This window comes from Juglans regia, chromosome 1 (genome assembly GCF_001411555.2).
Source record: "Juglans regia cultivar Chandler chromosome 1, Walnut 2.0, whole genome shotgun sequence".
In the NCBI taxonomy this organism is placed as follows: Eukaryota; Viridiplantae; Streptophyta; class Magnoliopsida; order Fagales; family Juglandaceae; genus Juglans; species Juglans regia.
In genome coordinates, this window is record NC_049901.1 from 2,731,729 (window position 1) to 2,791,969 (window position 60,241).

The following is a 60,241-nucleotide window of genomic DNA, read 5'->3' on the forward strand; positions in this document are numbered from 1 at the left end:
CGATGGCCACAACTCCCTTGGATCTTGAGGAGAGCAACAATCGAAGGAGGGAGGGAGAGAAAACGAAGCAAGGTTCTTGATTGCATGTCACAATTTTGGGCTGAAATGAATTTCTAGAAGGAGAGAGGGAGAGAGAAAGAATAAGAAAAAAAAAAAAACTGTGTGAGTTTAGGTTATCTGAAGTTGTATTCTTTATGTGTCAACTTGTGATTTATTGGTGTAAAATGTAATTACACACCCAACCGGCCTGAAGTTGCACTCTTGTTTTTATGTAATTCTTTTGTGAATGTAGCAATCTTCTTCTAAATATAGTATATACAGTAATTGCTACAAACTGTTCCTCTTCATTTTTCTGGGCCTCAATAGATGAATAAGACCCTGTTATTTTTTCAAAAAATACCCTACTATTGTTCAATGATTCTTCAATGTCGAGATTCAAAAGATACCCCATTATAAAAGTGTTGGCACCATTGAAATATTGGCATCGGAATTGTCCCTCCAAATAGTTGAATATTTTCAAAAAACTACCCTGTTATTGTTCAATGGTTCTTTCAAGTGTCCTACATGGCTTATGTGCAAACTCAACCGTGTATATGAACTTGGATGCCCTTCTTTGAGCATTAGTAGTGGATTCAATAAAATTTGGCCAAAATTTAACTAGAGAATTTACTTTTATAAATTTAACTAGTTACTTTTCAACAACACCAAATAATAGACTCTCCAAATCTATCATTATTCTATTAAAATATTGATTTTGACATTTTCATTTATTTTAATTTTAATGTAATTTGAATATTTATTCGTTATTAAAAAAATACACATTAATTTTCTAACGTTGATATTAGATTTTAAAAGAAAAAATTGGCATAAGCTAATTAGGGGTGGGCAGCAGGGCCCTGCACCCCACTGCCTCTCCCCTTTTTGATTCGTCCCCACATGGCGGGGTGAGCAACCTCGCTGCTCCCATGCTGAGGCGGGGCCCCCCACCCCGCGGGGGCTGGTGGCAAGGTTGCTCCCATGCTGAGGCTGGGCCCCCCGCCACGCATCTAGGGCCCCTAGCGGGGGCAGGTGGTGGGGAGGGCCCGCCCCCCCAAAACTTACATTTATATATATACATAAATATATATATATATATAAACATAAATATATATTCATATTTTACAAATTGTGTAATATAAATATATATTACAATTTGTTAGACTTATTCATAAAATATGTACTGACAAATTTAAAAATTATATAGTTTAAAAACTAATACACTTCAATTTACACAAAATATGCACTAGCAAATTTAAAAATTACATAATTTTTAAATTATAATCATATTTACAAAATTTAAATTTATAATTTGAGTCCAAAAATATATTTTTAATTACTTTTGGACTTAGAAATAATTTTTAAACCAAGTAAAATGTATTTTTTTTTTTTTTAAATAGACGAGACGGAGGCGGGGAATCCGCCCTGCACCCCGCCCACTGGGGCGGGAGACGGGCATGAAAACCCCACTCCCTGCCCCATGCCGGAGTGCGGGGAAGGGGTGGCCCCGCCCTATAGGAGGCGGGTAGCACCCCTACAAACTAATCATAATATTGCAGAACTGGAACTTGAAACACTCCAGCAGGATAATACCACGTCATTGAAATGATGATTAATGGAGAGTGGCCGCCTTTGGTGTTGAGTTTAGGATTTGGGCGCTTCGTGCTTTTGAGACGAAGAGAAATTTTCTGGAGTTGTACGAATAGCATGCAGGAGGGGTAATTTTTATGCGAAAATAATATTTGGCCAACAACTTAGACTCAACAGACTTGGCTAGTGAAAAAGTTAAAAATATTGTGATTTTGTTGAGTCCACTATAATGAATTTTTATGCAATCTAATTAAATTTTGACCAAAATATTATTTTATTGAGTCCACTACTAGTACTCTTAGTAGCTAATTTTCATATATTCAGAGGTTTGTATAGGGAAATCCAGTATGGATTTAGCATTTTTCACATGCATCTCATGAATAACTTTACTAATCGAGTCTGTTGCTATCTTGTTTTTTTTTGGTTATCTGTTGCTATCTAGTTAAGAAATGATGTGCGAGGACAAAAATAGTATATTCAGGGAGGGGCAGATCTCAGCAGGATATTTTTTTGGATAAATGCTACAATGAAATCTTACACCACACATTTCCACTTAATCAACATGTGATTTATCATTTTAAACAACAGCATATTTAAACATACATATTTAAGTATATTAAGATAAAAAGATAAAAATAACAAATCACATATTGATTAGGTGGAGGTGAGTAGTGTAAGACTTCCATGTAAAATTTCTCATTTTTCTTAGACGGACACCAATTCACCAACAGCAAATCAGTCACAGAATCACAAAAGGGAAATTTGTTATCGAGGAAGCACCTCTGATTTTTTCAGTTCTGCCTGTTTAAGGGGACGTGCCAAACTTACAAGTTCAAGGCACCAATCTACCTGAATGATTTGTTGAAAGACTAAGCAAATAAACAAAAAGATTTGTTGAAAGACTATAAATGCATATTGCCAAGTCTACAACCAGTGCATTGCACTGTTAATACTCAAAACATTCCAAAATTGTGGCAGATAAGTTCATATTTGGAGCTGTTAATTTCTTGAAGAACTAATGGTACTTCATTGGCAGAGTACTGCAAACTATGAAAGGGATTTCGACAGCAAGTAGAGTAGGGAGTATGAACAACAATGGTATGATGTACAGAAAAACATACAGATTTTGTGGAAGCCATTGCTAGTAAAGCAAACCAGTATAGATTTAAAAGAGTATCTCAGGTATTCTGGAAACACGGGTCATTTTTTCGTTTACAGAATCTTAATGCTTCAGAGTTCAGAGAGCTTAAATGATTACGCTGTAAATAAGGTGAATGATACCTTTAATGGCATACTGATGTTAAATGGCAGGCAGGTAGCAACAAGCAGGGGAATATATCCCCAGTGTCTTGAAGACTTTTAGCCTCTTTTTAGAGGCTGTATTTCATACATTAAACGGCAAATATATTTTTAACCTGCGGTTTTTAAGTATTTTATTGAATAACACAGCTATACGTATAAATGGAACAAAACTAGCTATAATGGAGATGACACCATTTACATTAGTTAAAATCCTTCAAACCCTTACCACAAGATGTAGAAATCCTCAAAACCACTCTGTCATGCTTCCTCCTTCATTGCTCCGGAATCATTTCCTGGCGTACCAAATATCAGTGGAAATTCATCGTCTTGTTCAGAGAAACCATGGTCTCCAGACATACTCTTCAATGATTGATAAACCTGGTACATAGACCACCTGTCCTTGGGCCGAGAAACCACACAATTACATGCAATTTTCAGGAACTGCAAAATTTCCTCATCATGCCCTTTTCCACAAAGAGCCATATCGATGGCATTTTTTGTTTGACCAGAAGTAGAGAGTTGATTCACCCAATCCACCAAGTTGCCCTTAAATCCCTCCTCAGCAGTCCTCACATCAAGAGGTTTTTGACCAGTTACCAATTCAAGAAGTACCACCCCAAATCCATAAGCATCTCCTTTAAGGGAAGCAACCAATGTGCTCGGGTATTCTGGAGCTACATAACCAAGTTCTCCCAAATCGCCATTGGCAAAACTACTCTCAATAGAATGAGCAGTAGTCATCAGCCTTGCCAACCCAAAATCCATTATCCTAGCATCGAAATCCTCATCAATAAGGATCACATTGGAGCATATGTTCAGATGCAAAATTGGAGGGTGGCACCCATGATGCAGCCAAGCAAGACCCCTTGCCGCACCCAAACCAATCCTAAACCTACTTGGCCAGTCCAATGCATCCCCACTTCCATGCAACAAAGAATACAAAGACCCATTAGACATGTGCTTATAGACTAAGAGCTTCTCTTCCTCCACCACACAAAACCCCAAAAGGGGTGCCAAATTGGGGTGTTTAAACTGGCCTAATCGATTCATCTCCAAACGAAACTGCTTCTCCCCAAGCTTACAAGTACTCAAACGCTTGATCGCAAGTGCCGACCCATCAGGCAGCACTGCCTTATAGGTAGTCCCCGTTCTAGTGGTAATACTTATATTTTCTGGGCTGAAATTGTTGGTGGCCGCCATCAAATCTGCCAATTTAACCTTGACAAGCGGTTTCTGAAACAAGGAAACTTGAACAAGCTTGTGAGCCCTCAACCTCTTAGCCCAATCATCATCTCTTCCAAACCCATACCTTCTCCTAGTCCTCTTACTCAACCTCAAATGGAACCACCACCAAACCCCAAAACCCAGCAACAGAGACCCCGCTGCACCAAACACTCCAGCAGCAATTATAATCGCCAAATTCTTCTTATTCAACCCACCGCACTTCCCCAAAGGTTCTCCACAAAGCCCTTCATTCCCAGTAAAATCGGCCTCATCAAGCGTGTCGAAATACGACGGCACCCTACCCGTAAGATCATTATTCGCCACTGAAAATTTTTTCAGCCTAGGCAAACTAGAGAGCCCGTAAGGTATGGTACCAGAGAGCTTATTATCCGACATCATCAGACTATTCAGAAATGTACAATTTGCAAGTTCGGGTGGGATAGGACCGGAAAGACCGTTATTAGATAGATCCAAGGTTACTAAGAAAGGCAACCAGGTACATGTTTCTTTAGGTATCGTACCGTTCAGGTCGTTGTTCGAGAGATCCAGGGTCTGCATGTTTCCGCAATATTTCAAGGACTCCGGAACCGTGCCCGACAGCTTCATGTCGCGGAGTTGGAGGCCTAATATGCGGTTCTCCTGGTCATTCCAGCAAGTGACCCCGACGAACTTGCATATGAAGCCCGCGGACCTGTTGTTGAAGCTCCAAGAGCTGAGCTTCCCCAGTGGATCGTCCAGTGAGTTCCTCAAACCTTCGAGGCACTTGAAGTCGTCTAATTCCACCACCTGCGCCTTAGAAGCACAACACGCGAGAAACAACGCAATCGGCAGGATGGCAAAGTTAAATATCACGAGAAACTTGTTGGCATCGCTCAAACTTCTCATGCTGATCATCAAAAGCGAAACAAAACCAGCACCCAATTTTCAAATATGCAGTTTCTAAGACTAAAAGAACTCAAAACAATAAATAAATTAAAAAAAAAAAAAAAAGTCCAAGAAAGGCGATGAATGTTTACGCGTACGACTGTTGGAAGCGGTAAGGGGGAGAAATCAGGGCCATTGACTTGGTGCGGTAGGAGACGAAATTCTACTGGAGAAGAAATGGCATCTCGAACTCAAATCACAATTCCGTAAGGAGGGGGTGGGATGGTGTAATTATTGTTGGTATAGTTGATGAATTGTTTTTCAATGGGTTAGTGTGTACTAGATCTGATTGATAGTTACAACTTGTTTGACTAGGTTTGTTTGATTAGAGGACTCTAATTAAAGGGGTTTTTGACCAGAAGGCTGTAGACTGACCAGGTCCATTGAGAATTGCCTGGTTGGATGCAGGATGCTCCACTAGAAAATAAATGATACTCTTGCCGTCTTCACATGTTTATCCCTGTGGAATTTTCCTTTTTCTAGACAGCCAATCAGAAACTGGCACTTTTTTCCATTTGGGAGTACTGGGTGGAGAAGGTTTGAACTGTAGGTGGATTTTTACATTATCATATGATTATAAAGATAATAATATTGCAATCATAAATACCATCATTAGAAAATGGATCATTCCTTCTATATTAATCTTAAAACGAAATCACCCAAGAAAACATCTTATTGCAGAGAGATGAACAATTTTCAACATAGATAATAATTTTTCATAACATCAAATATTGTAAATGGAAATGAATATATATTTATAACTTATAATGACAGAAAAATATATCTACTTTCATAAACTTAAATGTGTGATGGGATTTCAAGGAATAAAGGAGACTTTGTCGTTCCATGGAATCCAGAGTGCTCATTGGTTTGAAAAATCATACGACTTTGCTTTTATTTTAATGAATTTGATTGAAAGCGAATTATTAAAGAAAGCATACTAAACCAAGTATTTTTGCAACAAAATTAGACTTCGGGATTATCATGAATTTTAGCCTAACTTATAATATTTACTTATAATATATTTGAGCGTTGTGATTGGGGCTTTGAAAATTCTGAAACGGGAGAGTGGTCAAAGATGAAGCCGTAAATGTTACGTTTGCAAGGTGTCAGGCTCTTTGGATACAAAATTCTCAAACTTTATCAATTTTTTTTATAAAATATAATAAATAATTTAATTTTTTAAAATTTTAAAATAATAATATTATTAAAAAATAATATTTTATTCAACCAATCTAAAATCATCTCGTACCATTTTATCTCACTATCTAGACAAATAATTTATATGTATAACTTATTCTTTTAAAAGTGGGCGTAAATTTTAAAGTTTCGATTATTTTTATAATTATCATTATCTCATCTTATTTAATTATTATAATTTTTTTAAATTTTATATAAAATAAATAATTTAATTTTTTTAAATTTTAAAATAAAAATATATTTTAATAATATTTTATTTAACTTTTATCTTAATTTATCACATTTTATTTTATCCTCGAAAATAAACTAATCCCTCACACGAACAGAGTTGGTGCGGTCAAAGTGTCAAACACTTGTAGTAGTGAACTGAATGTTATGGAAGTTGCGAAGCTTTTAGCCTAATTTAACTACCGACCCACTTCTCTTTTATCAATCATTTTGGATGTGATTTTGAACACTTGTTTTATAATAATTACTTCACAAGTTAAATGTTTTTCCTAAAAAAAATAGTTCACGAGTTTATTGCTTTACGATTCTATGTGACGTCCTATCAAATTGGCTCGCATTAATATATACTTTAATCACAATTTTTTTTTTTTAATAGAAATAAACTTATAAATTGACAACATCATATTATAAAATTATTTATATTATAAAATAAATATAACATATCACATGAATTGTAAAATTATTTTTATTATAAAATAAATCTAACGTATTACAAGAAACAACATAAATTTGTAAAATTATTTTTATAAAATATTTGTGTGGCTTAGCACTTCTCTTATATATGTATATATATGTTAATGTCGAAAAAATCGCACAACAGATTGAAAAGGGAAAAAGAATAATTTTCGACCCGCTATGGCGATCTGAGCATTGCTCGATGTGATTTGGAGTCCCCGATAGTGGTCCGGTGTAGTTATATAGCGTCGGTACATACATCTATAGCGATGAATAAGAAGTAAATGCATGAAAAATAAATGAGAGGAAGACACTCAAATTTACATGGTTCGACATATTGCCTACGTCCATGGAGAGTTTGGGTAGGAAAAGTTCACTATAATATGTTTGTTTTACACTCTCTCATCTTCACTGTATAATAAAAATCAAAACTACGTTTTCTTGCATAAAAAATGTCGTCATTAGTCTCATTCTCCTTATGTTGAAGAAGCCAAAAAAGAAGTTGAAATCCCCCTAGAGTCGTCTGTCTGTTTCTTTTTATCGGATTCCTCTTTCCGTGTGCTCCTCGGTAGTGGTGAGGAACGACCACTTTTTCCCATGCATGTCTGATATCCTCTCTTCTTTCCACTATTTCATTTTTCCTTTCCGTCTCTTCCTTATTTTCCTCCTAACACATAATCTTTCATTGTCTCATCTTTATCTATTCTTCATCTCTTATTTTGTTGTCTTCTAATTGGAACCATTTGATGGGCTAGGCCTGATTATTTGGCTTGGGATAATTTATCCCCTTCAATGTATATATTGCAATATATTGAATCCAAGTGTTACACCTACAGGCAATTAAGCATTAATCCATATGGTATAGGCTTTATCTTATAATTCCTAAGTAATTTTACTATGCCTTCTAATTTATATCATTCGCTTTATTTTTGATGTGATGCCACGTGATTTATTAAAAAATACTCAAAAACACAAAAATTAAAAAATTAAAATCTTAATTTTCATCTACTTTTTATGTTTATATTTTTAATAAGCTATGTAAAGCAATAATAAAAAGATAAAATAAATAATATAAATTAAGAAATATAATCATGTTTATCATTCATACTATAATACCATATCTAGGGGTGTAAATTGGTCCAGTCTATCATTTTTCATGACCGAACCCAACCGATCACCTCTAGTAGACCAGATCAGACCGTTAGCTATCAGTCCGGTTGATCCATATCGATCAAGGCCAGTTTCAAATGGGTCCAATCATATAAAAAAATCCATCATTCTTCAAGTATACAAAAAAGTACGCAATGTGTATTTTTGGTCCATTAGTATAAAAAAAGACCACAATGTTTATAATTTTGAATAATAAAACTATTTAACTTTATTTGCACATTTTTTACTTAAAACTAGCCTAAATTCAAATTATCAAAATTGATAATTATATATTAGTTAATTGATATTAGATAATTAATAATTATATATTTTATATTTCATATTTCATATTGTCAATAGTCATAGGTTAGATAAAAATTACATAATTTACTTATATAACTATTATATAACATAATATATATATACTTTATAAAAAAATATTTAAAAAATATATATTTGTAGTTCAATCAATCTGTTTGGGATGAAAAAACTCCACCTCGAGATTGGACCAAAATCCATTCGGTGCCACAAATGGAGAAACAAAACCCACCAAATAAATTTTCTATCCGATCCAAACTAAGCTACTTGATCAGATTGAGTTTTTAGATCAGAACCGAAACCCACATCCATACATCTTATAATTCAAACATTTGGCACAAAAGAAACTCACGACCCACGGCAACGTGACAGAGATCCAAGGAGGGTCATTCGTAATGTCACTAGGAGGGCTAGGCGTGCCGAGGCTAGAAGGGTGGCATTAGGGTGCATGCATGGCTTGAGTGATGGGTCATTGGGCGTCCAAGATAAGGTCAACTAGATGAGGATCAAGTTGTTAGCCAATTTCTTGATTTTAGGGGTTGGTTGGCAAATCCCTTGGACTTAGGGGAAGAGGCAAACCCTTTCATTTTAGGAGAATGGGCGGTTGCTAAAGGGTTGGCTGAATATCTCCTTCAAATTAAAAAGATTATCTATTTGTTAATTTGTTTGAATTTGTTTTCTTTATTTTAGGCATTTGATAAGATTGTTTCCTTAAACTTAGGAATTTGATTTATGTTTGAGATTAAGGTTGTTAGAGGGAATAATTGGGGGAGGGCTAGCCGAACCCTGGTACTATTTATTTTGGTTTTTCATTGTAATTGATTATACTATTTTGAATGAATGAGAATTTTCTCTTCCAATCTTTCGAGAATTGAATGCTAGCCCAAGTTAGTCTTAATTTTCACCATCGTAGATTCATACCAATTGGATCTTAGTGTTGCTTTGAGGTAACCCTAGATTCAATCACCCAACACGCCACAAACACGTGAGTGAGAGTGAGGCTTCCATCATTGGAACTTTCATTGAGAGCGTCCAACCCAAGGAGAGGAAGCCATAGCCGATCGACAACCAACTCATAGGGAGCGGATTGAGAACCTTGAAGCCACTTTGGAGGCACAACACACCGCCACCAATGAACGGCTTGGAAGGTTAGAAGAAATGCTCTACCAATTGGTGGAGCAAATGAGGAATGGAGATGGGAGGTGCCATAGGAAAAGAGTCGAGAGATATCATAGTCTTGAGGGTTTCGTGGGGTCTAGGAGAAGCCAACACCGGGAGAGGGTGGATGACTTAGATTCATCCACTCAAGATTTATCAAGCACTGATGAGGAATCAACTAGGGAAAGTGAAAGGGAAGAAGGGAACCGAGGTGAGTGGAGAGATGCACATAGGGGGGAAGTTCTCAAACCAAAAATGGGATTTTCCCAAGTTCAATGGTAATGACCCGAGCACTTGGGTTAGTAGAGCCGAGCAATACTTCGAGCACAATCACATTGAGAGCCATGCTAAAGTGTCCTATGCCGCTTACTTCCTTAGGGAGAGGCCAACCAATGGTGGAAATGGATGAGGAAGACCGATGGGGCTCGAATGAGGGAGTTGAAATGGAAGAAGTTTGTCAATGAGCTTTTGAGGAGGTTCGGGCCAACTGAGTATATGAACTACCATGAGACTCTCAAAGATCAAGCAAACCGGATCTTTAAGAGATTATCAAAAGGAGTTCAAATACTTGTTCACTAGAGCACATGGGCGGTCGGAGAAGGCCCTCATTAGGACCTTTGTGGGCGGCTTGAAAAGTGAGTTGGCGGCAGAGTAAAACTTAAGAAGCCGAAGACCTTGATGCAAGCATTGGAGGTTGCACGGATTAAGGAAGATCAACTCCAATATTTGAGGAAGGATAGCCGCTTGGAGGTGAAGAAACCACCCCCAATGGTTTCCAAGTTTGATGCAAACCAAACATTTAGCAAGGACTTCTCACCGGGAGGTCCTAGTGGAGGTGGATCAAGTGAAACCAAACCATTACCTGTGGGAGTGAAGAGGCTACCTTGGGAAGAGATGGAACAACGAAGAGAAAATGAGCTTTATTTCAATTGCGATGAGAGATTCACAATGGGCCACAAATGCAAAGCCAAACAAATTTTTCTCATAGAGATGGAGTCGGATGAGGAGGAAGACATAGGGGAGGAAGAGCAAGGGCGAGAAGAGCAAGAACAAGATGAAGCCGTGAGGGGAGATCCTCAAATTTCTATCCATGCATTGACGGGTATTGTGGGGTCTAGAATGATGAAAACACAAGCTCATATTGGCAAGATAGAGGTAAGGGTTTTTGTTGGTAATGGCTCATCCCTAAACTTATCAACTCTAAAGTGGCCGAGAGCTTGGGATTGCCTATGACTTCTATCACTCTATTCGAGATTAAGGTAGCTAGCGGGGAGAAGCTGAGGTGTAGAGAAGTATTTAAAAAAATATGTTTGAAAACACAAGGCCTTGAAATTGTAGTGGATTCATATTCTCTGCCTATTGTGGAGTTGAACATTGTGTTGGATGTGGAATGGTTAGAGGAGTTAGGGAAGATAGTCTCGGACTATAGAAAAATGACTATGAAATTTATGATAGGGGGCAAATGGGTGACCATTAGGATGAATGGAATAGAGGGATGTAAGGCTGTGAGACCTAATGAGATGGAGAAGCTATTGAGATAAGGGGCAATATTTTGCTATCACATTGGCCTCCCAATCGAGGGGCTTGAGTGAGGGACATGAAGTGGAAGATAGGGGCATGGAGAGGGAGTTAGAGGCCGATGTTCCTAATGACTTGAGGGAGTATGTGAGGAAGGGGGGCCAAGTGGCAACCGGAGCCTTGGTTCAATGGAGGGGGCTCCCAATCGAAGATGCTACATGGGAGAGTGTTCAGGTTTTCAAGGATTAATCCTCAGATTTGGACATTGAGGATAAGGTCGGTCTTGAAGGGGGAGGATTAATGGAGATCCAAGAAGGGTTATTCGTAATGCCACTAAGAAGGCTAGGCGTGCCGAGGTTAGGAGGGTGGCATTGGGGTGCATGCATGGCTCAGGACTCGGGTAATGGGTCCTTGGGCGTCCAAGAGAAGGTCAACTAGATGATGATCAAGTTGTTAGCCAATTCCTTGATTTTAGGGTTGGTTGGCAAATCCCTTGAACTTAGGGGAAGAGGCAACCCCTTAATTTTAGGGGATTGGGTGGTTGCTAAAGGGTTGGCCGAATATCTCATTCAAATTAAGGAGATTATCTATTTATTAATTTGTTTAAGTTTGTTTCTTTTATTTTAGGTATTTGATAAGATTGTTTCCTTAAATTTAAGAGTTTGATTTATGTTTGAGATTAAGGTTATTAGAGGAAATAATTTGGGGAGGGCTAGCTGAACTCTAGTACTATTTATTTCATTTTTTATTGTAATATACTATTTTGAATGAATGAGAATATTTTCTTCTAATCTTTTGAAAATTGAGTGATAGTCCGAACTAGTGAATGTGATAATGAGAATTTATCGTTATATCAATCGGATTTTGGTGTTATCTTAGGTAGGTTTGGGGGGTGAGATGAGAATTTTGTGTTTTGTTTTGAAGTTTAAAATATTAAGTTTTAATATTATTATTGTTTTGGGATTTGAAAAAATGTGTATTGAGATTTGAAAAAGTTGAATTGTTTATTATATTTTGTATGAGAATTTAAAAAATATGTAATGATGAGATGAAATAAGATGAGAATTTTGTGTTTTGATTTTGGCCCCAAACCTGGCCTTAAGCTAACGTTAGATTCAATCACGTGAGTGAGGGTGAGGCTTCCGTCACAACGGTGTGAATTCAAAATTTGAAAAATATCGCGTCGTTGACCCGCGCGCCAGAAAGGCAGACATGCAGCGTCCCGTCCTATCCGATGGGCCCACCTCACCTCTCCTTTCCTGCGCGCCATGAATGCGAAAAGACGAAAGAAACCCCGTTTCGCCAAAGGCAAAATCAGCGAAGTGAAAAGCCTTAATAACGGGCAGGGGCAGTCAACCTCCGACTCCGAGGCCGAGCAATACCAAATTACGGATTACCAACAGGCAATATCGTAAATTCGTAATTCAAATAAACATAAAAGAAGAAAACGACCCATGTTTTAGTTCACAAACTCCGAACCCCGAAATAACGCCCGCTCACGCAGCTAGCCTTCATGGAAGCCGAAGCTCAGGTAACGTCAACCTAACTTCCAAAAACTCGCACCTCAACCACCACCAAACAACTGCTAGACGTGCCGCGCCTGGCGCCAGCATCTAACATTATTTTTCTCTATCTGCAACTTCGGTTTTTTGTGGATGCAGAAAATGTTGGCGTTGAAGAAGGCGTACGCGGAGATTATTCTGAACACGGCGAAGGAGGCGGCGGCACGTGTAATGACGTCGGAAAGGAAAGCTCTTCGCTTTCAGCAGGATCTGCGTGCCACCAAGGACGAGGCGCTCCGAATGCTCGTCCGCTTGAAGCAAATGATCGATTCCAAGGTGCTCCGTTTTGTAAACTTCAATGTCCTTGATTCCGTTACTTTTGAGTTTCATTCTTTACGCACTCACTCTCTTTTTTTAACTTCTTATTATTTTGTATCAGTTTTATGATCTAGAATTGAGGTTCTTGTACGATCTTTAAATATAACATTGATTCGAATGTAAATTAGGGGCTGTTTGATTCTCAGAAGGGAATGGTGAAATGGAAACAAAACGGAGGTGCCTTTTCTTTTCATTTCTTTCTCTGTTTCTGGTGAACCAAACCGAAGGGGAATGCTGACGTTTTATTAAATAACCGAGTATTTCTGTCGGTTGCTACATTTTCAGAATTGGAGGTCTTTGGGGGCTCCCTTTAGCTCAGTCTTTGAAAGTCTTTGCATTCTTTTAGTTTTTGAAATTAAAAAAAAAAAAAAAAAAAAATTACTTTAAATCTGTAACAGGAAACTGGCATTGCAAATTTGCTTGTGTTTTAGTTACTTCTTGGTTAGTATGCTGGAAGTACTTTTCTCGTTTATTGCGGCTATTGTAAAGCAACTAGCGCAAGGAAAGTGCGTCCCAAATGCTAACCGAACTGTACCTTGGATGACTGTAAGCCATAGCCAGTGCTAGAATGGACGTGTCTTTATCTGCTTCAGTATCTTGCCAAATTGTATCGGAGCTTGTGTTTGGATTATCTCCAAAGTTGGCTAGAGATATAATGCGTAAATTTTCTTATGTCTACTAAAATCCATCATATATGGAAACACATGCACGCAGGCACACATATATGGAAAACTTAGTATGGTACAGTCTCTGTTACAGCTCATGAGGCTTATTATTGTTCCTTGTATGTTAAAGTTTGCCACAAGTTTGGTATCTCTCATCTTATTCATTCATCTTTTCAACTGTTAACAGAGTCTTCCCCTTATTTGTTTATTTCTCGAAGCAATTGCAAATAATGCCAATAGATCAAAGCATATTTGGATGACACAAGCAAAATTGATTCATTGTGATACTTCTTTCCAATTTCGGGAACAGAATTTTTGAAGTACCGAAATAAACCAATCTGTGATGGAAAACAGAATTTCTACTTCCAACACATTATCTCATGATGTAACTCATAATCTACTTTCATTTTTATTCATTTGTACTTCTGAGATTCCAGCACTACTTTTTGGTGTAAGGAAAGCAGCAAGGATGTAGTGATTCCTTGGATTTGGAGCAGTGATGACGCTTAAAGAATGAAAAGTGAGGGGGATTGAAAAAGTTCTATCATATTGGGTTGCATGGTATATATTTATATGTTTGGGGGTTGGAGGAAGAGCCCCTTAGGCCTTAGCCCTCCCTGTAGATCTTAGTGGTCTGGTCTTAGCTAGATTTAAACTACCAACTTTTGCCGGTTAATTGTTTCTTAGTTTGTTATGAAGTATCCTCAAATGTTCAATTTTAATGTGTTACTGCTAGGTCTTTGAGGTCTACATAGCGACTTCAGTAAATAGAGTCCACCGTTTTCTTCTCTCTTTTTTCCCCTTATAAATTTTCAATTGGTCTGGACACAATCTGTTCCAGAAAGAATAGAAGGAAAAATAAAAAAGTTGGTCAATTGAAAGTCATGCTATTCATTTTTTTATTCCTGTTTTTCAATCTACCCAACTCTTATACAGCATCCTCCTTTCAACAAAACAAAATGCATTAACACTGAGGAGCACTTTAAATTTCAGTATTATCATTATAATTTACCAATTCATTCAGTTTACGTATGCTGTCAAAGGTGTCATTCATTGAACATTGGATGTTCAATGTCTGGGTTCGATGGTGGGTTTGCCCCTTTGGGTAGTCTTAGTTATAAGTTAAATGAAATGCATTGTTCATCCAAGCATATTAGCAACTACATTGCATTAATGTTGAAAGGGCAACTTGAATTTTTCTAACGGTGGCTGCTCCAGTATATTTTGGAGTTGTTGTAAGCAGTTAGTATAGAATTGACCAGTTTCTCCTTGTTTACAGGCCACTGAGGCGGATATGACATCCTTGGGCCAGCAGAAAAGGATAGAAGAGCTTGAAGCACAGCTCAATGAGGCAGAGGATGTGATAGGAGATCTTAGAACAGAGTTGAAACAGGTATGGGGTGCATTGGAGAAAGTGAAGAGCAACCAAACGCGAAGTTTAAATGGACAAATCAAGAAGGAAGATGCATCTTTTGATGAAAATGCAGCAGCTGATCCCATCAGACCCTCTCTTTCAAATTCAGGATTTGAAACTATGATGACTTCTGACATGAAGAATGAGCCATTGAATGAGAGAGTTTCAGTTGATAATTCCTGTATTGCAACAAAAGAATCTGAACGACCAAGTGTTTCTCTGATGAATAATTATTGTGCTAATGACTCTGACTTAGCCTCCATAATCACGAGAAGCAAGGAATCTGAACTGTACAAAAATGGATTTACACAGAGAATTCGTGCATTTGAAAGAAACTTCATGGATGGAAAGGTGCCTTCTTCTGGAGATGTAGACGATCAACATTCTCTCAAAAAGAATGAGTTGATCACTGAAGTGAGTAATAAGGATGAAGGAAAATGTCTTGAACCCTTTTCTAGGACCAGCAACTCAGAAATGATGAACTCCTCAATTGGCAAAGAAGTGAAGAACCCAATTAAGACCCGCACATTACAAAGAAGAAAGATACGGTTTGGGAAAGCCAAAGCTACTTCGTGGAAGTCTTGTCCCGGTCCTGACCAGCTCATGAAACTTTGTCAACCATCTTCTGTTCTTTCCTGTTGTAAAACATTCTCAGTCAATGGGAATGTTAAGTCTGCTGAGAGTGCCTGTACTGTACCGAATTTCAAGGCAGACAAAGAGAAAGTCCACAAAGGAAAAGGAAAAAAAGAGATGGAAAGTGGGGATGCCAATGCCTCAGTTAGGTCTTGTTCTGATGAGCTGCTAAGCAAACCTTGTCAGCCATATTCTGTAATTTTGTGCCAAAGAACTTCTTCGCATTCAATAAATGGAAATGTTAAATCTGGTGAAGAGAGGTCAAGAATAAGTGAAACCGATTCGGGGATAAAGCCATCAATCTGTTTGGATCCAGGATTGACTTTAATTACACATGATGTAGATCCTAGATCAGGTTCTGCTGATCTTATTGTTGACATTAAGGATATTAATGAATCTGGATTTGTCCAGAATGCGGCACGGAAGGATATGGAGTTGGTGGATGAGTCTGCATTCGTAAAACATGAAGTTAATGCTACCAAGAATTTGATGAATCCAGGCTCTGAGTTGGATCATGGGATGTTCAACAAACCATTGATGAACTCTTCTTTGAAAGATGCTGAAGCATCTGAAGCAACAAATGGTTCTCCTCATCAAGGAGATAGTAACGGGCTTCTCATGTACACCTTTCGTAGGAAGCGCAAGAAGGAATCCTTGAGCTACCCTGATGATAATGCTTCTCTTGAAAACAGCACCACTAAGAGAAGGTCGGGAGATAAACAAAGTGATGCGCCAATGCCACACAACTCTAGCATAATCAACGACTCATCTAGAGATAGTCGTCGACTGGCTCAGATTGCCCGGCAGGTTGATTTTTTTCCCCTTCCTCTTACTCTCTTGATTGTTTCTAAATGTTTTTTCTTTTTAAAAATGAACTAAGTATTTCTTTCATGGTGGTAGACTACGAAAATATTGCAAATATACAAACAACTGGTTTCTCTTGGATTTTTGGTGCTCCCAGTGCATAATTACATGATCTTCGAGTTTTATGTTGCTAAATGATTAAGCTTGTTTAATATTCTATTTTACTTTCACCTTTTGTGCAGCTCATTTCTTTGTCTGGGAAAAGATGGTGGTAGAAAAGGTCACCGTTTCTTACATCTAACTAGTAGAAAGTTGTACATGATTCGCCATTCAAGAAAACATTAACCTTTGCAGGGTGGCTGCAAAGGTTAATGTCAGCTGGCTGCATTTTAGAGAGAGAGACAGAGAGACAGAGAGGGATTATCAAATCTTGTTGCTCTCTCACTCATGTAGTGTGTAGGGGTTACTACATAGAAGAGTCGTTAGAGGAATGAGGGATAGAAAAGATGAGGAAAACTTTTTGCGACGTATTAGTTTTTTTAAATTTCAGTTTGTAACTAGCTCTAAATCGAAAATGGTGTTGATCTTTTAAGTCATGTAACCCAATTTATCTTAATCCCCCGATTGCAATCTCTGACTTCAGACTTCCTTTTTGCAAACTTTTACAATGTAACATGTATTTTATGAGGCAAGCAGCTTTTAGTCAATGTCCTAAAAGCTCGCCTTTCCCCTGCCCAAGAAGAAATCTCATAGAGAAGAGAAAAATGATATGCTTTACTGATGCTGCTGTACAATAACTCAGCATGTAGGGTCATTTTCTGATATGATTTAGGTATCCAACAAGCGTGCTGCGCATCGTCACGTTTCATTCATTCCATTGCTCTCATCAACCGGCAAAACTGCGAGTGAGCACTGCCAATCTGCTTTCCAAAGTAAAAGCCACGCAGCTATAAGTAGGAGAATATTTCCACGTCTTCCTCATGGTTAAACACCACGTCACAACTCCCACAACTCTGAAAATGATTAACTTTTTTTTTTTTTTATGTTAATCCCTCTAAAGTTTGTATCTTTTGGCAATTATTGTCATAGCAGTTTCAATCCAAACATTTCATTAATCTACAAGGTGAAATTAGCGAAGACTTGAAAATTACATAACCCAAAACATATCTTACCACTTTTTACCTTGCTAGCTAATTCCGAGGCAATGACTATGGTTGGGTCGGTAGCGTGCACGCGAAACTAAACAAATACGAACTTAATTACTGGGCTCAATTCGGTGAGCAATCATACTGACTTCACTTGCGGTTGTGGTGAATGCTGCACTAGTGCAGACACACTGTCTGCTTGTCTTCCCCCACTGGTCCTCTTCATCACTGTGAATACTCGAAAACAAAAAAGGCATCTTTTCGGTTCCAACTCTCTATAAAAGCGAGACACCCCAATGCCAAGACTCAAATGGTCCTCTCGATCCTATATTGCCAAAAAAGAAAAAGACCCACGCAATATGGAGATGAGGAAGATAAAGAGTCATAAGAGAGTAACTGAAGAGAGAGACCAGTTTGAAGATGACGACATTATGAACACAGTTTTGTTCACAGCTGGAGCAGCTCTTTTAATGGCATGCGTGAAACGCGCAATAACGTCCTTAGTCGAGCAGTACTGGCGCGCATGGGTGTTTCTCGCCCTCAACCTCGTCCTCTTAGCCATTGTTTTCACGTCTCTACGCTCCGCCTCCAACGAAAATCAAGAATGCAATGACGACCATGCGGAGATGAAGATCGAAAGGAACGAGAACAAGAGGCATTGTACGGGGTCCGCACAAGCTGATCAAGATCACTGCGGCCACAAAGTGCACCGGAAAAAAAGTGATGAAAATGAGATAGATGGAGTGGATGATCCTGATGAAGACCACGCAGGAGATCAGGCTCCAATGAGGCTGTCAAAGGAGGAGCTAAACGAGAGAGTGGAAACTTTCATTGCCATGTTCAGGCAGCATTTGGCGTCCGATGCGAAGAAAGCTGGTAGAAGCCAGTCCTTTGTGAAACCGGCACGACCTGAAGTTTTGAATTTTCAAAAGGTGTCGTACATGACTACCCTTTCCTCTCGAGGGACGTCATGTGCTTAATTAAGTACGCAAGTTTTGGGATGCATTAATTAATGTTATATTTATATAGAATTAAGAGGCATTTTTAATGTCGAATTTGATTTCGATATCCCCGGCCAGCCCCATTCACGGTTAAGTAGACCAAAGTCTCAATTAACTTCATGATCAGATGCACGTACGGGGATTGAGTAGAAAGCAAAAGGTCGAATTATAAGAAGGGCATTAACCACAATATTTTGAAACTCATCCCAATGTTATATATCAACCCTTTTTAAAAGTGAGGCTATTTTTGTAAAGTGATATTATTTTTATAAAATATTTTATTAAATTATCCTTCATTTTATTTCATAATTGTGTAATGTGTTGTGAAAAATGATGTATGCAATGTGTTTATCATTTTTCTCTAATTAATTCATCTAACTCTTGAAATGAATATTAATTTTTTTTTTTTTGGGGTGAACCTGCTAAACTCACTCAAAAGGTTGTGTGCTTTGTCGTCTTTATTGCTTTTATGCTCAATTTGTGGTATTTAAAGGAGAACTGTAGATGGATATGAGCAGAGTCTTGTATCAGAAGTATATGCTAGCTAGGCTATGATGGATCTGAGATGTACAAGGCGCATAGACAAATTGGAATAATTATAGCTTCCACAGGTGATTCTGATCAGCATTAATATGCAACGACTGCAGGAGGTTAAAGTTTGGGTTCAAATCTCAAACTTTATGTGAAGCGGTGGTCCCAAAGGGCCGAAAGAACCCGGAGATAAGAGCCTCGTGGCTCATAGCCTCATGCTGCATGCATCTACTCATTATGATTGAGCTTGAAAGATAACTGTAACGACTGCAAACACATCTACTTCTTTTAGAATGTCTCTAGCTATGAAAGCTACACGCATATTTGAGTACGTACTGAGCTGGGACATATGACATGTGATTGCATGCATTAGGAAGAAAATCGAACAACTTCACGTACAACAACATTAACATAAAGCTGTTTAAAAACGTAATTGAACCAACCGGAAACAGTAATTATCAGGTAATATTAATAAGGCATGCAGTATGAATATTAATGCATATATCAACTGTATTTTTAATTAATTTGGTGCGTAAATTAATGCTATCTTTCGAACTTGGGATTTGTCGACATAACAAACACAGGATCGATAACCGTGTCAACAACTCCTAGTAGGAGACACCGTTATTTCATAAATGACATGGGCCAACTGATATGTACTACCTATTAGACTGATTACCACACAGTCACAGGACAGCACCTTATACAGCGACCCCCCACCCTTTTTTTTTTTGTTTTTGCCTTTTCCTTTTGTTGAAGTAGTACTTGAACTGCTTCCCGTTTGGATAGTAAAGTTTTATTTTATTATTATAATTTTTTTAAATTTTTATATAAAATATAATAAATAATTTAATTTTTTAAATATTAAAATAATAATAATATTAAAAATTAATATTTTAATAATATTTTATTTTATTTTTAATTTTTATCTCCACTCACGCCTAACTCGCCTGTGGTTAATAATCACGCGGTTGATCTATTCATTGCAGCTATATTAATTATTCACGGGTTTAATTGAAAAAAATGTTTTGATTCCTTGACTTGTGCTTCGTGGCCGTCACTATTAGGAGTCCAATATATATATATATATATACCCAACCAAATGAAGTTATTCCAATTTCCAACAGTGTCGTCCTTTCTTAGTATATGATTAATAGTGTTAAGATCCACATGATTCTCCTAATTGATCTATTCCAACTCCATTCCAGCTCACTCGATCTTTTAAATTACAGCTTGATTTGACATCTTACCATGCAAAACAGAAAATAAAGAACGGCACTTAATTCTATAATTTATTATGGCCACTTGAACGAAGATTAAGGATTCTGATGAGAATGAGATATATGCTTATAATGTCTGGTCATTTATTATATGCATCCCCAGGCCCGGCTCAATATGTTCGGGGCTAAGTCTAAAATTTTGAGTGAATTTTTTTTTAAAGTAAAATTAAATAAATAAATTTATTTTTATTTTTATATTATATTATATTTTTATTTAAAAATAATTACTATCATTTTGTAAAGTAAAATTATTGATTAAGATTTTATATTATATTTTTAATTAATAACTGACTTAATCTTTATTAGGGAATTTTTTATTTAGAGAAAATTTTATCAAATTTAGTTTTATAAGTACTTTAGACTCTTATACACAATTATAATAATTATTGTCAATAAAGTTCTATAAGCAATTTATACATTTGAAAAAAAATGGGCCCTTGCCTCTTTAAAAGATTATACAAATTTTTTTTATGAATACTAAAAAATTAAATGTTGCAATTTATAATTTTTACATTAATTATATATTAAACTAATAATAACAAAAAAGAAATATATTCGGTAAAATAATTATTATATTCTATTGAGTTAATTAAAATTTTTTATTAAATATATACATTTTTTTAAAAAAAATCTACTTTATATATATATATATATATATTGAAGACTTTATTCCATTAAGGCCTTAACCAATTACCTAATGGACGAGCCGGCCCTGTGCATGCCGGATCAGAGGGCACCCCATGCCGATATAATATATGGAAAATGCTAGTTTTCCCGATGGGCCCGTTGGGATTTTTTTTTATTATAGTAGATCATCGTTTTGACTTTGACGCGTAAGGATATTAATGTTACGACGTAAAAATCCTTGGGACATACGTGACCAGCACCACCTAATTCAAGTCTAATTATCAAGTAAATGATAAAAACTAATTTGTGAGGCCTATATCATTTGCGGTTTCCTTCTGAAACAGTCATCGAATTACACCATGAAAATATCATGAGAGAGAGAGAGAGAAGTTTCTTCCAACATCTTTTGACTTCGCATAATTCGTTTGCTTGTCTTGGGTATATCGGTAGCTAGAGGGTGTAACGTATAAGGTTGCTGGGTTTGTCTCTTTCTCTTAATCTTTCATGTAGGGGCGATTGGCACAATGATATTCTACAGCAAAATCCAGATTTAGTGCTGAAAATGATAAAAATAGCGGCCATCCAAGGGAGGTACGAGCCACACAAGGCATATTCGCTACATCTTCATGTGATTATGCCAAACATGGACTGGTTTGTTTTGTGAGGTTATGGATATTGAGAACCGGAAGTCGAGAGCTCTGAGAATTGGCAGATGGTTTAAGAGGAAGTACAAGAGAGATGACCCGTTTCATTTGAGTGAAGTTTCAGGTTAAAATCTTCTTCTTCTTTTCTCCCTTCTTTTTATGGCGTTCACTAGTTGTCATGTTATATTTCAAGCTAGCATTCCCTTTTGAGTACAGATGGGGGCGAAGATGAGAGTGACGATTGCCTGGATGATGTTATCGTTCGGTCAACGGAGATGGATCCATGCATTTCGACGAATGAATTAAGGTGAGAGATCTCGTTTATCTTTGAGCCGAAAGAAATAAGCCAGGAAATGACGATTGTTTTGTTTTCCGGATACCAAATTCAGAATCTTCGTGGGTACCTGGAATGTTGCTGGAAGATCTCCTATAGGGAGTCTAGCCGTAGATTTGGACGAGTGGTTGAATCTCAAAGATACTGCCGACATGTATGTTCTTGGGTATGTAACGATATTGTGTGCTAGCTATCTTAACGTTCTAATTAATTACCTCTTTAATCATACGTGAAGATCAAACAGCTGAGAGATTTTGACAACCAAAAAAAAAAACAAAACAAAACAAACAAATTTCCGCATGCAGATTTCAAGAGATTGTACCCTTAAAGACCAGAAACGTAATAGGAGCAGAAGATCCAACTGAAGCAACGAATTGGAACATGCTAATAGGAAAAACACTCAACAGCAAATATGGATGCGCTTGGTTGACACCGATGTTGAATATAATCTCAAGCGACAATTACCATTATCCTGGAAGTCCCGATTTGAGAAGAAAGAGTGTTGGCAGCCTCGTCATTGGGAGTCCACTCAGAGACAGACCAATCAGGAATCGACTTGACAAGCTGAACGGGGGCAGTGATCAGTACAAGCTAATTGCAAGCAAGAAGATGGTTGGAGTCTTTGTAAGTGTTTGGATGAGAAAGGAATTACTCATTAAGTATTGCATTTCAAATGTCAAGGTTTGTTCAGTCGCTTGTGGCATCATGGGTTATTTGGGAAACAAAGGTGCGGTTTCTGTAAGCATGTCAATCGAAGGAACTAGTTTTTGCTTCATTGCTGCCCATTTGGCTTCTGGTGAGAAAAAAGGTTATGAAATCCGGAGGAATTACCAAGTCTCAGAGATTTTCAGGCGAACTTCTTTCACTCGATCCCCTAAAAACGATACGAGTTCTCCCCCTCTCACCATCTTAGGACATGAGTAAGTGAAGTACTTATCCCAACAAATAAACAAAATACATATTTTCAAATAATATATTCATTGTTGGTTCTCGTTGTATTTGAGCCAATAATTAATTAGAAGTTGAAATCAATATATATAAGAACCACTGTACGTACTTACTTTTATATTCACAACCCAAGATTTTCATGTATTGCTGTTTTTGGATATATAGCCGGATATTCTGGTTTGGGGATCTCAACTATAGGCTATGCTTGGAGGACAGCTTTGCGAGGCATCTGATAGAGAAGCAAGACTGGAGAGCTTTGCAAGAGTTTGATCAGCTGCGAAGGGAGCAGAAAGATGGAAGAGTATTTCAAGGTTGGAAAGAGGGAAGCATAGATTTTGCACCCACGTACAAGTATTCTTCTCACAATTTTAATCGCTACTCAGGAGGCTTTCCAAGCAGATCTGGAGAGAAACAAAGGACTCCAGCATGGTATAACTATGAATCACTCTTCTTTCTTAAATTTTGAGCATCATAATCATGAGCATCATAGGACCACCACTAACCAGGCTTAAATGTGGTGGTATTTGGTCCGTACTTAGGATCAGTGGTCCTAGCTAGATTGCACAGCTTTTTTTTTTTTTTTTTTGAGCTGAAATCTGCATGCATGATCATCTTACAATCAAAATGATTGTCGGTTGCTTCAATATAACTGTGCAAGACCAGTGCATGAGAAGATGTATATGATGATGTAATGGCAGGTGTGATAGAATTCTATGGTACGGGAGAGGAACAAAGCAACTATCCTATTTTCGAAGTGAAAGCAAGTTCTCTGATCATCGACCTGTCTCTGCCCTATTCTCTACACAGGTAAAGCTGTTGAGTCTACCAGTACAGGAGTTGTTGCAATGCACACCATTTTTTTCACCAAAAAAGACAAGGCCTGGATCCCAAATACGTACGTACGTACAAGCTCATGTAAGTTAGCTAATAATATCCCAGATAGACTTAAAAGTTGTAGTATTTTTCCCAAGGTATTACATTAATTGTACATACATTTTAGTAAACTATTGAGTCATTTAATTCTTGTAAAGTACTGCCATACTTAAGATTCATGTCCTTGTCTATCGACAGTATCATTAATTATTATTGTTATAATTAGTGCATGAGGGGCCTAAGTCAAACATGATGAAGTGGCCAAATCAACATTAATTCCTATTATCTATTGTTTGTAAAGGGTATTGAAGCATCACCAATACAAATGCCTAACCGTACGTACGTTCGTAGATCTATCAAAACATGAGATCATCAGAATACATTGAACCAGCTAGCTAGCTGGCCTATGTAGCCGCAGGCTCAGGCTGCAGGCTTGATATATATATATGCTATTGATCATGTCAGCTTGCAGCCTTCTTTCCCTTAATAATTCTCGCCATTTTCAGTGAGATCATGCATGCATTCTGGTTTGCTCGTAATTGAAATTAGATCTAATAGCTGGAAAGTAGTGCTGTTTTCTTGAGTGTGTAGTGGACACGTACGTCTCCTGATCCGCAAGTACTACTTCTCACCGAGGGAAGCGTACGTATGTACACGATGACTTCCAGTTCAGAATTAGTGATCTGCTTGTTTTCATGAGGTCAAAGAAACATCTTCAGCTAGCTAGCTGCTGGTTGTGTTGGCATGCATGAGCTGACCCAAAAAGATTTAAAAACAAAGAGAAATTCTATTACATTAATAGAAATTCTATTTACAATTCTGAAATGGAGACTGCATGTGCAGGCACATATTTAAATGAGAGAAAATATTATTTTAAAAAAAATAATTTTATAACTTTACAAAATTTTAAAATTAAAATAATTTAAGTCTGTACATACAGTCCCGAAGTAGGACAGTACCTAACATTGCTCGTAGAAAAAAGACGATGGCCATGCCATCACGAATTAATGATGTAATTTTCAGCTAGATAGCTGATGGTCACACATGTTGACTATCTGTAGCCCAAACTTAGACCCAATATTTCATTGGGCCAACATATGTGGACTTTTATTACCAAAAGCCCTTTTAAATAAGTTCAATAATGCTGCTGGTCGCTGTTGGACAGTCTCTTATATATTTCTCTTCTGATTTTATTTTTTATTTAAAAGAAAGAAAGAAGACACGAAGGGGAAAAGGAAATTGTTGGACAGACTCCAAGGCCACCAAGATCACTTTCATCCAATATTGGACTTAGAAATTATGACTCATTTACTTCGACTATGTCTATCTCATTAAATTTAATATACTTGCTATTTCTTATACGAATTTTACTTAAATTTATCCAATATATATAATTTTAACTCAATTAATTGGACTTAATTTTGTCGTAATGATATGCCAACATGTTATTCATTAAGAATGATCGAAACTTTCATCTTTAGATGGCTTTTGAAACATTAATTTTACATGAGTCCAAAACCACTCTGATCATGGATCAATTTGTGACATAAGTCCTCAACACTTATAAAGATCACAGTAAGGCATGGGAGTGGAAAACACTGATCAACCTACCTGAAAGGTCCCTCTCATCACATGAGCAATTCTCAATTACTTTTGACGTGGCAGTAAGACCATGTGGTAGCACCTCAGTAGCAGTAGCACATAATGGCTCAGTCCAGTTTGTAGTAACATCATTCTCAACTAGCTGTAATCCACATCAAGGGGAAGTTATGGCAGCACTTATAGGTGGTCCAAGAAGCACACTCAAGACAGCTAAAAAAGATTATCTTAGAAGGAGACTCACAAATAGTCATAGCAGCTCTGCAATAACCACATAGAAACACTGATTGGATAATTGAGGGCATCATTAGTGACACACAGTTCTTTCTGCGAAGTTTTGAGAACTGGACAACAATAAAATTACATCGTTCTCAAAATCGATGCAAGCATTTCATTTCGCAATGAGCAGCAACGAACAACATGTTAAATAACATACCCCTGAATAGGATCCCCCAATGTCTGTTAGAATTCCACGATGGGAAAGACCGATCCACCTTTCCAAGCTAGCTACTTACTACTGTTAATTTGTACTTTTAATTTCCTGCACCCAAGAATAGTTGTCCTTACTGTTTCTAAAGTTTCTAACGAAGACTACTTGTTGAGAAAAAAAAAAAAAAAAAACATTAATTTTACATAGCCTTCAATTAATTCAATGACGTCAATATATATATGTGTGGCAGGTTTAAACCTGCTTTCAACTTCACTCACTCCACATATATATATCTTGTCTACGTTTGATCAATTGATCTGTTGAAACTTTCTGAGAGCAGAGGGTTAGATCAGAATCATTCTTCGATTCTTTGTTTCCAAATTTCCATAGCCCCCCATTAAGTAATTAATAAGTAAAAGCTGGAACCTAAGGAAGGAAAAAAAAGAGAAAAGAGAAAGGATGCAAGAATGTGATCTGAGCACTGATCTCCTTCTGATCTCTCATATAGTATTTTCGGGTGGTACTGATCAATATTAAGATCTAGTGATGATGATGATGATGATGTTTATGGAAATATTGCAAGGACGCCGGCCAAAACTGTACGTAGCTCGTCTACCTATCCTTTTTGTTGCGAAGGTGGCCAAGAGATACACGACAAAAATGAATAATGAGCGTCTAAGTCTCCGAAATAATCATATATGGTGACACACACATATAGTGGTGGAGGGGGGCCAAACTGGGCTTTGTATATAATTGTCTAGCGGGAGGGAAGAGGGACATGATGGCCCCTTCTTCCACCAATATTAGCAATGGTTTTCTTAAGAGTTGTTATAGACACTTAAGCTTGGCTTAGTAATTTGGATCTCAATGTATTTATATTATTTTTTATTACTTTTCAATTACTATTTATTATTATTCAATATTCTATATATCATTATTTTTTCACTATTATTCACAAAATACCTCACTATCCAAATACAACCTTAAGGTATGTTTGGAATACAAATTCACTTTAATCTAAATATCTTAAATAAATTATTGATGGAACTCGATCGTTACCTTTTCAACTTTTTTATAAAAAGGATAAACATCCCATCTCAATCTATTTAAATTCAAATACATTTTAATGAGACTCATTAAATATTACTCTTCACATATCAATATTTGAGATCATGATCTCAATTACATTCATATGCAGCCTTAAGGAAAAGGGGTGGTGAGCAGTAACGACATACATTCATAGAATGTGGTATTCGATCTCTTTGAAAAAATTTAGAGTCCACTATTAAAATGTAGATATTTTTTTATAATGCGAATTCTAAATTTATCCAAATAATTTTTTAAAAGCAGTGCACGAGAATTATATATATATATCTTAAAACTATACAAGTCATTTTTCTTTCATTTCTTCGAAACATGTACATGCTAGAATATATATTTCATTAGGATAAATTAATTACTTAAATGACGGACCACTGATAATATCTACTTAATTTATCCCATGCATGCATTTGTTGCATGTACATGAGAGTATATATATTTGTGTGTAATTAGTATAAGATCAGTACTACTATTATACTATTAGTGGACAGACAAATTAAGTGCCATATTTTCATATTTTAAATCTGCCTCCCGCAAACATATATATATATATATATATATATATATATTATATGTGCATGCATGTTTTCAAGTCCGCATATATATACAAAAATAAATGCATTTTTTAAGAAAGAACAAGCTGGTTACGTTTTTTGTATATTTTTTTTCCCAAGCAACGTCAGAATTAAGATCATTTACTTACTCCACTCAAGTTTATATAAATATCTAATTACCTCAACATCTAATCCCACGTCGTATTCTACTTTTGCTGTTGCATGTGGGAGGACGTACGTACGCCACTAACGGAAACAAGCTGATCATCTTGATTTCACCGAGGATAGGTCTGCTCCTTTCAAATTAAAAAGCAAACTAGAAGGGAAAAAAAAAAAAAGAAAGGAAGGAAAGAGATCGAAAGCTATAGCTAGCTAGCTAGCTAGCTAAATGCACGCTTGGAAAGAACCCTGATCAAGTTGATTCCTCATCACACTCCTAAACTGGCGGACTTTCAGCGAACTAATCATCGATGTAAAAGCAGGCGCATTATTTATTATTATTTTAATTTTTTATGATCACAAACCCAATTGCTGATTAAAGAGTTTGTCATATTGGTCACATCCTCGGGGTTTTAATCTCATGTAATTGGGTTTTGTAGTTGACAGCTCGACTAGTTAACCCTAAGATATCAGACACACTCCACCTAAAAGAGTCACCTCGGTCTCTTAACTGTTTACACCAATACATATACATATATATATATATATATAGAGAGAGAGAGAGAGAGAGAGAGATATTTAAAAGAAGTCATGATGGGAAAGTCATGACTCATCCAAATTATTGATCTTCAATATCTTTTTGCATCTTGACTCTCAATCATAGTATGCACGACACACTTCAAAATCAGTGGCTAGGATAGAAGTGGGTAACATAATTTTATCTGGTTGGCGCGCATACTCTGCCCATCGAATATATCACCTGTCATTTAGAACGACAAATATACTTGCATCTTTGAGAAAGTCAGTTCTTCTATTGCATTCTGGCATTGGAGTCCAAGTATTGCATTCTGATATGCTTATGAAGCAACCCCCTCGATCCCCTTTCTTACTCTCTGAGCGTAGTAGTGTTACTTTGACGCTTTGAAAATAAAAGAATAGGGTTCCATGAGTAAGGAATTAGAAACCAGAAGAAAAAGTATACACGAATGTCTTTCTTGAGGTGAATGTAAAGATCGGCAATGGGAAAAGATTACATATTCTGAGTTCTCTCACTTTTTTTTTTTTCAGAAGATAAAAGATAATCATTCTGAAGGAATATTCTCTCCGGAAAGTTAGTGGCAACAGAAGCAAAAGTGAACTGTTCACTCCCACACTCTGAAGCTCAGCATGTATGCAAGGATACGAATAAAATCCACCACCAGAGAGTAATTCATGAAATATTGATCAATCCATCCAAATTACTTTACAACATGAGCATGCAAGCTCAACAGAACAATGCTAACAACTAGTTCTTTTTGCCCAGAATTGGTATATTGGGAATTTATCGCTTCCGTTGAAACTTCTGTTACCGCACAGTGGGTTGCAGATAAAGCATGTTTTGTGCAAATGCTTCCATGTCACGGCAAGATTAATGTGATGGTCTATTTCATATCATGCTTCAGTAATGATGACAATACAAATACTAGTGGGAGATCAGATTACTTATTGCATGACTATTTTTCTGACCCCAAATTTTGTGCCATTTGAGGTGCGCAAGTAGGACGCTTTTTCAACCAAGAACGGTTAGGTTCATTTGCATTAATAATTGTGTGCTTCTGATGACGCAAATCGGAGATATGGGTATAGCTAGCCAGCGGCAAAATGAGGCACGTAATACATATATATATATATTGCAGTACTCGAGTGGTTTCCCATAACAACAAAACCTATATATAGCTTGGTGCATGCAAGATTGCAAGAGATATTATATAGATAGTATATATCTATCATTTCCAACTTGAGCAATTAATTAAGGCCTCGTTTGGAACATGAATTCATCTCAAACCATATGAGTTGAGTTTAAATTTAAACCTAATATCTAAACCCTCAACTCAACTAAACTCATAAGCGCCAAAAGAATCTTCCACTAATCTCTGTTTATTTGTTTTTGGGTTTTCTTATGCTTATTTTTGCACGAATATTAACTGTGGCAGCTGGACTTGCCCACTGCAAAGCTAGCTGCATAGCTATGCTAGCTAGCTAGTTCATCATCATCTTGCCGGGTTTCTAAAGAAAAGTTGCAAAGCCATCTGATCTGAGGTACTTGCTATCTATAGGAGGTCCTCTACTCTCTAACATGGTGCATGCATCTTATCAATCATGCGTACTTGATCAATCCGACCCCGGACTAAATGAATGTATAGAATAAATACTGCTGCAAACAAACGCGCGGCTATGTACTATATATCTGGCCGATCGAATTGGTTTAAATCCTTAATATATATTCGAATTGGTTCAACATGCTCATGATCTTTTTTATCGTTATTTTACATCTGAAATGATTCATGAAGTAATTATGTTCTTAATTTACAAAGTTCATTTTTTTTTTTATATATCTATTAATTATTTGATGTCATATAAAATAATAATTAAAAAAATAACGATCGAATAAATTTTTAAAAAACAGAAAAAAAAAAAAGGGTAGGTTTCGATCATGTCCTTGTAACCCCAAAGAGGGGCCGGCGATGATCAGAAGTAGTAGCGTGGCATCTATATAGCATGAGTACTTGTGGGCCTGTGGGAATCATCCCGAGTAAACTAGCCACTCGATCCCGGCCAATATATATTCTCTCCATTTCTGAGAAAAAGTGAAGCAGGTGCGCGCGGCTCAATATAATTCAGTCGAAGTGCTCCTAGGTGTCCCCTCATGCTATCCAACGATTTCGACAAGATTAGACTTGCGGTTGAGGACTATCTCTAAAGATTCTTCGCATGCATGACGACTTTTGTATTCCAAATCCGGAAAACCCGCTCTCTATATGGGAAGTTTCTTCATATATATATATATATATATAGAAACGGGCACTACATACATTCCTTCGTGGGGGAAAACGTTTCCATGTCCATTTAACCAGCACCATCAATTATCCATATCTATCAATTACCACCACCAAAAGTTACAGGGAATACATGAGCAAAAGAAGATAGTTCAAGTAACATGGCTCATTCCTAGCTCATGCATCTTTCCTAGAGATATATGGAAAAATGCATTTTGCTTCGTAAGGGAGAATAATAGCTACAGAAGCAGCTCTAATATCTGATGATGATCAAGAACATCTCTCTATAAATAATTAATCTTCAATTTTGAGGAGAATTAATCGTCCCATGATTTATAAACAAGCACTTTCCCACATATATAAAGGGAATAAACGTTCAATTGCCACCACCATGCATCAACATTTACAAAATTAACGAGCTCTAGCTTAAGAAGAGCGCCTCTCTCTGATCTAATCTTTTCAGGAGAATCCTCCTCCCTGCTTGATACATATAGAAATACTTTCCCTGTACATTTAGAGCTAGTTCGGATTCAAAACTGAAATGAGATAGTTTTAGATGAAATATAAAAGTTAAAAAAAAATTTGTTAGAAAACTATTTTTTAATATTATTATTTTTTCGGGATTTGAAAAAATTTAATTATTTATTATATTGTAGGTGATAATCTGAAGAAATTGTAATATTGAGATGAAACGAAATATTTTTTAAATCAAAAGGAACTCAAGGGATCATCGAAATGGTTCTTTAAGATCAGTACGTAACGGATTCTAGCTAGCTTCAAGAGTAAGACGTACATTCCAGTGGTCATAGAAAATGGGAAAAAATAAAAATAAAGTCGAGTACGTTCACGATGGTACGTTGCACATGGCGATCGATCCATCTATATATCCAAATTACTTCCTTGGAAAATCCAAAGGAAAGATGGGTGATGAACCTGATCATCATCATCATCATCATACGATTAATGTTCCAATCACTTCAAATATTAAGCATATTGGGGGCTGGATCTCTGTTCAATATATATATATATATATATATAATATAGGTGGTTGGGACTGGGAGGGGGCCTCTGATCTCTTTTTCACGATCAGCCGACTTTCCTATATATAGTTGGATTCCTGGTAATACCAACTAACATATACGAAGGATAATCCTTCATCATGATGATCTCCAATTCGAGAATAGCCTGATCACTTATTTAGGGAAGAGATGATCTAGAGAAATAATCTATCCACTAATCAATAATATTATGGTTATGTCATCATGTTGATGGTAGAAAGAATTTAATATCTGATCAGGGTGATCGTGTCAAACGTACAATAATCGCAGCTGCTCTTTTTGAAGAATCTCAGCTGTATATATACTACAGTCTACAGTCGAGTCCACCAAGTACTAAATCAAGTGAAACAAATCGATCGATGCCACACAATGAGGAATTAAACGTATCCTCCAAATTGATTTTGGATAGGGACTGACAAAAAATACTATTTATTTAGAGTTTTAGTATATATATATATATATATAAAGGTGGCATGACATCATATTATTGATACAAAAAACAACTACAAATTAATCATAGCTAGGCCAGATGTCATGCTCAGATATTTTGGAAAAGAGAAAAAACAAAAACAAAAACTATATAGTTATACATGCTGCATTCGATCAGGAGATTTTTCTTACTCATGTTGTTTTCCATTAATTCTAGTATTACTTCATTTGATCAATATTTAATGTTTGGGCCAGGGTTGTATGTAATATTGATAGGTTTTGGTGCCAATTATGAGTGCCCCGTTAACAAATGATCATCCTGCATGTAATTGGTTTGATCCCAATTAGCTATCGTTGGTAGCCAAGTTGAGGGAGAGTTTCGTTGTTCATGATTCTCTTTGCAGTGGGAAATATATTCGGTTTATTTCAATGAATGACAGAATTAATTAAGGCAATACATGTTAATTAACCACCTATTTTCTAAGATAAAAGGTTCATAAGATAATACATTCCGGCCGGAAGGCCCACTACAAGAAAAACAGATTTTTGCATCACCTAGCTAAAATCATCGCAAAAAGCATGATCAGCGTCACAATACCTTTTAGCATCACTTACAAGTCGACATAAGATGGTTAGTAATATTGAGTCCCAAAAAGCTTTTCGCATCGAAATAAAATATTCTTGCAAAAATGTGAACATTTGCGGCAAAATTGGTCTACGCCAATAGAGGTCAAGTGAGACGCAAAAGACATTCTAAACGGTAAGAAAATCCCAATTTGCGGCAATATTGGTCAATGCCAAATAGTGTCAAATGTCGTCGCAAAAAAAAAAACCAACATTGGTTAATTATTGTCGGTAGAATACTTTTCGACAATTTTTTCTCGTCGAAAAAGGTCATTTATAATATAATTTTTAGTCGCAAATAATTTTAAGCAATAATTATATTGTTACAAAAAATATGTTCCGTCATGAAGGTCGCACTAATTTGTTTTGGTCATAATGCTTATTTGCGTCGATTAAGATTGACGTAAATAATAAGTATTTGTAACAAAAAAATTTTCTAGCAAACATGATTCACAGTTTAGCTTTTCATTGTGACCTATGATATTATGTCTCAGGTAGTAAACTTGAATCCTAAACTTAGTATCCTGTGGGTTTTCATATTTCATGATAAAATGCTATATATTTTTTATTTGAACATGATTCACAGGGAAACAAGTAAGTTAACCATATATATATATATACATGCTATAATTATATATAATAATACAAAGGGTGCCATGCATTGCCCCAAAAACAAGACCTATCAGATTAGTGTGTTATAAACCACGAAAGCTATAGGGTGCTGGAAGTATTCAACTTAACCAATATGCAGCACTAGGCCGTTTGGAATTTTTGAGCATATTGAAGTTACAAGAACGCGCAAACGTGTTTACACATTGTAACCCATTAGAAATACATCCAAGTACGGTAATGAATGCAATTGCTGCAAGCATGCATAACTAATGCTTGTCACGTCAACCAGTAAAACTCTCATCCTCATTGGATATTCCAATTAACTTGATGGATAAAGAATCAAGTTTGATATATAATCACTCCAATAACTAATTTTCATATGTGATACAATAATGCTCTTAAGTAGAGAAGAGAGCGAGTCCAGGAAAAAGTACATGAATTGCGCAAATAAATTATACTAACCAGGTCATACCATGTGTCATCCAACAAAATTTAGACCACAAACAACCACAACATAACAAAAAACTTACAGAGCATATGTTTGCCACGAAAAAATGTGAACTAGAATAAATATAGATAGAAACTATTATTAGGAGCATCTATTTTGCACACATGATGTGGCATCATCTAGATCACCACACATTTCCCCAAGTAAGTGTTGAGAATAATCAACTAGAAGCAGCCACGCAGTGAGTGTAAAGTGTGCACTACTATAGCAGATTCTCTCTAGCATTACTCTATGAACTAATTACCATAACCGAAATTAAAAAAAAAAAAAAAAATCCAAAAATTAAAATTTAATAGAAGGGTTCCTTTGATCAATACCTCCTTACAATTGATTAGCTCAAAAGTTCTCAAATTGGTGGCAGCTAGCGCTTCTTCAACAAGATTGTGTTTCATATAAGAAATTTTCTGTTTAACAGGTATAGATCATGTCTGCATTAAACACTCCTAGAATAGAGTTTCAAATTTCTTATGGTAAAACTAAGACAGAATCTATTATATATCCTCATGTGCCGGCATCATTGGTAGAGAAGAATATTATGAATTTATTAAGCAACCAATCAAAAAAGTAAATCAGCAAAATGCGCATGACCTGGAGAGTATTTTGAAACTTGTTCACTAGAAATACATTTGCATCCTCTGCGGACCTGGGAATCGACAAAAAAGAGACTTAGAACAATGGTAGAATGTACTAATATTTTTTTTATAAGTATAACTTGATATGTATGTTTTTCACAGTGCTGCTTGTAATTATCCTTTAATCAAACGAAAACTCAACTTCACACTAATAAAGTCTAGGGTTTACCTACTGTCCATGGTGACAAACCTCGAGTTTGAGGGCAAGGGGTGTGCAGCGTCCAATCGCGTAGAATTTCCTTGTCAACTAATCACGGTACACACCTGCTGTAAGAGAGATGAGAGACAGAGAGACAGAGAAATGAGGAGTGAGGCCTACCGGTCGGCGAGGTAGTGGCTGACGGCATGGATAGGGGCGTCGGACTTACCGTGGCATGACAGCAGCAAGGGACTGGCACGACAGCGAGTGGACGTCACATAATTTCAGCACGAGAGAGTGGGAGTTGTGGGGGACCTGTGCAGGAGGGAAAACGGGATTGCAATGGAATGGGGGTGGGGTTGGGGTTGGGGAAAAATAGGAGGGAAAAAAAGTTTAAAGATGAGTTTCCGCCATTTTATTTTTGACATTCACATTTTTTTATGGTATAATATTGCTGTAAATAATTAAGTAATAGTTGCAAATACTTAAATACCACGTAGACTATTTAGTGACAATTTAATGTTGCTATAAAATAAATAAAGGTGTCGAAATTAGTTTTTTCTATCTAGGTTATTTGTGACGATAATTTTAATTTAGTCACAACAAATTAATTTTAATAATGAGTTTTTACTAATCGAAAATAAAATGATGAAAATGCAAAAAAATAACTTTTTGCAATCAAAGTAAAAATTGTCACATCACTAAGGTGGTAGCTTAGTTGGTACGAGCCAATATTTCGTAGTCTCTAAGTCAGGAGTTCTAGTAGGGCGTAAGTCGAAACCGCTTGCGAGAATAATGCCTAACTAAGGGTCTATAAGACGCTATTTGGACCGGCTGACAGCTTGATAGTGCTGTGGTAACGGGTTCGCTTTTGGAACAGTAGTTATGACTCAAACCAGACATTCTGTAGCGGGAAGAGGCTCCTATGGTCACGCACAATGAAGATGGAGGATAGTTACGCTAGTTTCCCCCACCTCCTCTTATTGTTGAGAAAAAGTAAAAATTGTTGCAAAAGAATTGGTAGCCAAAAAAACTATTTTTTTGTAGTGATTTTTATGGCTATCAAAAAACACTGCAAAAACATAAAATTTTGTTGAAAAAAATATAGAGAAATTTTATTTGCAGTCCCTACTTGGGGACTGCATGTGCAGACCCTTTATTAAATAAGAAAAAGTATCATTTCAAGAGGGATAGTTTTTTAATTTTAAAAAATATTAAAAATAAAATTACCTAAACTTACATTACAATCTTTATTTGAAGACTGTATCTAACATTACTCAAAAATATATTATTGAAATCGCACACCATTTGTAATGAAATTTAGCATTGACTTTAATTTTACCACAAATAATATTTTTAACCTCGATTTGAGCATATTTCTTGAAATGGGTTAAGTACTTCCAGCAGTAAAAAGGTAGAATGAATATATATATATATATATATATATATATATACACACGTGTGTGTACCAACATTTATGGGTATCCACGTGACACCAATCACCTCAACAGCACAGGTTTCGGTACTTATTGTTTTTTCTTGTTTTTTTTTTTTTATTCTATTATCTTACAAATGAACTTCGTGGGATCATTAGATGAAAGACCAAAATTATCAAAACAGTAATATATATAGAGTAGTGATAAACATATAATATTTTACATAATACTTTTTATAATATATGCTATAAAATAAAAGTATTTTTATAAGATATTTTATAAAAATATCTCTCATTTTAAAATATTATTGTATAAAATATTATATAAAATATTATATATTTTTCATTTTTCATAGAGAGAGAGAGAGAGAGAGGTGTGCGTACTCTGTCATAAATGTCGTTGTCTATCCCCACGTACATATCTAAAGGCCGCAGTGGATGGATTCTCAAATTTGATGGAGCATCTTCATGAGCACATGATATATTGCAACTCGATCGATCGTGTACTAATTTCGTCTTTATTTTCCTTAGCCTTCTTCATGGCAAGATAGAACTTACTAGTACTATTGCATATAGATATATATCATGTATATATATATAGATATATATGCGCAAACTAGTAGCAGACATATGTGACATTATTTATCATACTTTTCGAGAGGACCATAATTTATAGGCGGACAGATTATATATACATATATAGTATATATATGTACTATATATATAGTACATAGATGGGCGCTGCTGGAAATTGCAACATATATATATATATATATAGTTCCGTCATTTCATTGGTTATCAATAATAGTTGATCAATGATACTATATATATTAACGTACATGCAGTTCGAGTAAACATATTATATATAATATGAGCGTAGTAATTCCAGAAAAGAAAAAATACATAGACATTCATGTATATATGAAATTATATTATTAGCTGGAGCATGCATTACTTGGAGCGTGTATATAATACATATAGATATGGTATGTATGTATGTATCCTGCAATTTATATATGATCTTTATAATTTAACGACTGATCAGCTAGCATTCATCCAAAAAGAATTTCCGTATATTTTATGCATGATCTGCCTTCACATGCATGAATTAATACGTACGTACGTAGACCGATAGATCATATAATTTTCACCGAGAGAGTACTTTTATTAGACCCTTTATTTCATATATAGATTTATGTGACACTGAGAAAAAAGAAAAGTAACTAGTTTTATTTATAGTTCAGGAAAATTTAAACGTCATCGATCATTTAAAACTTAACGTCATGGCATGCGTTTATAGTTCATGAGGAAAACTTGAGGATCGATGGCCATATACATATTATATATATATATATGTGTGTGTGTGTGTATGACATGATACAGATCAAGATTATAATTAATTTAAGATCAAAGACAGATGCATGCCAGATGTGGAATTAAGAGATTCGAAAGCTGTGCTTTAAAAATGCCATTATGAATGGTAATTTATTTAGTAAGTAGGATCAATGAGAGCAACTTCTTTCCCATATATATATATATATATATATATATATATATATATCTTCGATGGATCAGTTGACTACCGAATATATATAACGACGTTACGTACGGCCTGCTAATTAAACTTAAATTATTAATGATCGATCGTGTAATATTAATTTGTGACCCCAACTACTGTAAACTGACCCATATCCACAAAATTAAAGGACTACCCTGAGGTTTCAACACAACTGTCAAGTACCAGTGCCAAAAAAAATCAAGAAAAAAGAAATCAAACAAATATTATTGGGGAATAAAAGTTATAAGCTAGGCAGCTTACATCATGAGGAGTACTTAGAAGTTAGATATATATATATATATATATATATATATATATATATTATCACGAGATGATTAATCTGCATGATGATTCAACTGTCAAATACAATGACCTTGTCTTCTTAATTTAGTCTTGAGTTCGACTATCTATTATATTAATATATAATTTTTATAATATTTATATATAGCAGTTGTAGAAAAATTAAAATATTAATATATTTTATATCAATTGATGTAGAAGATTTTTACATCAATAATTACTGTTGCGTGTACGAATTAATGAAATTAATGACTTTCAAATTATATATATTTTTTATTATTATTTTAGATAAGTAATTCTTTCTAATGCAGAGATTTAGCCGTACAAATTACAAAATATCATGTATTAACGTATAAATAAATCTTCGTAATCTCTTCGCATTTTATATTTCATATTTTTTTTATTTATTATTATTTTTTTATTTTATTAAATATTTATTATATAAATATTAAATAAAAAAGTTAAAATAATTTAAAAAATATAAACTCAAAAAAAATTTTAAAAATTATAAAATATAATAGAGGTTGCGTAGCTAAATTCTATATTAATATGCTTTGGACAATAAAAAGTTTTTCAAATGTACGTAGGCGTATGCAAGTGCGTCACCATCTACCTTGACTTTCTGTGCACCCCTACCTGATGGTCAGTACGTACCTGCCTCAAGCAAAAATAAAATATATAAATCACGTTGATTTTTGGAAGGAAATATATGGTAACATGCAAGTTATATATTTTTTAAATAATTAATTGAAATATATATAATAAATTAATAATACCTCGTGTTTAATAAATTGTACGTGCAAAATATAAAACTGATGATCAATCAAGCATCGGCCAGCTCGCGTTTCCTTTTCCAAGAAAAATGATAAACTTATGGTTTTGGTCCAAACGAGCCACTGAGGGAGTACATGCATTGCTTGTCTACGGCTGTAATTAAGTGCAGTATTATATGATCACAACTTGCTTTAATTAGTGACTTTAATAATAAATAACAAAAGGACGACGTAAACTTCAAATACATGCATCTCTTTGCGTACACGGATCTAGTACTTAGTAGTTAGTACCATTATTTTCAAACTTTAGTGATAAAATGCCAAATGCTTATGTAGCTTTCCTTTTCCAAGTCGAAGAAAATGACTAGTTTTCGGTATTATGATAAGAGTATTATTACATTTACAAATGAATTATATAAAAATAATTTTATAAATTGATGTAATTTTATCTTATGATCCATCAAATCTAATTTATAATAAAAATAATTTTATAATTTGACGAATTAGTACGTCAATTTGTAAAATTAGTTTTATATAATTTTTTTAAGACTAGAATATTCCAGTTATAATGAACACTAACTTTAAGCAAGTTACAAAGTGATTTCATAACATCATATATGAGTTTGTTTTTATAAAATTTCTTTATAATTATAGTATTTTCTATCATAAAACGACAAACGAAAAAAAAATTATTTACAGAGCATCTACTAATTTATTTATTGTCATTTTGTGCTTCACTCCAATTCATACAAGTTTTTATAAATTAAAATCCACGCACGTGGTATTAGGCAGCTTCTCCTTTTTTTATTGTCCAACTTTCTTTTATGGTCGAAGTTATTTAAAAATTATGTTTTCCTTCTTCAAATTAGTAATCTTTTAATAATTTGATTATTAAACTATTAAAAATCTCATATTGGCATAAAATTAAAACAGAAGTCATTGAAAAATATATGACATGATATGAAAAAAGTATAGGAGAAATAGTACTTTGAGTGTTTTATCATCTAATTTGTACAATTACTATTGCACATTAAAAAAAAAAATCCAATCTCATTAATTAGTTTTTTTTCTTAAAACTTCATGCAGGCCATTATTCCTATATATGATTTTCTTTTCTTACAATCAAAACTATATCTTCAATAATATTACAAGTTTTATTACATAAAATTAATGAGATTAGTTATCGTCATTCAAAATTATATTTATTTTAAAATAAATATAGATAGAAGTTAATATTAAAAACATATATTTTACACACATCTCCTTAAGTGAGTGTTGAGAACAATCAACTAGAAGTAATCATATAGTGAATACAAAATATGCACTATTATAACGACTTCTCTCTAATATTACTCTTTATTTTATCAATAATTTGACAGTAAATATATACGGTGTCTTTAGTTTTTTCTTTATTATTAAAAAGGGAGGGTGGGGTGGGGGGGCATGATTGGATGCAAGGTGTGCCACGTGTTTGACATGAAGTAAGGTCTCACATCTGCAAACCGATTATTAAAAAGGGAAGGTGGGGTGGGGGGGCATGATTGGATGCAAGGTGTGCCACGTGTTTGACATGAAGTAAGGTCTCACATCTGCAAACCGACCGTAGTCTACTGACTGCTCAGCTCGTGTCCCATTCTGCTGGCCTTTAGTAAAACTAGAATTGAAAGCCATTAACACAATGAGATTTCTATCTGGATAAGACCCATGGAGATCATCGAATATTGCTACACCTCCTGGCCTTCACATGTACGTGCGCACATCCAACATGTTAAACACAGAGCCAGGCAGCTTAATTATAAGCGAACCCTCTTATGAATCCAACATCCATGAGCTGATCTCTGCCGCTCTAATATTGCAACCCTGAGATCTTTGGAAAGAGGCATGCATGTAGATGATCAACACTCTGCTTATTCCTATATAATATATAAGAGCTTATTTACAAGAGAAACAAGCACAAAAATAATTTATATTTATATTTTTTTCCAATTTAATATATCAGCAGTATAGAAACTACCGTTGACACAAACCAGCAAATATAAGTATTCCTGCTTGTATCCTATTGACGTCATCTAGTTGACAGATCATTTGAAAAGGAATGCAAGCTGCTTTGAGTAAGACAGTCTTAATTAAAAGTTATCGCCTAAAATTATATAGAAAGATGCAAAGACAGGTTTAGAGAGATTCGAACTCTGCAAAATCAAGTCATTTGCTTATGTTGAGTATCCATATATAGCCAGATTGCTGGAATGAGATGGATAACTTAAACGGGAAAGAATCGGAGAGAAGAGTCCGGCGGTGTAAAACTTTGCATTCTTTTTAAAGAGAGGCTTTTTATGTGGTGTACTACAGTCCTAGTCCCGGAGTGGGTCCCAGAAACCCACCCCATCGTCATTAATGACGCTTTGGCAGAGAGCATTAAAGTCAACCGTGACCGTCTCCCTCGGCATATGTTCATCCAAGTTTATTTTAATACACTAGACTTGTCCACATGCTAACAATCTGCTGACCACCTCTTCTTTCGCCAATTCTGGCCCTTCCCTCGAACACGCACACCTATATATATGTTACCCACATTAATTTGTTTCCTTGCGAGGAATGCAGGGTCACGCCCTTTCGGAAAGCAAGTAAAGGGCAGTCTGCAGTCACAACCTCCTGACGTGGTCCGCGAATCTTACTGTTGTTTGTTTCCCGGGAAAAAGTAGAAAAATGGGAAAGGAAAAAGGCAGCGTGGTCATGAAGAAGGGAAAGGGCTCCATACGCTCTATGTTCATGCATGCGGACGGTGTAGACTTGTTGTTGATGGTTTTTGGGATCCTTGGATGCGTTGGCGATGGGTTCTCTACGCCGCTGGTGTTGTTTATCAGTAGCCGGTTGATGAACAATATCGGCGGTGCGTCAATTTCGTCATCACAGAGTTTTCAGCGTAACATCAATAAGGTATGCATCTGTCTCTGTCTCTCATACTTGCACATACGCACGCGTGCATACGCACAGCATACAAAAAAAGCTAATTGGGTTTGGTTTTGTTGGGTGACAGAATGCTGTGGCTCTGATGTACTTGGCTTGTGGGTCATTCGTAGCTTGTTTCCTAGGTGGGTTGCACTGTGGGAATGATTTTTTTGTATATCTAGCTAGGATGTTTCATGGATTTAACGGTGTTTATTAAATTCCTTGCTCACAACAAAATCCAGTGATTGTGAATTATTTTGTCTTCTTCTTGTTTTGCCTAGAGGGGTATTGTTGGACCAGAACAGGTGAAAGACAAGCGGCAAGAATGAGAGTTAAATATTTGAAGGCAGTGTTGCGCCAAGATGTGGGTTACTTTGATTTGCATGTGACAAGCACATCCGAGGTCATCACGAGTGTCTCCAATGATAGCCTCGTAATCCAAGATGCTATAAGCGAAAAGGTTCTTCATTAATTAAAGTTAACAACTTTTCAATAAAGGATCATTTAAAGCTCTTTAATTTTGTAAATTCATTTTGAATCTCTGTTATAATACTTAATTAAATGATATTCATTTCGAATATATAATCAGGTCCCAAATTTTTTGATGAATGCTTCTATGTTCATCGGAAGCTATATAGCAGCGTTCTTATTGCTATGGAGACTAGCCATTGTGGGGTTCCCATTTATTGTGCTTCTAGTAATTCCTGGTCTGATGTATGGAAGGACTCTAATGGGACTGGCGAGGAAGATCAGGGAAGAGTACAATCAAGCCGGCACAATAGCAGAGCAGGCAATATCTTCTATCAGAACAGTCTATGCGTTTGTTGGGGAAAGCAAGACAACGGCGGCGTTCTCTGCAGCTTTGCAAGGGTCGGTGAAGTTGGGGCTGAGTCAGGGCTTGGCTAAAGGCTTGGCCATCGGAAGCAACGGCGTTGTTTTTGCTATTTGGTCTTTCACGTCTTACTACGGTAGTAGACTTGTCATGTACCATGACGCCAAAGGTGGGACTGTTTTCGTTGTCGGTGCTGCCATTGCCGTTGGTGGATTGTAAGAATATTTGACCTTTAATTATTTGCTCAATCCAATTAATAACTTTATCGCAGTACTTGTTGCATTTAAAAAAAAAATCCAAGTGGGTAGCTTCTTTTGTGTTTCCTTTTGGATTTCACCGAAGTTAATAATCTCACTTATTCCTTTGTTTTTCTTTGGTCTTGTTCAACAGAGCTCTAGGTGCTGGTTTATCCAACTTGAAATACATCTCTGAAGCAATGTCAGCCGGAGAACGTATAACGGAAGTGATAAAAAGAGTCCCCAAGATTGACTCCGACAACATGGAAGGCGAGATTTTAGAGAGTGTCTCAGCTGGAAGCGTGGAATTTAAACACGTTGAATTCGCATACCCGTCAAGACCCGAGAGCATTATCTTTAAAGATTTCTGCTTAGAGATTCCAGCAGGAAAGACTCTGGCTTTGGTGGGCGGGAGTGGCTCGGGAAAATCCACCGCGATAGCACTGTTGCAGAGGTTTTATGACCCACTTGGAGGAGAGATACTTCTTGATGGGGTTGCCATTGATAAGTTGCAGCTCAGGTGGCTAAGGTCGCAGATGGGATTGGTGAGCCAAGAGCCTGCACTTTTTGCAACCACCATCAAGGAAAACATACTTTTCGGTAAGGAGGATGCAACAGAGGAAGAGGTTATCGAGGCTGCCAAAGCAGCCAACGCTCACAATTTCATTTCTCAGCTCCCCCAGGGATATGATACTCAGGTAATTGGTGGTTCTGCTTGTCTCCTTTAACTCAAAATTACTTTTAACTATTTTTATATAAATCCGAATTTGTACTTCGTCCCGAACAGACATATATTCGAATAGAAAAACTCTCCACAACCTTTCATCCTCCACATATTATATATTTTTTAAATTTTATTATTTTTTTCTTTCATCAAATTTTTAATATATAAATAATGAATAGAAAAATAAAATTATTTTAAAAAGAATAAACTCAAAAAAAAATTAAAAAATATATTAAAAAATTAAAAAATTAAAAAAAAAATAATATGTGAAAATTAGAGAGGTTACGTAGCATTATTCTTATTTTTATTATATTTTCAAGGCCTCTTGGATTATATTCGAATGAGTAATGCTACTCTTATTTTTAAAAATATAATAAAAATAATTATTACAGTAGGATTTGTACTATCAACGATCGTTGCTGTTAGCTATGCTAGATGTTGACCTCACTGGAACCATGGTTTAAAAACCGCAATGATTTTTTGTTTTTATTACTATTTTAAATCTTAGATTCATCTGTCTACATCCTAATATAGAAGGTCAACCATGATTAATTAGTTGTTTTTCAATCAAATAAGAACTAATTAAATATATTAAAAATTTTAGAATTAGGAGCAATTATATGTCGACCTGTTCTGATGTTAACTACTTTAGTTAGTAATCATTCAATGAAATTAAAACCCCCCATGAAAATCGATCAGGTTGGTGAGAGAGGTGTTCAAATGTCGGGAGGCCAGAAGCAGAGGATCGCCATTGCGCGAGCAATAATCAAGAAACCCAGAATCCTACTCCTAGACGAGGCAACAAGCGCATTAGACTCAGAATCCGAACGGGTTGTCCAGGAAGCCCTTGACAAGGCTGCCGTTGGCCGCACCACCATTGTCATTGCTCACCGTCTGTCCACCATTCGAAATGCAGACGTGATTGCTGTCGTCCAAAATGGCCAAGTCATGGAGACAGGGTCACACGACGACTTGAACCAAATCGAAGATGGCCTTTACACTTCCCTTATCCGTCTTCAACAGACCGAGAAACAAAGGGGTCCAGAAGATCTAGTCAATCATGTTAATTCATCTTACATATCAAATGTGGACATAAACAACACCAGCAGCCGCAGGCTCTCTATGGTGAGCAGGTCCAGTTCTGCCAACTCGGCAGCTCCAAGTCGAGCTTCACTTGCTGGAGATCAAGACCGTGTAGATGACAACAAATTGCCAGTACCATCGTTTCGGAGATTGCTAGGTTTGAATCTCCCGGAGTGGAAGCAGGCATGCTTGGGGTGTTTGGGTGCTATATTGTTTGGTGCGGTTCAACCTGTGTATGCATTCGCAATGGGGTCAATGATATCAGTATATTTTCTGACAAGCCACGATGAGATTAAGGACAAGACAAGAATCTACGCACTATGTTTTCTTGGATTGGCTGTGTTCTCGCTGCTAATTAATGTTATCCAGCATTATAATTTCGCCTACATGGGAGAGCACTTGACGAAGAGGATTAGGGAGAGGATGCTTTCCAAGATACTCACTTTTGAAGTTGGGTGGTTCGATGAGGATGAGAATTCTAGTGGCGCCATTTGCTCTAGACTCGCCAAGGATGCCAATGTGGTAAGTATACATATACTTTTCTTCTTTTCTGAAAACTTTATTCTTGTCCTGATTAGATCAAAGTATGTTGCAATATAGGTCGAGTGCATCCAAAAAATAAAGCATTAAACTAATTAGAAAGTCACCCTAATCAAAATTATGGATTGGCATTAGTTGAGGTTCATGGCATGAATACAAGCCATGTACTGTTCTTTCAAACTTTGGGTATGATTACAGCTCACACAACCCTTAATTAAATCAGCAGGTAAAGACGAGGCAACTACCCATACGCTAATGAAGCCAAGCCACCGTAAATAAATGCGAGAAAAACATTATAAATAAAAAAAACTTGTGTATTTTATGTGTTTAATCTACTTGGGCTAAATTGGCAGGTGAGATCTTTAGTGGGTGACAGGATAGCCCTCATCGTACAAACCTTCTCGGCTGTAGTTGTCGCCTTCACCATGGGCTTGGTCATTGCATGGAGGCTTGCCATCGTCATGATAGCCGTCCAGCCTATCATCATAGTTTGCTACTACACTCGGCGGGTCCTACTCAAAAGCATGTCCAGCAAAGCCATCAAAGCCCAAGACGAAAGCAGTAAACTCGCTGCTGAGGCTGTTGCTAACCTTCGAACTGTCACTGCCTTCTCATCCCAAGGCCGAATCCTAAAAATGCTTGAAAAGGCCCAAGAAGGTCCACGACTAGAGAGCGTAAGACAGTCGTGGTACGCAGGTGTTGGGCTTGGCGCCTCTCAAAGCCTCACAACTTGCACTTGGGCTTTAGACTTTTGGTACGGTGGCAGACTTATCTCCCAGGGTTACATCACAGCAAAAGCTTTGTTTGAGACTTTCATGATCTTGGTAAGCACGGGTCGTGTTATTGCTGATGCTGGAAGCATGACCTCCGACCTTGTCAAGGGCTCAGATGCCGTTGGGTCAGTCTTTGCCGTTTTAGACCGATACACAAGAATTGAGCCCACAGACCCTGAAGGTTACCATGCTGAGAAGATAACGGGCAAAGTGGAAATTCGTGATGTGGACTTTGCATACCCAGCTAGGCCTGACGTGATGATCTTCAAAGGCTTCTCGATCGTTATAGAAGCTGGGAAATCAACAGCGTTGGTGGGACAAAGTGGGTCTGGAAAATCAACTATCATAGGATTAATTGAGAGATTTTACGACCCACTCAAAGGTTCAGTGAAAATTGATGGTAGAGATATAAGGTCATTCCATCTTAGGTCCTTAAGGAAGCACATTGCACTTGTTAGCCAAGAGCCCACACTATTTGCCGGCACCATTAGAGAGAACATCGCGTACGGAGCATCGGATAAAGTTGATGAAACAGAGATCATAGAGGCCGGTAGATTAGCCAATGCTCACAATTTCATTGCGGGCCTAAAGGATGGATATGACACTTGGTGTGGAGACAAAGGGGTGCAGCTCTCGGGGGGACAGAAGCAACGTATTGCAATAGCTCGAGCCATATTAAAAAACCCGTCTGTGCTATTGCTAGACGAGGCGACAAGTGCACTAGATAGTCAGTCGGAGAAAGTAGTGCAAGACGCGTTGGAGAGGGTGATGGTGGGGAGGACGAGCGTGGTGGTGGCACATAGATTGAGCACCATAAGAAACTGTAATCAGATTGCAGTTTTGGAAAAGGGGAGGGTGGTGGAGATGGGGACCCATTCATCTTTGTTAGAGAAGGGCCCAAATGGAGCTTACTACTCGCTAATCAATCTTCAAAGGACCCCGACTGATATTAGCCGCCCCTTCAACTGAAGTACTACTTGCATGCAATCATGATCGAGGACCGGCTTCCTATTTAATTTAAACCTCCTTTTTTGGTCGGTGAATTAATTAAACACCCAACCCCATGATCATCATGTGTATGCATGCATGGCAGCCGGCCATCATGTTGCATGCATGACCTTGATCAATATCTTCTTCTTCTTTTTTTGTACTACGTACTCCATCTATCTTTCTATCTTTATGATCTGCAAACGTACTACGTATCACGCGAGGAGATCAAAAAAGGTTTGCTTCAGAATGCAACATATATATATATATATATATATATCTTTCTATGTTAATATATATTTTGTTCATATATATATATATATATATGTTCTCTTTTCCATGCAAAATGTAAACTTTGCATCTATATATATATATATGTATGTATAGATCGACCAGGAGTAAAAGGTGTGCTTTAGAATGCAAGACTTTTTTATTTTTTATTTTCTTCTTTCTTTTAAAGATGTAAACCTATAAATTTTGACCTTGATTTCAAGTCAAAGTACCCTAGCAAATCTGGGACTACCGTTCGGTACCGATCCATGCTACGTGGAATAACTGTGGAAGTATGAATTGAGACCTCGTCATGAGGGGCCAGATGCAGTTGGGTTGTCGGTCTTTCGTAAAAAATTCCTGAAATTTGCTTTGCATGGCCTGCTAAAACTGGGACCTTTCGGCTCTAATTGGGGCTTGCAAAGTGACCAGGCCACTTGAGCTCTCTATATCCACCCATTTAACTTGTCTACACTACACACGTACTTCATGATCAGGTGACGATCGATCGGAAAGTATCACAGTTTTTGGTTGCCTTGAAATAAAACTGGGAATTAGGGTTGGATTCTCTCTCATGTTTTTACAGAAAAACAAAAATTCGAAAGTTTTCACTTTTGCACAATATTGTTTAGACAATAAGATTGTTTTAAGATTATGCAAACAGATAAACAAACGAGTTGTAACTTGTAACTCCTCGAGCAGCGTTTGAACACGACCATATTGAGGAACAAGATCAGTTCGTAGCTTTTGCGGCGAACATCAAAGTGTACTTTCCATCTCATTTTCTGCTTCTGAATTCCCAAGAGCTTGTACTTTGTACGTCTAGTTGGGCTATCGCTTTCTCAGCCATGGGCCTAAAGACCCAATCGGCCCAATATATAGTACTACATCCAGAAATTCGAGCAAAATTAATGTTGAATGTCGTACTTGAGCTAAAGCCTAGTATAGCCTTGGCCCAACCTACTTTTTTTTTTTTTTTTTTGACAATGAACCCACCTTTCAAGATTACACCATTAAAGTTACGCCACGTTTTTTATTATTTTAAACATTAACGAAAGGATAAGTCACAATCTTATTATAAAATGAATTATTAGAAAATTTAGGTGATAATTTTGATAGTTTAGTGTCATGTTAAAATCATGATCAATAATCTAAAATATAATAAATATAATTTTCCTAAGTTAATGTTACCTTTAAGACATTAGAAAGCCTAAGTAAAGTATATACCTAAATTTCCTTTTTCTTTTTATTTTTTTCCCTTTTGACACAACAAGATCACATGCATATATATGCATTAAAATATGCAGAATTGAACTGCAAATTATTTTTTTGGGCCTGTTTTATTTTAATGACAGGCTTAATTCGTATTAATAATGGTTTAATTTTTTTTCGAATATACGTACAAGGCAAGATGGTCTGGCATCGGCATTTTCAAAACGATACCAAGTAAGAATTTATGAAAAATACGCTTTGTTTATTTGTGTATTTATTAACAATTCATGGTAAGAAATATTTTTAATTAAAAAATGCTACAAAAAATTGCAATCTCAACCTATATGATCAAGAAAATAAAATTGATTTTATAACAAATTTTTTATGCAAAATAATTGGCCACGTCATTATTTAATAGATTTTTTTTTTAAAGCATTAGTTTTTTGAGTTTCTTTTTTCTGAATATTAGGTTTAGTATTATAGAAATTAATATAAGCTAAAAAATAAGATTAAAAAGAGTTTTGCTACACATCATTCTCATACACCATACATTACACTTAGGCCCGTTTGAATAGTGAGATTAGATGAGATAAAACGAGACGAGATGAGATAATTTTATATGAAAGTTGAATAAAATATTATTTTTTAATATTATTATTGTTTTGATATTTGAAAAAATTGAATTGTTTATTATATTTTGTGTATAAATCTGAAATAGTTATAATGATGAAATTAAATCGTTTCTGTATCTAAAGAAGATCTTAATTTTTTTTTTAACTAATTGAATTATTTTAATTATTATTCATATACTATATATTTAGTAAAATTAAAAAATTATGTGTAATATGTAATATGTAGTATAAAAATGATGAATAATTTTTTATTTGTTTTTTGAAAAACCAAGGTACAAACAATGAACCCACTGGCGCATCCAAGTTACACCCATTGTGACACGGCGTCTCAACTCTCACGTACCAAAACCAAAACCAAAGCCGAAAGCCTTTCCATTCAACATATATTTCCGCACATCCCTCTATATATTTCTTCTTCTTCTTCTTGGCGATCAATTACCTGAACTAACTTTTCGTTGCATCCCTGGAGATCTACTCACTCTTTTTGCCTCCATATTTTTCCCTAGAAAATCTGTGAGCCAGAGAGAGAGTTTTTATTTTTTATTTTTTTGGTATTGTCTCGGAATTTCTAAAAAGTGCTTTTTGCGTTTTAGTTTCTTCATTCTATGCTGATTTGTGATTTCGGTGGTGGATTAGTTTGTTGCGTTTGGTGGAGATGAAGAGATTAAAAGACGACCTTTACGCTGGTCCTTCTCAATTCAAGCGGCCATTTGGTTCTTCACGTGCGGACTCGTAAGTTTCCTTTCTATGTAAACTTACTTTTTCTTTTTCCTTTCCCCCCTCTCCTTTCTCTCTAGAGTTGTTAGTTTTGTATGGTTCGCTAATAAATCTTTCATCCGAGGGGGAGGGGGGGGCGTGTATAAACATACTCGATCATGTTGGTGGTCGTGCTGTATTTGATATTTTCTCCATTAACGATTCTGCTTTGTGATTTTTCTGTCATGGTGTTTGCTGAATTTGTCTGGGGCTTGTTATCTGATTCACTTTAATTCGCTAATTTATTTGTGGAGGAAAGTTTCAGCGAGAAAATTTTGAGTTAATTGAGGCAAATGGCTTCTATTTTTTGCGAAAATCTTCCTGGAATAATTCGAGTGTTGAGTTGACTGAGACCCGGCATAAGATCTTAGATATTTGTACCTTCGTGGGAGTACATAGATTGCATGAATATGTTGTTTTTGTGGAATAACTTTGCGATATATATTAACTGCTTGGGATAAAACAAAAACAAAATAAAAACTTTCTCCATGTGAAGCTATGGGCAATCCCAACCCCCAGGGGGCGGAGGAGGCGGTGGGGGAGAAGGAGGGGGAGTAGGTAGTGGTCTTGGTGGTACCTCGCAGAAACTAACAACCACTGATGCCATGACATATCTTAAGGAAGTGAAGGACATGTTTCAAGACCAGAGGGAAAAATATGACATGTTCCTTGAGGTCATGAAAGATTTTAAGGCACAAAGGTACATGCCTTGCACCTATGAACTATGTCTTTCATTAAGGCTTGAATCTAAAAGCTAACTGATTAAGCCATTATTTTCTCTTTCACAGAACTGACACTGTTGGTGTCATTGCAAGAGTGAAGGAATTATTTAAAGGGCATAACAACTTGATTTTTGGGTTTAACACCTTCTTGCCAAAGGGGTATGAGATAACCATTGATGAAGACGAGGCTCTTCCACCAAAGAAGACAGTTGAATTTCAAGAAGCTATCAGCTTTGTAAACAAGATAAAGGTAAAATATTTTCTTTCTGTTGAATCTCAACTGTAAATGTCGGTTCCTATTAGATTAACGAATAATTTCATTCATGCAGAAGCGCTTCCAAAATGATGAACGTGTTTATAAAGCATTCCTGGACATTTTGAATATGTACCGGAAGGAGCACAAAGACATAAATGAGGTCTATGATGAGGTAAAGATATGTTATGGCTCCGGTCGTTGCTCTGCATCTTTGCTTTTTTGGAAAGTTGGTGGTTTTTGTAGTTTCAGAATTCTTAGTGGTTTTTGTCTTATCAATCTTCAGGTTGCCACACTTTTTGGTGGCCATCCAGATCTGCTTGATGAGTTCACAAGATTTCTGCCAGACACTGCACATAGTACTCCACTTCTCCAAAACTCATTTCTGCGTTTCAATGAACGGAGCTCTGCCGCACCTACATTGCAACAAATGCATATGGAGAAGGTTGACTTCTGCCTTTCCTTTTTCGTTTCCCAGTTTTATTCTTTCCAACAAATTCTTAATTGTGAGCAAACAAATACATTTCTTTCAGCAACGTATTAGGCGGGATAGGATCATTACTTCCCATGCTGATCACAATCTTGGTGTTGATCATCCTGAGCTGGACGATGACAAAACAATGGTGAAAATGCACAAGGAGCAGAGGAAACGTACTGAAAAGGATAGTAGGGATAGGAGAAATCGTGATCAGGATGAAAGAGACCCTGATCATGATAATAATAAGGACTTCAAGTTGCAGCGTTTTGTCGACAAAAGAAAATCTGCAAGGAAGATTGAAGGATTTGGAGTGCATGCAAACTTTCCTTCTTATGAAGACCAAGATACCTTAAAGAGTGAGTCAATCATGCTATTTGATTGGACAATCACAAATACAAGTACACATATTTTATGGATCTTAGTTGTAGAAGTTGTCAATTTGTTACATGTCACGTTGATATGCCTGTTATATTTACTGCCATTATTTTTTTGATAGGCAATCAGGAAATTTTATATATAAGATACTAGGCATAGCCCAAGTACACAGCATACATGAATAACACCTAACTAGGACTTATAACCATGCCGTTATTTATAATTGGTTGTCTTTATTTTGGTGAACATAGGATTTCTGGTCAATGTCAAAATCCATTAGACATATGTAAGAAATATCTCTGCACACCTTTGCCCCACAATAATAATAATAAAAAAAAAAACAACTTGCATAAGTCAAGTTGTGTGTAAACATATATTACAGCTGTTTAGATGAAATTAATAGGCTTTATCTTGATTATCATGTGAAAGAAAAAATTCTGCATCATGGCATCCATAATGGGTTTTATTATTAGTACACTGGGGCTGCTAGGTATATTTGTTATTGTTTTTTAATCTGATACTTGATTGGGATTTTGGAACACTGAAAGTAAGTCATTTAAGGCGTCTAGTTGTTCCTAAAATTTAGCTTTTAGTGGCATTATCATATTGCATGTCAGCTTCACAATTTTGTGGTTTCTTACTTTTCGTTTTTAGTGGCATTATCATATTGCATGTCAGCTTCATGATTTTGTGGTTTCTTTCTTTTCGTTCCAGACATGTGCAACCAAGGATTCATTTTCTGTGATAAAGTTAAGGAGAAGTTGGGCAGTTCGGATGATTACCAGGCTTTCTTGAAGTGCCTTAATATTTATAGCAATGGAATAATTAAAAGGAGTGATTTACAAAATCTGGTATGTCTTAGACCATCTTCTGCAATTGTTCTGCACATGTAAAATCACTTAGGTGCCGTTTGGATAGTGAGTTGAGATGAAAGTTGAAAATTGAATAAAATATTATTAGAATATTATTTTTTAAAATTATTGTTATTTTGAGATTTGAAAAAGTGGAATTGTTTATTATATTTTGTGTGGAAATTTGGAAAAGTTGTAATGATTAAATGAGATGAGTTGAGATCACTCATGTATCCAAACTGGGCCTAGAGTGCATCATTAGGAGCATAATTCGTGTATTGTGATCAAAGGGGGATGTATTATGATAAAAAAAAAGGAGCATAATTCGTGTTCAATCTGTCAAATGATGAAGCATATGGATGTTTGTCAATTCTGTAATTTTTTTGTGGGGTTGGAGTGCTGTATTGGCTTAATCATTATAGTAAGTTCTTTATTTTTTACGCACTTTTGCTCCATGTATGTGTGTGTATATATAGATATAATTCACCATTACCTGAAGGAAAATCTTTTAATTCATCAGATTTTTAAAAATCATTTCGCCTTGAACTGTTGGTGATCATCTGAATGAATTGTTATATTACATTTTGGGTTTTCTTTTGCTCTACGCCATCAAGTAACTACAGTTGGTGTACTTAGTAAAAAAAAAAGTAACTACATACTACAGTTGGTATATAATGGCATGAATTATAATTGAGTAATCGAGTAGAAGATTACTCTTATATGTCTGACTTTCCAGGATTATGTTGGTGAACTAATGTTATCGATTGCATTTCTAATTCGTGTATGTTGGAGCCAAACCGTTGTTTCATGTCCTGTATAAGTCATAAAGATATCGATTGTAATATTTGATCTCTCTGTTGAATTTAATTTGGCAATCTGATAGATTGACATCTGCAAATGCTATTGCCACATCTTTTAAGTCACTTTGGTTCAAAATCTGTTCATCTCAGGTGACTGATTTACTTGGAAAATATTCAGATCTTATGGACGGGTTCAATGAATTTTTGCAGCGCTGTGAGAATATTGGTAGTTGTGGAATATTTCCATTAGTTACATTCTTTTCGCTCGGTTCCTTATCCACAAGGTTGTTTCTGATTATAATTTTCATTGCAGATGGCTTTCTTGCTGGTGTTATTGGTAAAAGTACGTAAACCATATATCCTTTCCTTTTTTTTTCTCTGTCTCTGTATTGTAGATTTCATTATTTTCTTGATACTTGTTCTTATATTTGTGTTTAGAGGAAGAACTTGATCTTTTACATGGCTTAATTTAATTTGCTGGACAATTTTCCAAACATTTTGAAGTTTCTGCTAAATTCTGTAAACTCTGATGTAGCTAAATTGTTGATTGCAGAATCATTGGGTAATGATGGCCATATAACCAGATCATTGAAGGTAGAGGACAAGGACAAAGAGCAGAAGCGTGAAACTGATGGAGCTAAAGAAAAGGAAAGGTACAAGGAGAAGTATATGTATAAATCCATTCAAGAGCTTGACCTCTCCACTTGTGAACGTTGTACCCCCAGTTACAGGCTTCTGCCAGACGATGTAAGAGTTTATTTTTTGGGTTTATATGCGTCCTAATAAACATAATCAAATTACTTGCTAAATTATGCATCACTCTTTCTGCTTATCACTTGCAGTATCCTATCCCTTTAGCAAGCCAGAGGTCAGAGCTTGGTGCTCAAGTATTGAACGATCATTGGGTATCGGTTACTTCTGGAAGTGAGGACTACTCTTTTAAACATATGCGTAGAAATCAGTATGAAGAAAATCTATTCAGATGTGAGGATGATAGGTAAAAAGACTTGTTGGTAGTTCATCAGTCCTTGATTTTCATGTTTATCTCTTAATGCAGCATTTAATTTCTTTGGAGAGTTTATTTATATTGGCTTTTGATTTTTTCAGTGCTTGCATATTAATCTAGATGAAAAGGAGTTTGGGGATCTGATTTAGTTCTTCACTAATTTCTTCATTTTCTTAGTAATGCATGATCTGGCTTTTGCAATTATTAGTATTTTTTTTTTTTTAACCTTTCATCAAGGGTGGAACTTGATAATTCTGATTTTTTCCCCAAATTCTTTGGCATGTAATGATGGGATCTTTTTTCTTTACATTTAGATTTGAGCTGGACATGTTGTTGGAGTCTGTCAGCTCAGCTGCTAAACGCGTGGAGGAATTGTTGAATCGTGTCAATGAAAATAATGTCAATTTGGAGACTCCTTTCCACATTGAAGATCACTTCACTGGTTTGTATTTACTAGCTACTTGTTTGAGGTATATACTTCTGTTTGCTTCTGACTATATTGTCTTTTTTACTCATTGCAGCTTTAAATCTAAGGTGTATTGAACGTTTGTATGGTGATCATGGGCTTGATGTGATGGATATTTTGCGGAAAAGTCCAACTGTTGCACTACCTGTCGTATTAACTCGCCTAAAGCAGAAACAAGAGGAGTGGACAAGGTGCCGTTCTGATTTTAACAAGGTTTGGGCTGAAATCTATGCCAAAAACCACTACAAGTCGCTTGATCACCGCAGCTTCTATTTCAAACAACAAGATTCAAAGAACTTGAGCACAAAATGTGAGTGAGCTTTAGTAAAATCAAGACATCTTCCAGTGGAAATGTTACATTTTTATATAAGGAAGTTGCTTATACTTGTTGCTTCTTATAACTATTGTTGCATCGGCTTACCTATTCTCATAGTTCCTCCTTTTTCTACACAGCTTTGGTGGCTGAGATCAAGGAATTGAAGGATACAAAGCAAAAGGAGGATGATTTTCTTCTGTCTATTGCTGCTGGACACAGGCAACTTGTAGTTCCACATCTGGAATTTGAATATTCTGATATTAGCATACATGAAGACTTGTATAAACTTGTCCAATATTCATGTGAAGAGGTTTGCTCAACCAAAGAACAGGTGAATAAAGTCATGAGGCTTTGGACTACCTTCTTAGAGCCAATGTTGGGTGTTCCTTCTCGTCCTCATGATATAGAGGATACCGAAGATGTTGGAAAATCTAAGCGACGTTCCATAAACTGCACTGCATCAAGCATAGGAGAAAGTGATGAAAGCCCTGGTGATGATGCTGCCATAATGGATTCTAAGCAACCTGGTAGTGATGAGAATAAAAACACTTTGCCAGAACTAGCAAAGTTTTGCGGGACCATAGCAAATGGGAACTTGGCTAAAGAAAATAATTATCTTGGCATAAATCTTGTCGGTAGAGATGATACAATTTGTAATACACTTTGGCCAGATAAAGAGCTGAAGAATACAGATGTGACTCATAAATTGTCAGGATTAAACACACAAGTTGCCTCTGGTAAACAAATTGCTGATTCAAATCCATCTTTTGCAACTGGACCAGAATTTAGTCATGTGAAAACCAGCTTGGAGGTGACTTCAGGTTCGTATTTATGGGTTAACTTCAAAGTTTGTATCCTTCACTCAACTTATGGTATATGATTGATTGGCCTAATTATCTTTAGGACCCTTTCCTTTTTTTATGTACATTTTACGGCCTGCTGATATTGATTTTTTTTTCTTTCTTGGTATTCAAGGTTGTGATGCAACTCCATCCAGACTTGGTCACACTGTCATTCAAGATGACCATGTATCCAGAGCTAATGCTGGTGTGGTACCTTCATCTGAGGTATGAATTGAGTCTTGGAAATTCTTACTCTGCTTGCCTCAGCAAAAGTACTTTACATCAGTAAGACATATGTTCATTATAAGGGGGTGTTTGTTTTATTGAGAATAACATGTTTGTATTCCTCTCTTCGGTGCTTCAGGGAGGTGATAGTGCCAAACTAGTTTTATTGCCAAATGGAATGGTTACAGAAGGAACCAATCTTAATAGACGTCATGAAGCATCTGCTAGACCCTCTAAAATTGAAAAGGAAGAGGGTGAGTTATCGCCTAATGGTGATTTTGAGGAGGATAATTTTGTTGCCTTTGGACAATCTGTTGAGCTGGCTATGGCTAAGGAAAAACAAATCAGGCAATACCAGGCTGGGAATGTAGAGGAAAATATTTGTCAGAATGCTGGAGGAGAGAATGATGCGGATGCTGATGATGAGGACAGTGAAAATGTTTCTGAGGCTGGTGAAGATGTCTCAGGCAGCGAGTCTGGTGGTGATGAGTGTTCTAGAGATGAGCATGATGAGGAGGAGGATGTGGAACCCGATGAAGCTGACGGTAAGGCTGAGAGCGAAGGCGAGGCTGAGGGAATGGTTGGTGGACATGTTTCTGGAGGGGATGGCATGTTACCATTGTCAGAACGGTTTCTTCTGTCTGTGAAGCCTCTCACAAGGCATGTGCCCGAGGCATTTCTTGACAAAGAAAGAAAAGATTCTCGAGTTTTTTATGGAAACGACAATTTCTATGTACTTTTTAGGCTTCATCAGGTGAGAAATCTGTATTAGTTAATCCTAGAGAATTTCTGGAGGAAATCAGATTTTAAATTTCCAGAAACCACATTATTATATAGCCAAAGGGAATACTCCACTCCTAAAATCATCCCAAGCGCAAAGAGGCCCTTCTTACTTAAGCTCAAGCATTTACTTTTCTAGTTAGAGATTACTTTGCTTTTTTTTTTCAGCATGCTTAAGATCTACCTACCCTCTTTGAATTTGCCAGATACTATATGAAAGGATCTTATCGGCAAAATTGAATTCGACGGGTGCTGAAATGAAATGGAAAATTTCAAATGATGCTAGTTCACCAGATCTCTATTCCAGGTACTATAGTATACCACATCTTAAGTTCTATTTAAAATTAGTAGTGCCCATGCGTAATACTTTTGGCTGCATCATACAAATGTTCTGCAGATTTATGAATGCATTATACAATTTACTTGATGGATCTGCTGATAATGCTAAGTTTGAGGATGAATGCCGAGCTATCATTGGAAACCAGTCATATGTGTTATTCACATTGGACAAGTTAATCTATAAATTAGTCAAACAGGTTTGCTCATTGCTCATTTGATATACTTATCTCTTATTAACACCAAAAGTTCTGAATTGTAGTTTTTGCTGCAGCTTCAAACTGTTGTTGCTGATGAGGTTGACAATAAGCTTCTTCAATTGTACGAGTACGAAAAATCCCGGAAGCCTGGGAAGTCAATTGATTCTGTATATTACAAAAATGCACGTGTTCTTCTTCACGAGGAAAACATATATCGTTTGGCATGTGTAAGTCCTTTGTGCTCAACACCCGCCCCAAAAAAAGTAGAGAAGTATTTACTGAATGCAGTATTTGCTTCAGTTCATAGATTACTGTTTTGCACATACTTGATTTTTTGTCTGTTCTGCAGTACTCTGCCACCTCTTGGCTGTCCATCCAGCTGATGGACAGTGTCAGTCAAAAGCCTGAGGTGTTTGCAGTTTCCATGGATCCTAATTTTGCAGCTTATCTGCATAATGATTATCTGTCATTTTTTCCTGGGAAAAAGGAGCCACACGGCATCATGCTACGAAGGTAGTAATCTTGCACTTCAGAAATACACACTTTGGTAATGTATCTTTTCTTGTTCCAATGACAGGGTACTGGTAGAGTTCTGGTTCTCAATTGAGATCCCATAGAAAAGAAATGCAAGGCTTTTTTGTAGTCTAGTGATTTCAACTCTTCATTCTGTATGCCTTTCCAACCTTTCCCCCAACAAACCTGAGAGAGAAAGGAGGTGGGGAGGGGGGATATAAGCATTTGATTAGAGCTCAATATAATGTTTGAGGAAATATAATAAGTCCAGGGTGTAACTTGCTGCTTACCATTATGTTCACAAAAACAAGCTTAATATGCTTCGATTTCAAGATGGTAACTTTTGAAATTCGTTGATTACTGAGGGTATAACCTGGTGCTTGTTATTTTATATGCAGAAACAAGCAAACATATGCAGGCCTAGATGAGTGTTCTGCTATATACATGGCCATGGAAGGTATTCATGCGGTTCATGGTTTGGAGTGTAAAATAGCTTGCAACTCATCAAAGGTATAATAAAGTGTGCGGTCTTAGAAATCTTATGTTTCATTTGATGTTGCTCTTTTCGTAAAGTTACATTGCTTTCATATGTTTGGTAGGTTAAGGAGATAATATTAATTGGAATTGACAGCATGATACCCTAATAATTGGAATTATTTGAGGCATAATCACTATTTTTTGTATGAAAAAAATTAGAGGTACTAAGCATCTTCCAATTTAATTAATGAAAAGTAAAGTACAACTAGAGAAATCACGTGCTTTACGTTTATGCTTGTCAGCATATCTAGTTTGCTTGTGGTTTTCATATTCATTGATGTATCATGTGGCCAGATTTCCTATGTGCTGGACACAGAGGATTTCTTCTTCCGTCCTAGAAGGAATAGAATAAATACATCAAGAGGCACGTCTTCAAGTCGTGATGAGGCTAGAGTACAACGGTTCCACAGATTCTTATTGTCTGCATAGCAGTGTATTGTGTGCCACACGAACACTCGAGGTAGACGTAGAGATTGCACACTCTAAATGTTGTACAGTCAACTTTTAGACCTTCTTCCAAAGCACTGTGCGTAGTAATTGGGGACTCATCCTGCTTTTGTTCGTTTGTAGGTCATTGGTGCGTTGTTCAACCCAGGCAAGTTTTTTTTTTTTTTTTGGTTTTTAGTTTGTTCGGGAATGTGATTATTCTATTCGCGTATTGTACACCTATTTGCCAAATGACAAGTGTTAATGGCCCGGGGATGGAGGAAGTATGTCGTGAGGGCAGCAAATGAGCGGCATTTAAGCCACTGTAAATAGGGTTGGATGCATAACATTTTGTACAAATCTTATCATTGCTCTTTTTGTAAATAGGAACATTTCTTCCTCCTTCTTCTTCTTCTTCGTCTTCTCTCCAAACCCACATTTAATAACCACGGGCCTAATGCTGGATATGGGAAATGGCAGAAATCTTTCAGCTTAGAGACCATATATTGTTCTATGTAAAAATAACACAAAGCCTTCAGGAGGCCAAAAAAAATGGACCATTGATTTAGCGAAAGCAGAGGTGACACAGATACAGTTGCAAATGAAACTTTTATCGTTAACGTGGATGTCTTGCACCTGCAGTGACCACCTGCCTGTGGAACCTTCGTTGTTTTGTGTTTGAATGCTTTCTTTCTTAACAAAGTTGTTGTCTCGGTGGATAGAAAATTTAAAAAAAAAATAATAATAAAAAAAAAAAAAGGACAAATTAGAAGCGGGCCCAAAGGCTTGATGATAGATGGCAGACGGATCTGCGAAATCTGGATGTCCACGCGTCCTCCTATAAGCAGCGGCCTTCTCTCCTCAACGATGCTTCCACGTCGTTCGGCCTGAGCCACTGTCATTCCCTCCTTCCCTCCCTCCCTCCCTATTTTGAATCACATGATGGGAATTGCCAAGCATGGAGACCCGATGATGCTTTCCGTCCATATAGCCTGCCCGCTAGCTAGCTCTCTCCAAGCAGCAGACTTTTCAAGTGAATTCAGAACGTCGTTTTGGTACTCGTGGAGCCATCACGTTGGCATGGCAAAGCATCATGTCCCAGCCTTGTTCTTGTCCCATCTGCTACGATGATTTGGATATCACAGACTCCAGCTTTCTGCCATGTTCGTGTGGATTTCCTCTAGCTATGCCTTTTCTGTCACAGAAGGACTCTCGAAACAGATGGGCGATGCCCAGGATGCCGGAAGCAGTGAAGGAGTCAGTACTCCTTTCCACGTTCATCTTTCTCGCAGCACCATTACTAGGCCTTAGAAGGCGGTTTCTATTCTTTGAAGATTTTTGTACATGCTCTCTCTCTCAACTCCAAGAGGTGAAGTACTATTGGACTTGTTGAGAAATAATCGCATCTTATTTGTAGACAATGTCTTGAGTCTGTTTATAAAGAATGAGCAATCCTTTCTTATAGACAAGTTGAATGAGAGTCCACACTACTTATTTCATGATAAGGATCAG

At 36.4% G+C, this 60,241-nt stretch overlaps 5 protein-coding genes and 1 pseudogene across 9 annotated transcripts; 5 read left to right on the forward strand and 1 right to left on the reverse strand.

Moving 5' to 3' along the window:
* Positions 1 to 2,892: 2,892 nt before the first annotated feature.
* LOC108992844 (inactive LRR receptor-like serine/threonine-protein kinase BIR2) lies at positions 2,893 to 5,466 on the reverse strand. Of its 2 annotated transcripts, none has more exons than XM_018967525.2 (2): positions 5,175 to 5,466; positions 2,893 to 5,038 (listed from the first exon to the last, which is right to left on the reverse strand). In XM_018967525.2, the coding sequence occupies exons 1-2, from the start codon at positions 5,210 to 5,212 to the stop codon at positions 3,187 to 3,189; spliced, it is 1,890 nt and encodes a 629-aa protein (XP_018823070.1). In that variant the 5' UTR covers positions 5,213 to 5,466; the 3' UTR covers positions 2,893 to 3,186. The 2 variants fall into 2 exon arrangements, with proteins under 2 accessions (XP_018823070.1, XP_018823069.1); XM_018967524.2 differs by having other exon boundaries at positions 5,169 to 5,465.
* Positions 5,467 to 12,568: 7,102 nt separating this feature from the next.
* LOC108992845 lies at positions 12,569 to 17,129 on the forward strand. Of its 2 annotated transcripts, none has more exons than XM_018967528.2 (4): positions 12,569 to 12,634; positions 12,765 to 12,941; positions 14,928 to 16,502; positions 16,742 to 17,129. In XM_018967528.2, the coding sequence occupies exons 1-4, from the start codon at positions 12,617 to 12,619 to the stop codon at positions 16,772 to 16,774; spliced, it is 1,803 nt and encodes a 600-aa protein (XP_018823073.2). In that variant the 5' UTR covers positions 12,569 to 12,616; the 3' UTR covers positions 16,775 to 17,129. The 2 variants fall into 2 exon arrangements, with proteins under 2 accessions (XP_018823073.2, XP_035547673.1); XM_035691780.1 differs by lacking the exon at positions 12,569 to 12,634 and adding an exon at positions 13,112 to 13,160 and having other exon boundaries at positions 12,884 to 12,941.
* Positions 17,130 to 17,958: 829 nt separating this feature from the next.
* On the forward strand, positions 17,959 to 18,909 carry LOC108992803. Its single transcript, XM_018967449.2, has one exon. The coding sequence runs from the start codon at positions 18,004 to 18,006 to the stop codon at positions 18,622 to 18,624; it is 621 nt and encodes a 206-aa protein (XP_018822994.2). The 5' UTR covers positions 17,959 to 18,003; the 3' UTR covers positions 18,625 to 18,909.
* A 2,537-nt stretch (positions 18,910 to 21,446) lies between these two features.
* Positions 21,447 to 24,167, forward strand: LOC108992768 (annotated as a pseudogene).
* A 17,043-nt stretch (positions 24,168 to 41,210) lies between these two features.
* LOC108992826 (ABC transporter B family member 15-like) lies at positions 41,211 to 47,004 on the forward strand. The gene is made up of 7 exons (XM_018967486.2): positions 41,211 to 41,546; positions 41,647 to 41,701; positions 41,840 to 42,018; positions 42,148 to 42,605; positions 42,781 to 43,324; positions 44,050 to 44,955; positions 45,327 to 47,004. Exons 1-7 carry the CDS (start codon positions 41,316 to 41,318, stop codon positions 46,713 to 46,715), a joined length of 3,762 nt encoding a protein of 1,253 aa, XP_018823031.2. The 5' UTR covers positions 41,211 to 41,315; the 3' UTR covers positions 46,716 to 47,004.
* A 2,217-nt stretch (positions 47,005 to 49,221) lies between these two features.
* On the forward strand, positions 49,222 to 59,133 carry LOC108992825 (paired amphipathic helix protein Sin3-like 2). 3 transcript variants are annotated; one of them, XM_018967482.2, is made up of 24 exons: positions 49,222 to 49,398; positions 49,484 to 49,579; positions 50,100 to 50,303; positions 50,392 to 50,575; positions 50,655 to 50,753; positions 50,865 to 51,023; positions 51,112 to 51,412; positions 52,146 to 52,282; positions 53,233 to 53,311; positions 53,396 to 53,425; positions 53,636 to 53,829; positions 53,925 to 54,079; positions 54,403 to 54,530; positions 54,610 to 54,864; positions 55,008 to 55,691; positions 55,846 to 55,937; positions 56,077 to 56,691; positions 56,924 to 57,024; positions 57,115 to 57,253; positions 57,328 to 57,480; positions 57,603 to 57,766; positions 58,165 to 58,276; positions 58,598 to 58,763; positions 58,874 to 59,133. In XM_018967482.2, the coding sequence occupies exons 2-23, from the start codon at positions 49,503 to 49,505 to the stop codon at positions 58,730 to 58,732; spliced, it is 4,197 nt and encodes a 1,398-aa protein (XP_018823027.2). In that variant the 5' UTR covers positions 49,222 to 49,398; positions 49,484 to 49,502; the 3' UTR covers positions 58,733 to 58,763; positions 58,874 to 59,133. The 3 variants fall into 3 exon arrangements, with proteins under 3 accessions (XP_018823027.2, XP_018823026.2, XP_018823030.2); XM_018967481.2 differs by having other exon boundaries at positions 49,222 to 49,579; XM_018967485.2 differs by having other exon boundaries at positions 49,223 to 49,579; positions 53,233 to 53,308.
* The last annotated feature ends 1,108 nt before the right edge of the window (positions 59,134 to 60,241 follow it).

Coding starts and splice junctions, on each gene's coding strand:
- LOC108992844 (XM_018967524.2), bottom strand. CDS start 5,212: ATGGCCCTGATTTCTCCCCCTTACCGCTTCCAACAGTCGTACGC. Junction 5,039..5,168: donor CGCTTCCAACAGTCGTACGC/GTAAACATTCAT, acceptor TTTGATGATCAG/CATGAGAAGTTTGAGCGATG.
- LOC108992845 (XM_018967528.2), top strand. Junction 12,942..14,927: donor AGCAAATGATCGATTCCAAG/GTGCTCCGTTTT, acceptor CCTTGTTTACAG/GCCACTGAGGCGGATATGAC. Junction 16,503..16,741: donor TGGCTCAGATTGCCCGGCAG/GTTGATTTTTTT, acceptor CCTTTTGTGCAG/CTCATTTCTTTGTCTGGGAA.
- LOC108992803 (XM_018967449.2), top strand. CDS start 18,004: ATGGAGATGAGGAAGATAAAGAGTCATAAGAGAGTAACTGAAGAGAGA.
- LOC108992826 (XM_018967486.2), top strand. CDS start 41,316: ATGGGAAAGGAAAAAGGCAGCGTGGTCATGAAGAAGGGAAAGGGCTCC. Junction 41,702..41,839: donor ATTCGTAGCTTGTTTCCTAG/GTGGGTTGCACT, acceptor TGTTTTGCCTAG/AGGGGTATTGTTGGACCAGA. Junction 44,956..45,326: donor TCGCCAAGGATGCCAATGTG/GTAAGTATACAT, acceptor CTAAATTGGCAG/GTGAGATCTTTAGTGGGTGA.
- LOC108992825 (XM_018967481.2), top strand. CDS start 49,503: ATGAAGAGATTAAAAGACGACCTTTACGCTGGTCCTTCTCAATTCAAG. Junction 51,413..52,145: donor AGACCAAGATACCTTAAAGA/GTGAGTCAATCA, acceptor TTTTCGTTCCAG/ACATGTGCAACCAAGGATTC. Junction 57,481..57,602: donor ACATATATCGTTTGGCATGT/GTAAGTCCTTTG, acceptor TCTGTTCTGCAG/TACTCTGCCACCTCTTGGCT.